Consider the following 60948-nt stretch of genomic DNA (forward strand, 5'->3'; position numbering starts at 1 on the left):
GATGGAAAATTAGGCCAGGGGTTTACATCGGCAGATGATTTGGTAGAGGTAGATATTATTAGTGGAGATAAGCCTAGACCTACTTTTATTAGCGCTAAGTTAAATTCTGAGTGTAAGCAACAATTGACCGATTTGTTAAAAGAATATAAAGATTGCTTTGCTTTGGATTATACCGAGATGCCTGGTTTAGACCGATCGATTGTTGAGCATCGGTTACCTATCAAATCTGGATTTCGGCCACATCAGCAGCCGGCTCGCCGATGTAATCCTAATATTCTTCCTGATATTAAGGCCAAAATAACCAAACTTATCGAAGCTAAATTTATTCAGCAGTGTCGGTATGCCGAGTGGATTTCCAATGTTGTTCCAGTTTACAAGAAAAATAGGAAGCTTCGAGTTTGCATTGATTTCAGGAATCTCAATAAGGCTACGCCAATGGATGGATACCCGATGCCGATTGCCGATTTGTTAGTTGATGCTGCAGCTGGGCATCGGATCATAAGCTTCATGGATGGTAATGCAGGATATACTCAAATATTCATGGCTGAAGAAGATATTCCAAAGACTACATTTAGATGTCCTGGTCATGTTGGGTTGTTTGAATGAGAAGACATGACCTTTGGATTGAAAAATGCTGGTGCTACTTATCAAAGGGCAATGAATTTTATCTTTCATGAGTTCATCGGCAAGCTGGTGGAAATTTATATTGATGATGTGACGGTTAAGTCTGGAGATTTGATAAAGCATCTTGCCGATCTGCGAAAAGTATTGGAATGCACAAGGAAACATGGTTTAAAGATGAATCCTAACAAGTGTGCATTTGGCGTATCGGCAGGGCAATTTCTTGGTTTCATGGTGCATCAAAGGGGAATTGAAATTAGTAGAAGATCAATTGATGCTATCAACAAAATAGTTGCTCCTACCAACAAAACCGAACTCCAATCTCTCATCGGCAAAGTAAATTTTATCAGGCGGTTTATATCTAATTTATCTGGTAAAATTCATTCTTTCAGTCCTTTACTTAAATTGAAAGCCGATCAAGAGTTCATATGGGGGAAAGAGCAACAGTTGGCTTTATATGAAATCAAGAATTATTTGGTAAATCCTCCAGTTTTGATTCCACCTCAGCAAGGAAAGCCCTTCAGATTATATTTATCTACCGATGGGATGGTTATCGGTTCGGCGTTGATTCAAGAATTCGAAGGGAAGGAACGTGTGATTTACTATTTAAGCAGAAGGTTGATTGATGCTGAGACCAGGTATTCGGCTATTGAAAAATTATGTTTATGCCTATATTTCTCCTGCATTAAGTTGACGCACTATTTACTATCGGCCGAATGCACTGTTATATGCAAAGATGATGTGGTCCGGTATATGCTATCTATGCCGATCATGAGTGGCAGGATCGGTAAGTGGATTTTGGCACTATCGGAATTCGATCTGCGTTACAAATCGGCTAAAGCGGTTAAAGGACAGATTATAGCTGATTTTGTAACTCAACATTGCGGTGCAGTGGAAACTTTGGAAATTGTGCCTTGGACGCTCTTCTTTGATGGATCCACGTGTGACCGGGGGGCAGGAATCGGCATAGTGTTAATTTCCCCTCGAGGAAGGAAGTATGAGTTCTCTTTGCCGATTGTTGCCACGTCAACAAATAATCAAGCTTAGTATCAAGCTTTAATCAAGGGGTTGGAATTATTAAAGGAAGTTCATGCTGATGCTATTGAAATCTTCGGGGATTCTATGCTGATTATAAATCAATTGGCTGGAAGCTACGAATGCCGAAGCGAAGTCCTGATAACTTATTACGAAAGGAGTATGCAACTGTTAAGGGAATTCAGAGATTTCCGATTAGGGCATATTCCTTGGATACATAAGGAGGAAGCTAATCGGTTGGCTCAGCATGCCTCGGGATATCAACCCATATTGAACACGTTATCGGCAATCATTGCCGATGATTGGAGAAAAGAAATCGTTGATTATTTAAGAGATCCATCTAAGAAGGTTGAGAGGCGTGTTCGGTTTCAAGCCACCAAGTATGTGCTCCTTGAAGATGAACTGTATTATCGAACAATTGATGGAGTTCTTCTCAAGTGCTTAGGCGATGAAGAAGCTAAAAGTTTGATGGGAGAGATCCATAAAGGAGTGTGTGGAGCACATTAGTCGGCTTTTAAGATGAAATGGATGATTAGGAGGAATGGGTATTATTGGCTAACCATACTTGAAGATTGTTTTAAGTATTTCAAGGGATGTCAAGGATGTTAGAAATTTGGCAATGTCCAAAGAGCACCCGCATCGGCTATGAATCCCATTATTAAACCTTGCCCGTTCCGGGGATGGGCTATTGATTTGATCGGCCAGATTTATCCACCTTCTAGCAAAGGACACATGTTCATCTTGGTTGCTACTGATTATTTCACCAAGTGGGTTGAAGCTATTCCTTTAAAAAAAGTAACATCGGCCGATACGATTGATTTTGTAAAAGAGCATATTATTTACCGATTTAGTATCCCTCAAACGATTACTACCGATCAGGGTACTATGTTTATATCAGGCGAGTTTGACAAATTTGCAATCGGTATGAGGATTAAAGTGTTGAATTCTTCTCCTTATTATGCTCAAGCTAATGGGTAGGCCGAGGCGTCCAACAAAGGGATTATCAAACTTATTAAACGGAAGATTGAAGAGAATCCTAGGAGGTGGCATACATTGTTAAATGAGGCTTTATGGTCATATCGGATGGCTTGTCATGGGTCGACCAAAGTCTCACCTTATCAATTGGTGTATGGACACGACGCAGTGCTACCTTGGGAAATTAAAACTGGATCTAGGCGACTATCTTTTCAGGATCAATTGACTGCCGATGACTATGCCACTTTGATGACAGACGAATTGGATGATTTAGCAGGGCATCGGTTGAGGGCTTTGATAAGAATAGAAGATAACAAAAAGAGAGTTGCCAGATGGTATGATAAGAAAGTAAAGGCTAAGGAGTTTGCCGATGGAGACTTAGTATGGAAACTAATCTTACCGATCGGGACTAAAAGTTCAAAGTTTGGGAAATGGTCTCCCAATTGGGAGGGTCCTCATCGGATAAACCGATCTGCTCCTGGCAATGCCTATATTTTAGAAACACTCGAAGGAGTTGAATTCCCCAGGGCATTGAATGGCAAATACTTAAAGAAATATTATCCTAGCATATGGCTAGATGCATGGAAGTTTAAGTGCCGATAACATTCCTATCGGCTAGATTAAAGTGTATCTGGGGCCGGACTTAATGTTTTAAGAAGGTGACGATAACAGTCCTATCGGCTAGACCAAAATAATCAGGAGTGTTTAAAAGAAAAAAGCAGGACACGCCGCCGATGAAGAGTTTACATGTTTAGCAGAGCCTGGATCGTCAATATGGCGCGCAGACGAATCTGATCGGCTTCTTTTATCTCCTTCATGTCTTCATCGGCAGAACCCTCCACTGGCTGTAGTTTCTTCTTCATCTGCAGTGCCTTGCGAGCTTGGATGTTTCGTTCCTATTCAAGGGTCTTGATTGCTTCGGGCAGCTGGCTTTCTTCCTGTTGCGCTTCGGACAGAGCTTCTTCCACTAGTTTGAGTTCTGCCAACAGGGCTTCTCTCTTTGCCGATAGATCAGAGATCTTTTGCTTCAGCATGTCTCCTGAGGATTTCAGAATGCCGATGCTCTTATGCTTTTCATCGGCAAGGAGCTTTACTTTCATCATCCCTTCTGAGAGGTGGGCGTGAGTAGCTCTATCGGCAAGGCGTTGAACAACCTTTTGATACTAAAGCTGTCGACTCTCCAAATGAGCAGCCTGAAGAGGATCTCCTCGGCATCGGCAGGAATTTGGCCCCTGAGAGTCTTGAACAGGGCCTTAGCTAGATCGAAGTCATCAACCAATTGGGTCGTATCTTGATGAAGGAGGGCTGACAAATCTTCAAACTTTGCTCTAATCTCTACCGATGAGATTCCAACCGCTCGAGAAGAACTTGCCTTCTCGCCTTCATCCTCAGATATTTCGATGGCGAAGGAGAACAAGCTGTCGGGAGAATCCTGTTCCTGAAAAGGAAGATAAAATAAATTATTTGATGATCGAGTACTGGTGATGATAAAATAGAGATCGGGTAACTTACTTGTTTCAGAGCTATCTCTCGCCTCTGACTAGTTGAGGCCGATGGAACCACGGGTTGATCGGCTGGAATTGCCGATGGAGCTATGACAGCTGAAAGATTGACAGAAGTGATTAATAAAGTGAACATATGGGTTCATCGGCAGTAACTTCACGGATAGTATTTTACCTTGAGGGGGTACGGTGCTTGTCTGAATCGAGGAAACTACCAATGCTATGATTAGGCTTGCTGGATCGGTGGTTCGCTCGTGTACATCAGCCGATGCTTCTTCTAGATAAGGTTCTTCAGGCTGAGGTTCTTCTGGCTGGGGCTCTTCTTGTGGTTGAGGGGAGATGGTACTTGTTGTGTCTGGGATTCTGGAGAAGAAGGGGATGATTCTACTGGGATCGGAGACCTTGGAGGAGGAGGAGGCGTTGCTGTTCTCTGGCGCTTCGCTTGTGATTTGGTGCTCTTGGAACCTTTTCTCTTCGGTTGACTAGACTGAGGGGCATCGGCAGTCGTACTTCTGGTCTTTGCCGATGTACCGGTATGCTGATACAACAATGGGAAGCTTATAAGTATAAGTGTAAAGGGGTATCGATGGAGTTCTGATTAAAATAATCAAAGTTACCGATGGAATCAGTACAAAGAATTCGGGAGTTTGCCTTAAAGGCTTGTGCCAAAGCAGTGGCAGCTACCGACGGGGATGTTTTTGTTCGCTTGGTGGTGACCTTTTTGAGACGCACACCCCGGTGCATTAAAGCGGCCAAGGTTGGAGCGTTGTTGCCGATCAAGGAGATCGGGCCCGATGGAAGGAGCTCAATCGGCTTGCCGCTCCTGCTAACTGATGGTGGCGTATCGTCGACCTGAATGAAACAAAGAAAGTGAGTTGCCGATAGAAAGTGAAAGTGAAAGGACTGAAACATCAGTTAAAATACTTACAGTATTATCAGGGATCTTGTATTTAGGGTCGATCATGCCACGATATGTGAGAGCCGATCTGCAGAACAGATGCTCTTTCTACTCTTCCCACCACTGTTTGTATGCCTGAGTAATGAAGAGAGCAGGAATCCAAGCCGATAGATCGACATCTCTATCGGCATTTGGTGGAAGTTGAGCTATCCTGATCCATTCAAGATTACTGGTAATGGTCTCCCTCGGCTTTACCACATCGGCGTAGCAAAGTGCAATCGGCAGTTGGCCGAAAGCCAGTTGGCGAGCTAGTGCCGATGGGTTATAGAACTCATAGGTCATGTTGGAAGCCTTCCCACTACCAAAGAAGTTCACTGGTATGGCTCTTGGGGTAATGATTGCCATCATCACATCACGGTCCTTGTTGAGAGCATCGTTGAAGGGATGAAAGGTCAGAGGAAATCTGGTGTCTGGATCTTCATAAGGCATCCATGCTCGCTGTTCCCTGGTCAAACCTTCATGGAGAGTTTGGAAGAACCGGCTAACCTGGTCTTCATTACCACAAGTGCCAGGTAAGACTATGGCGGCTTCGCCAAAGTTCAGAGGGGAGCGAGTTGCCAATTCTTCTTCATCCAGTTCATAATCCTCGGCTATGTCCCTGGGGAAGCGCTGTGCAAAAAGATCGAATTCAAGGCGCTTGTGCATGTGGAGACTGAGCCACATGTTGATGAACCACCAAGGACCTCCTAAATTGCCGATGGGTTGGCCGAGCAGAAGTTTCCTGGCTACCTGGTGGAGGAGGTGATAAACAGAGCCGAGCAGGTATCGGCTAAGAGGGAATCGGCCACCATCGGCTAATCTTTCTGCTGCCGATAAGTATACAGAGGTTGGTCCTGCCGATCGGCCACAGAATACAAACTTATCCAGCCACATATTCAGGAAAGTAGTCTGTTCCTTTGCATTAACAGGTCCTGTTCTACGGTACTTCTGAATATACTCAGACCAACCGCCAATAGCGCGAGTTTCCAACTTAGCGCTAGGTCGGGTGTCAAATAGATGACTGTTATCGGCAGTGGATATATCTAAGACGGTAAGCATGAGTACATCAGCAAGTGTAGGAGAAGTAGGGCCATGGCCAAACACAAAAGCGTTGAGCGTGTCTGACCAAAAGTATGAGGCAACAATTAGCAATGACTCATTCCTCTCCATATCGGCAAGGGACAACCTAATGCACTGATCCAATTTTCGCTCGCCCCATTGAACCTCATTTGAGTGGCTAACTCTCAAAAATCAATCCTTCTATCCCTTGGTAGGACTAGGCCAGGAACAGAAGGTATCTTTCCATAGATCTAGGGAGAAGTTTTCGGCTCTAAAAGGAACTCTGTTTGTCTCTGCGCTTATCAGATCGGTGGGATCTGGGTTTCCTAGCGGGCCAAGACATTGGAGGTGAGGTTGATATTATCGGCCAAATCCTAGAAGTTTTTGAGGGTAAAAAGAAGAACAAAAAGAAAAAGGAATATTCAGTAAGGCAAATTGCGGATGAACAGGAGTACAGTAAAAGTGCAGGAGAAAGGTTAATAAGCTGACCTCAGGAATGACGAAGTTGATGGCCATCTCCTCGCAGATTGAAGACTTGGGGGTTGGTGAAGAAAGGCCTTTGTTGAAGTTCTTGGAGACCTCGGGTAACGCCGCCGCCGTAAAAGTGGATTTTGGGGCTATGGAATGACAAGGTGGAGAAGGAGTACCGGAGAAGGGAGTATTTATCGAACAAAACGGACAGGGGCAAATTTGACTTATCTCTTCGCCGCATCCGTGAAATCCGAGGGTGCTCAGGTGGATATGGTAACTGTTCACACGGTAATCAAGGGATTGCGCAGGAGATTTGACAGCAAGCGGTCAAGATTTTGGAGATATTTCACTATACAAGATCTCCTGGTCGGTCCATTGGCAGTTCTCTCTAACGGTAATGTTGCCAATGGGCGCATAAAGTGGAGAGATTCAGTTCGGGAGGTTGAGGAATTCAAGGAATATGCAAGAGAATCGGGCCAAGGTTGTTCGGGTTTAACGAACGGTTACCAAATTGAGAGAATTAATTGCGGAAAGGCATCATTACTGTAGAGAATTTCAGAGCATCAATGATTTTATACTCCGAAGTTGGGGGGCATGTGTTGACGCCGTTTTTGGACGCGTACCCGGGGATCGGTAAAGTATAGAACGGCAGATGGAGCAACGGTAACTAGTCTATAGGGAAGTTGCCGATGAAGGTGGTTGCCGATGAAGAGACAACTGAATGTGACTAAGTCCAGAGGTGGTGACGTGCTCGTGCCGATGATCAGTATTGGTGTTTGCCGATAGCCATAACAGGGGGTCTGCCGATGACTCTGAAGGAAGGCGTGGAGATTGTCGGTTGGTCTGCGGTGGTGTCCCGGTCGGTTACAGGGGATAGTTTTATGTTTTCCTTAGTTGTTTAAATTCGTTTTGTATACGGGTTCCGTTTAATTTGGAATTTGAGTCCTAGTCGTGTCTGATTGTAGCTCTTTGAGCAGGGTATAAATGTAGACCCTAGGGCCTTGTAATAATCAATCAATCAATAAAATACAAGTTTTTACTCATATTCCAGCATCTACTTTTTCGACGACTTCGTCATATTTTCCTTTTTATTACGAGTTCTTAGGGATTCGTCGACTTAAGCTCGGCGTGTTCTCAAGTTCCGCGTGATCACCTCTTGGCCGTGACATCCGGGCGCATCGTTGTTGTCGGGACCAAAGTGGTTGAGTTACCACCTTTGTCGATTGTAAGGTCAAATCGGCTGACACGCCTTAACGTTTGAATCGGGTATTAGCCCTTTGTGTTTGCAGATCAGTTTTGCATCAACAGCGTCCGGTGCTCAACCCTAGCAGGGTCAAGCACACCGGACTCTGAGGCTAGCGTCCGGTGCCTCCGCACTCAGCGTCCGGTGAGTGTTTCTCAGTGAGAAAACACTCCCGCGATTTCTCAAAAATTTCCATCGGCGCAATAGAAAATATACACATAATTTTCTCAAAAGCGTCTTTTGTAAATGTGCTAACACCAACAAGTATCCACCACCAAAGTGCATGTGTGTTAGCTTTTCACAAACATTTTCACCAAAGGAGTTAGGTTAGCACTTTACTAGATCCTAATGCATATGCTCAAGATGTAGACCTAGTAGCACTTGATTCGAGAGATGATCGTGATTTCCCCTCTTGATAGTCGGCTATCTATTCTAAACCTGGTCAATCACTTCTCTACTCATCTTAGACCGGCAAAAGTAAAACCCTATGTTTATACCTTTGCCTTGATCACTTTCTTCCTTGTTTATCATCATGATCTCCACATCAAGCTTCATCTCTTTGTAATCATGTGGCCACCTTTCTATGCCACGGTGCACCTTCATCACATGTGTTGCTATACCTATCTCAAATCACTTAAACACAAGGCATTAGCAACTTGGTGTCATTAATTACCAAAACCAAACTTGGGCTTTCAACAATCTTGGCGAAGCACTCGGGGCAGACCGCCGACGGCAGGGGCTCGAGCACACGTGCACTGTGGAGGTATAAACCCCTATACCATCATGAGTTGACATGGGCCGCACCATCAGAGGTGGCTGGGCCCATAAGATGAAGACGTGTGGCGCACGACGCTGGTCGGCGTGCACCACAAGGTTACAAGATATTGAACCAAATAGGATACTTTACTTATAACTCTGTCCCTTCACGATATATAAGGAGGGGCAAGGGTCCACTAGAGGACAAGTCATACACAATTCGAATCATCCCAGATCAATACAACCAGATGCAGGACGTAGGTATTACGCCCACACGGCGGGTGAACCTAGATAAAATTCTTGTCTGTGTCTTGCGTCACCATCGAGTTCGTAGCTTGCGCACCTGTCTGCCGATAAACTACTACCGTAGGTCTACCCTAAGTTAGACTGCCGATTAGCTTTCGTCGAGAGTGGCGCGCCAGGTAGGAGGTGTGCGTACAGCTTCCTAGACGAACAAGATGCCATCATCTCCGACTTTGCGGCCTTGGCGGGCGGCTTCACGTTCACCGTCGGCTTCAACAGCTTCACCGCCACGACCACGGAGGTATTACGCCCACACGGCGGGCGAACCTGGATAAAATCCTTGTCTGTGTCTTGCGTCACCATCGAGTTCGTAGCTTGCACACCTGTCTGCTGATAAACTACTACCGTAGGTATACCCCAAGGTAGACTGCCGATTAGCTTTCGTCGACAGTGGCGCGCCAGGTAGGAGGTGTGCGTACAGCTTCCTAGACGAACAAGATGCCATCATCCCCGACTTCGCGGCCATGGCGGGCGGCTTCACGTTCACCGTCGGCTTAAACAGCTTCATCGCCACGACCACGGAGGAGGCGTAGATCCGATCTGTGCTAATCACTTCTTCATCGGCGTCGACCGCGGCTCTAACCACGCTGGCTACGACTCCGACTACTCCAGCAGTGTCTCCCACCAGGCCAACAACGCGTCACCCGCTTCCCTGCTACAAAGGGAGGGAGATCGACGACACTGACCTACTCGGGCTATCAATCAAATTGTTTGGCCTACTTGCTCTGACCACCAGTCGCAATAATAATCACCGCGAAGAACGGCGCTACGACAAATGCGACCACCGTCATGACAACAAGTCAAAAAGCTCGAGGGCCAGATAATTTTGTCGTCATCGACCAGACTTTTGTCCAAAGATAAGTACACTTCTAATATTTTATTTATTTTTGGCATAATATTTTTAATATTATTATCTTTTAAAACAACTTTTTAGTTAGTCGATAAGTTTTTTCTCCTACACGAGTTTTCTAGAGTCGGCATTGTCTCCGACTCCTCTCTACACATGCACGAGATCCGCCCTCTGCGTTCCGGGTGGTCGGCAGTAGCTCTCTGGCGAGGCTGACAATCCTACACATGTCTAGATTCCGCACCTCATGCTGATTGTTGGCTAGACCAGAGTTGGTACAAGCTCTAGGATGAATTACCTACTCGTGCTAATTTTAAATATAACATAAAAGCTAAAATCACTAATGTTGATTTTTATCTAAAGTTTATTTATACATCATGTACTACCTATTCTCCATATTTATTTTTCAGGAGCTTGGCCCAGTCAACAAGCTATGCTCGGGGACTCGTTGACCATCCCTACGCTGTGCTCGGGGACTGCTCCGACCATCGAGCACATTCACGTTTCCAACCACGCTCGGGGACTTGTCGACTAGTCTCTACGCTGTGCTTGAAGACTATGCTCACCACCAAGCATGTTTACATTTCCAACCACGCTCGGGGACTTGTCCACCAGTCTCTATGCCGTGCTCGGGGACTGTAGCAACCACCGAGCACGTCTACATTCTCAATCATGCTCGAGGACTCATCAATCACTCCCTTCACTGTGCTCAGGGCTTGCTTCGATCACTCTTCGACCACAGCTTGGGGACTGTTCTTCTCAGTTATATATGAATTGGACTCATATACAACTGAGGGGCAATTTTAATTTTTTAGACTTGCTTCAAGGCTCATACTTTGCCTTCCAGCAAGCTCGGGGACTACATCGGTACGATGCATCTAGCGATGCATGTTAGTATCAAAAATTTTAAGATGATTTTTCTTTTTAGACCGTGGCACTATGTGCCTACGTCACCTACTACCAGGCTCGAGGACTAAGTGGGCACACTTCACCTTACGGTGAATATGCTTACTTTTTTTAGGTCTATACTTTTCAGAAAAGTAAAGTGGACACTCTTCATCAAGAAAGAAATCTTTTTTAATTAAGAGCACCATGCATTCTTCGAACAACCTGCTTCTTCGATGTCGATGTTGATCAACTGTCTTTTGAGTTGGTTAAAATACCGTTGCAACTGTTCAGGCTACTTTCGTGCTTATCGAAGACGTCAAGCCTCACTGGTCGAAGAAGCTCAAGACGGCGTGTTACATCACAATACATGGTGCTCGGGGACTAGCTGTGGGGGTATAAACCCCTATACCCTCATTGGTTGATATGGGCCGCACCATCAGAGGTGGCTTGGCCCATAAGATGAAGACGTGCGGCGCGCGACGCTGGTCGGTGTGCACCGCAAGGCTACACGATATTGTACCAAATAGAATACTTTACTTGTAACTCTGTCCCTTCACGATATATAAGGAGGGGCAGAGGTCCCCTAGAAGACAAGTCATACACAATTCGAATCATCCCAGATCAATACAATCAGACGCATGACGTAGGTATTACGTCCACATGGCGGCCGAACCTGGATAAAATCCTTGTCTGTGTCTTGCGTCACCATCGAGTTCGTAGCTTGCGCACCTATCTGCCGATAAACTACTACCGTGGGTATACCCCAAGGTAGACTGTCGACTAGCTTTCGTCGACATGCGCAGAGTCTTCATTCCAATGCATTTATGTTTCTGTGGATCTGTCCGCTATAGAGTCTTCTCTCAGTGCCTACTTGATCGCGGTTATTCGAAGTAGCTTTCTAGAAAAAAATTGCTTGCAATATAAATCGTTCAGTTCATCTTCAGACTACAGGGATCGTGTGTTTGTTGGTTCTTGTGGCTGCTCTGTTCCAAGGAGTGTTTCTTGGTGCTGGAGGTGGAAGACATAGCTGACAAGTGGGACCCACCTAACAGTGACGGAAGTTGCGGGACCCAGCAGTCGGAGAGAGAGAGTGAGAGGAGCAAGGCAAGAGCAACAAGGACATTTTGCGTGCCTGTGCTTGTCAGCCCGACCTAGCGTGCCATGTAGGTAAATATGGTAAAAAATGAAAGATGTGCGACTTAAAACTGTTAAAAATGTAAGTCCCGACGCGCCGCGCCTCAAAAGGAGCGCCCTGAGAAGTTACGTCAGGACGGTTCCTTCTACGGCAAGCGGCGCTCGACCCCCCCGCTGACCAAAGTCGCAGGGCGGTCTCCGTCGGGCACTGGTTCCGTCTCGCCCGACCCCTTACTAACTCCGAGCGAAAATCGCAAGGTGTTTCCCGTCGAGCGCAGGTTTCGTCTCGCCCGACCCCATTACTATAGACGAGTCTAAAAAGCCTTTCGAGGCCAAAAAATCATTAGGCCACGGCCACCTACGTTCCAGAGGTTGCGAGACTGACCCGTAAAAAAGGTTCGAACAGTCGCCTCAGGATGACCGAGCGAGGGATGATTGAAGATGAGCACAATAGAGGCCAAGGTCCGAACCCCATACGGGGTCGGCGCATCTTTACCAATCATATCCGAGACCCATGCGGGTATCACGCGAGTGGGATCCCATCGAGGGAGGCACCGAGCCCTTGGAACCTAACGAACGGTTCCGACATCCACCGTGACTGCCTTCGGGTATTTTTGAGATGTGCCCATAAGGCCACTAGCCGACCCCTATCGAATGGGACTCGGACATCCACTTGGATTTACGCGCTTGCAGCTCCTAGGGAACGCTAGTACTCACCCATCGAGGGTAGTACGGCGCAACCCACCCCTCCTCCGAGCGAAAGGATGAATGAGAGACGGAATTACTAAGACGAGAAGAACCTGATCGACCCTTATGGGGAAAGGGCTCGGGGGCTTCCTTGCACCAAGGGAACAGGCTCTACGTGTAGAGAACACGCAACCTATCCCTCAAATATTCCCGACCGTATCACTCAGGGGTAAAGGCGTTTGGAGGAATAACACAATTCCACCAAAAGGCCCGGGGGCTACACCCGGCGGGTGCGCTCGCGCGCACCCTCCGGAGAAGAATTCAAAGGTTCCCGACCTACAATGGACCCTTAGAAGAGATCCTCTGAAGAGGTGATCTCACCCCTTCAAAGGCTCGGGGGCTACTGTTGGGTACCATAAAAGGGGATAACAGATCAGAGCGATAAAAAACACAAAGGACAAAACAAGTCATTCACAATCACCAGGGCACGGGCCCCAGACTTTCTGACTCCTGAGCCTCCGGGCCAAACCGCGACTCGCCTGACCCCCTGAGCCTCACACGCAGACACCGTCTCGCCCGATCCCCTCGGCCTCGGGCGTAAGTTCCGCCTCGCCCGACCCCAAGAGGCTCGGACGCAGACACCGTCTCGCCCGATCCCCTCGGCCTCGGGTGTAAGTTCCGTCTCGCTCGACCCCTCCAGGGCTCGAATGCCAAACGACGCTCCACCCGATCAGGGCAAGGATTCCGACACACGTCGCCCATTCCCACGACATGACAGGCGCAGTAACTTCTGTATCACCGCAGGGCACGGTGGCGACTATTTCAACCACCCTGGACACTGTGGCCTTACTTCTTTCACTATGCAACCTTACCCCTTTCACTGTGGTGTACTACCTCACAGTGAAAGAGGAGTGGGGAAGGTTAATCAGCGTCACTGTTTGCTGTCTCCTCCCACAGTTAATAGGACAAGAAGCAACATCACCGATCCGACCCCCACGATTCCAACAGGGTTCGGTAACCCTCCACAGAAGCAACATCACCGATCCGACCCCCACGATTCCAAGGCAATACAGATCTCCGATCTCACTGGACGTAGGGCATCCTCAGCCCGAACCAGTATAAACTCTCTGTGTTCCACTTGCATCACCATCCAGGCTCGGGTAGTTACGCAAACTTATACTTGTTTGTGTCTAGACCACGTGTCTACACGCTAACAGTTGGCACGCCAGGTAGGGGCCTTTTGCGTGGCATTCACCTTTTCCTACCAGGGAAGGCTTGGATGGCAGACGGATTTCACTCACTCCGTCGCGGCACCATCATGATGTTCGGGAGTTTGGAGTTCATGTCCCTAGGCTCCGGCTACGACATGGTCCTCCTCCCGCCACGGGGTGATGTCGAGCCTTGTCCCGAGCCGATCCCACCACAGTCAGTGTCTGGGAGGCGCTCAGGACACCATGTGGGGGGTGCCTGGCGGGGGCGTCAGAGGTCCCGGATCTCTGACCCTACCACTGAGGCGAGGGTCCGTCCGGCCCTCCCCCTGCATATTCCCCACCAGATCGCCCACTCCTCCGGCTCGATACGCGCTAGAGGAAGGGCCCGCGGAGCATCAAGCTCCGCTCCACGGACCAACAGGGGATCATCACGACGTCCTGTTCCTCCCTGATCAAAGGGGAAGGCACGGCTCCCGCCCGCTCCTCAGAAAGGGGGCAAAGGGGCCTCGTCATCTCATCCCCCGCCACCTACGGATGAGGGAGAGACAGCGACACCTCCCGAGCTCCCTTTCGAGCTCAGGAACGCAGCCTCCACTTACGCCTCTTCCGTGATCACTTCATTAAGTGTGTATGCGGACCTCCCAAGGCACCACCTCAGGTCTGCCCTGGAACTAATCACGTCACCGCCCGTTTCGTCAGACCTAGAGGATCTCACCTCAGGCGACAACGAGTGGGCCGGCGCCGACTTTTCCGGATGTGGCGACCCGGAGACCTTCATGCGCTTCTTAGAGGCCAACAACTACTGCCTCGGCTACTCTGACTCTGACGACGGGAGCTATGACACGTCACGAGAGTGCTTCAACCTTGAAGTCGAAAGGGCACCCCACAAAGTTCAAGGGGGTGCAGGACCCTCTAGGCAAGGGAAGCCACTCCACCGCCTAACCCGACTCCCGGGACCGATCCCGGAGCCCGCGAAGCAGCGTCAGCCCCAATGGGGGGACATCGCCTGACCTCGAACAGCTCGATGAGCTGGAGGCCAGGCTCAAAGAAGAACGTGCACGCCTCCGCCAACTCCGCGAGGCCCTCGTCCGAGACCCATCCGGCAGCGGAGACGGGGGTGAGGCTAGACGCCACGCCCGAGACGTCAATCGCCGTATCGTCGAGGACCCAAGGGGGAGACGCCCCGGTCTTCAGCACGACCAGCCAGAATGTAATGGTCGCCGCACTCCTCCTCAGGGCGATACCCGAGCCATCGACTCCTGAGGGAAGGAGAGTTCGCCAGGGGCTACGTGGCCTCCTGGAGCAGGCCGTGGTGCAGAACGCGGAAAGTTCTGTATCACAATCCCACAGCACGAGACGTCAAGAGGACCGACCCCCTCCTAACAAGGCACCAACGATGCAGGGCCCGCCGCCCCCTAACGTGAAAGGGGGCGACAGGGCCCCATCAGTCCACGAACGTGTCGGGGCTGACGCGGACGTTCGGGCCACCCTCGAGGCTAGACGGCGCGACAGGGACGAGGCCGAGTCTCGACGCTATTGACCGCGCCGAGGCGGAAGGTACGACCCCGACCATGACCGCAGCACATCGCTAGAGCCTCCGGGTCCCCGCGTCTTCAGCGAGGCCATACGAAGAGCCAAATTCCCGACACGATTCCGACAGCCCGCCAACTTAACCAAGTACTCAGGGGAAACCAACCCTGAACTCTAGCTGGCGGACTACCGCCTAGTGTGTCAGCTAGGTGGAGCGAACGATGACCTCCTCATCATCCGCAACCTCCCACAGCACCTGGCCGATACGGCCAGGGCCTGGCTCGAGCACCTCCCGGAGCGCATGATCCACGACTGGGCCGACCTGGTCAAGATCTTCGTCGGGAACTTCCAGGGTACATATGTGCGCCCTGGGAACTCTTGGGACCTCAGGAGCTGCAGGCAGAATCCCGATGAGTGCCTCCGAGACATCATCAGGCGATTCTCCAAGCAGTGCACCGAGCTCCCTAACATCACGGACTCTGACGTCATCTGAGCCTTCATTTCCGGTACCACCTACAAGGAGCTGGTACGCGAGCTCGGTCGCAAGACCGCCACGAGCACTAGCCAGTTGCTCGACATCGCCACCAACTTTGCCTCAGGCGAGGAGGCAGTTGGTGCCATTTTCTCCGACGGCGTTGCCAAGGGGAAACAGAAGGCCGAGGCCACCGAGGCCTCAGGCTCACGCGACCCCAAGAAGAAGAAGAAGGGTCGCAAGGGGAAGCAGGGTCAATCGGACAACAACTTGGTTGCCGCGGCGGATTGTAAGAACCCCAAGCGGGCTCCTGCTGGCCTCGGTCTCTTCGACGAGATGTTGAAGAAGCCATGCCCCTATCACAGGGGATCAACCAAGCACACCCTCGAGGAGTGCACCGTCCTACGTCGGTACTACACCGATCTCATCTCCAAGGAGGGCACCGAAGAGCCCCCCAAGGACGATGACCCTCAAGGGGAAGGTTTCCCCAAGATCAGGAACTGTCTCTTGATCTTTGGGGGACGTGCGGCTCGCCTTACTGTGAGTCAAAGGAAGCGCGAACTCCGAGAAGTTTGCGCAGTCAGCACGGCTGCGCCCTCGTACCTCAATTGGTCCGAGAGCGCAATCACGTTCGACAGACAGGATCACCCGGATCGGATCCCCAACCCCGGGAGTTATCCTTTGATCGTCGACCCCATCATCGCAGAGACCCGTCCCACCAAGGTGCTGATGGACGGAGGCAGCGGCCTCAACATCCTTTACCCCGAGACTCTAGCCCTCATGGGGATCAGCAAGTCCCGGCTGAGGAACGACACAGCACCATTCCATGGAGTGGTGCCGGGACATCGTGCCCACCCCCTCGGACAGATCGATCTGCCCGTCTGCTTTGGGACCCCCGACAACTATAGACGGGAGATCCTCACTTTCGACGTGGTCGGGTTCCTAGGAACCTATCACGCAATTCTAGGACGCCCATGCTACGCCAAATTTATGGCCGTCCCCAACTATACCTACCTCAAGCTCAAGATGCCAGGGCCAAAAGGCATCATCACCGTCAGCACGACTAGTCAGCACGCCTATCAGTGCGACGTCGAGTGCGTTGAGCAGGCCGAGGCTCTGGCTGAGTCTCTAGCCATCCTCACCAGCCTCGAGGACTGCGACCATGACGTCCCTGACCCCAAGCGTCATGCCGGGAACTTCGAGCTGGCGGAGGAGACCAAGCTAGTCTTCCTCGACCCCAGGACTTCTGAGGGTAGGGCATTGAGGATCAGCTCCAGCCTCGACCCCAAATAGGAAGTGGTGCTCGTCGACTTTCTTCGCGCAAATGCCGACATATTTGCGTGGAGTCCCTCGGACATGCCTGGCATACCGAGGGAAGTCGCCGAGCACTCCTTGGACATCCGAGCCGGCTCCAAACCTATGAAGCAACGCCTGCGCCGATTCGACGAGGAGAAGCGCCGGGCCATCGGGGAGGAGATCCACAAGCTGCTGGCGGCCGGATTCATCAAGGAGGTATTCCATCCTGAGTGGTTAGCTAACCCTGTGCTAGTCAAAAAGAAAAAAGGGAAGTGGAGGATGTGTGTAGACTATACTAGTTTAAATAAAGCATGTCCTAAGAACCCCTTTCCATTACCTCGTATTGATCAAATAGTTGACTCCACAGCGGGATGCCAAATTTTATCTTTTCTTCATGCCTATTCCGGTTACCACCAAATTAAGATGAAAGAGTCCGACCAGCTCGCAACCTCTTTCATCACCCCTTTCGGAATGTACTGCTACGTAACCATGCCTTTCGGCCTTAAGAACGCGGGGGCTACATATCAGCGATGTATGCTCCAGGTCTTTCGGGACCTCATAGGCAAAACGGTAGAAGCTTACGTAGATGACATTGTAGTCAAGTCCAGGAAAGCAAGCGGCCTAGTTGTTGACCTGGAAGAAACATTCTGTTGCCTCAGGGCAAAGGGGATCAGACTCAACCGCGAAAAATGTGTTTTCGGGGTCCCCCGAGGCATGCTCCTCGGGTTTATTGTGTCTGAGCGAGGGATCGAGGCCAACCCAGAAAAGGTCTCGGCCATTGCAAACATGGGCCCAATTCGTAACCAAAAGGGAGTACAGAGGGTCATGGGATGTCTAGCCTCTCTAAGCCGTTTTATCTCTCGTCTCGGGGAAAAAGGGCTACCTTTGTATAGGTTACTAAGGAAATCCGAGCGTTTTTTCTGGACCCCCGAGGCCTAGGAAGCCTTTGACAAGCTCAAGGCTTTGCTCACCAATCCTCCCATTCTGGTGCCCCCCGCCGAGGGGGAACCACTTCTTCTCTATGTCGCAGCCACTGATCAAGTGGCCAGCGCAGTTATCGTGGTCGAAAGGAAGGAAGAAGGGCACGCCCTGCCGGTCCAAAGACTGGTGTACTTCATCAGTGATGTACTATCCGACACCAAGACCCGATTCCCCCAAATCCAAAAACTACTCTACGCAGTAGTTTTGGCCCGACGCAAGCTCCGCCACTATTTCGAGTCTCATCCGGTCTCGGTAGTGTCATCTTTTCCCCTGGGGGAAGTGATTCAAAACTGAGAAGCTAATGGCAGAATCGCTAAATGGGCCATAGAGCTCATGGGTGATGGAATCGCCTACGAGCCTCGGAAAGCCATAAAATCCCAAGTCCTAGCGGATTTCGTGGCCGAGTGGACTGGGACTCAGCTCCCCCCACCACAGATCCAGCACGAGTGCTGGACCTTGTACTTCGACTAGTCCTTGATGAAAACCGGGGCCGGCGCAGGCCTCGTCTTCATCTCACCCCTCGAAGTAAGGATGCGATATGCAATCTGGCTCCACTTCACCGCCTCAAACAATGCTGGAGAGTACGAGGCCCTCGTTAATGGTCTCCACATCACGATCGAACTTGGGATCAAACGGCTCGATGTCCGAGGCGACTCTAGACTCATCATCGACCAAGTCATGAAGGAGTCTAGCTGCCACGATCCTAAGATGGACGCATATTGCAAGGCAGTGAGGCATCTGGAGGAAAAGTTCGACGGCCTCAAGCTTAACCACGTGTTAAGGAAATACAATGAGGCCGCCGACGCACTCGCCAAGATGGCATCCGAACGGGCCACGGTCCCCCCGGATGTTTTCGTCAGCGACCTCTACAAGCCTTCCGTTGACTACAAGGACAACGGGGGGTTGGATAAACCCCCAAGCGAACCAGGCCCCAACCCCGAGGACTCCCCTGTTCACGACCAGGAGGCCATAGACATCGAGTCCGAACCCCCCACATCTGACGACTTGCCAAACTGGCGCTACACTTTGCTGCAACGCCTCGTCGATGGCACTCTGCCCCCAGACCAGGCTGAGGCAAGGCGCGTGGCTCGTCGCGCTAAGACCTTTGTCCTTCTTGACGGAGAGATGTACAAGTGTAGCCCCTCGGGCATCCTTATGCGCTGCATCCCACGACAGGAAGGAATCAAGCTCCTGAGGGACATACACTCGGGGGCTTGTGGCCACCACGCCGCGCCTCGAACGCTGATAGGGAAAGCCTTCCGGCAAGGCTTCTACTGGCCCACCGCCACGGCCGACGCCACGGAGATCGTGTGGACCTATGAGGGATGCCAGTTTTATGCTCGGCAAATTCATCTCCCCGCTCAGGCCCAGCAGACGATCCCCATCACCTGGCCTTTTGCTGTCTGGGGCCTCGATCTAGTCGGGCCTCTGCAAAAAGCGCCCGAGGGCTTCACCCACTTGCTTGTCGCAATCGACAAGTTCTCCAAGTGGATTGAGGTCTGACCCATCACAAGGATCAAGTCCGAACAAGCAGTGTTGTTTTTCACAGATATCATCCACCGATTTGGAGTACCGAACTCCATAATCACCGATAACGGCACACAGTTCACCGGGCGAAAGTTCCTAGAGTTCTACGACAGACACCACATACGTGTGGACTGGGCAGCAGTGGCTCATCCCAAGACTAACGGTCAAGTGGAGCGTGCCAATGGCATGATCCTCCAGGGTCTGAAACCCAGGATTTTTAACCGGTTGAACAAGTTTGGAAAAAGATGGCTCAAGGAGCTACCGGCCGTGGTCTGGAGTCTAAGGACTTCCCGAAGCTGAGCCACAGGCTTCACCCCGTTCTTCATGGTCTACAGGTCGGAAGTTGTCCTCCCTACGGATCTGGAGTACGGGTCCCCAAGGGTACAAGCCTACGACGAAAACTGCTGCAAAACGTTCCAAGAAGACGCGCTAGACCAGCTGGATGAGGCCAGAAATGTAGCCCTCCTACACTCCGCCAAGTACCAGCAGGCCCTTCGCCGATACCATGCGCGATGAGTCCGAGGCCGAGCCTTTCAAGTCAGCGACTTGGTGTTGAGGCTCAGGCAGAGCAACAAGGGTCGTCACAAGTTTACCCCCCCTAGGAAGGACCCTTCGTCATCGCCGAAGTCCTCCGACCCGGCACCTACAAGCTCGCTAATGAAGAAGGGGAGGTCTTCAAAAATGCGTGGAACATAGAATAGCTAGGTCGCTTTTACCCTTAGAGCTTTGTAAAAATTTCCATTTGTTCATCACTTTAAAAGAATAAATGAAAGTTTAAATTATATCACCATTTCTTTTCAGAGAGCCTCGGACCTGCCTTGCAAAGTCCGAGCCTCCCTCGGGGGCTACATAGGGGGGAACCCCCTGTGGTAACTCCAAATCTTTTTTCTTTTTCGCACAAGTCAAGAGAACCCCGACCTAAGGTCTTTTCTCGGTTTCCTAAAGAAATTTTAGGAAACCGAAAGATCCAATCCCTAAGTCTTACAGTGCGAGCTCGAGGGAAGATCCGCGCTCACGAGCAAAGACGACCTCTACTCACCTTAGAATCGAGGGGCGGATCCGGACTTCTAAAAATTACTAAGGAAAAAGGAAAAAGACTTAGGCTCAGGGACTCTGGCTAGCGCAGACTCTAAGTAGCTCACCCGACCTCGTGCTCCCAAGGTCAGGTCGGCATAAGGAAAAAGAAAACAAGACACTTAAGAAAAAGCTTAAAAGAAACAATCACATAAACATTCATACTTAGTATTAACATTGTATATATACAATACAAGGCCCACTGGCCTTCGATGTTTACAAAAAAAGAAAAAGAAATCTAACTTAAGGGGCCTTGTTGCCCCGCCTGTGCAGGCTCTTGCGCCCCGAGGGGGGAAGCTCCACCTCTTCATCAAAGAAGGCGGCCAAGGCATCCCCGGGGGCAGTCACGGTGTCTTCAAGCCTTTGCACCTCCTCCTGGGCCTCCGTCTCATCGTCGGGGAGGATGTAGCCCTCACAGACCGCCGGCAGGTCATTGCCGGTGTAATGAGAGCTCACCACAGCCAGAGCTTTCTTCACCCCCGCGTGGAGCACCTCCCTCATCCTCTCCCCGGCCCGGGAGTAGAGGGCTTCGACCCGACTCCGCAACAACGACCCCGACGCCGTCACCCCGAGCCCCTCGCACGCCGAGGTGACCACGGCTTCAAGAGCCGAGCGGTCCGAAACCTCAGCATCATGGGACCTCTGCAGGGCCTCGGCAGCAGAAGTCGCCTTGACCACCTTCCTCTCCAATTCTGTTGAAAAGCAGAACAAGAAACGAGAAGTCAGGAAAGTTAACCCAAAATCCAAAGAGGGCCAAGGTAAAAGGTGCAAGTTTTACCCTCGGCTCGCTTCTCGTGCTCCGCCGAGCTCCGGTGCCAGTGGGCCACCTGTCTCTGAGCAGCAGCAAGGTCTTTTTCGGCAAGCAAAGCCTCAAGCCGAGCAACGTCGCCCTTGTACCTCTCAGTCGCCGCCCTCTGCTCCTCGGATTCCTGGGTAAGGTCGCCGACCCTCTTTTCCAAGGGGGCAACCTTTTCCCTAGCCCCCTGAGCCTCGGTTGCGAAGGCCGAGCACTTCTGCCGAAGCTCGGTAGAAATCTCGCACTCCTTCGCGAGCTCCCCCTCAGCCGCCTCCCTAGCAGCCCTCTCGTTCTCACAGGCCGCCCAGGCATCCCTTTCCCTGCGGAGAAAAACTGATTTCTCCAGGGATGTAGCCTTGAGCGCCTACAGAATCAGAAGTCGCACAGGGAGTCAGTATTGCAAAATAGAGCAAAAATACTTCACAACATAGGAGGAAGCCTTACATGGGCCAAGTTATACATGTCTCGGCTCACGAGCTGAGAAGCTCGGTTAATGGCCTCGACGCTGGCACAACCGCAAGCGTCCAGACCCCGCTAGAGGTAATCCTCTGACGGGTCGTCCAAAACGAATCTGGCCCCTCCCTCTGCATCCTCGAGGTTGGGCCAGAATACAGGGCTCTTGCCCCATTGGGCGTCGCCCTCCCCTCCCGCAGCGGGAGCCTCGGGCACCGTGTTGGACGCCATGATGGCTCGGCCTTCCTCGACCTGCGCGGGCCGAACTGCGCCTCCTAGATACGCATCCGCAGAAGGAGGCATAGCCCCAGGGGTATGAGACGTCTCTCTCGGCCCTTGGGGCCTCGGCGCCCCCGTCTCCTGCCCCCGACGGTGCTCCTCCTCCTCGCGGCGCAAAGGGGGCGGTGACTCTGGCCTTGCCGACCCAGGGGTCGATTGCGCCCCCCTCTTCACGGCCTTTAGGGGGGCCAGCGCCACTGATGCTGCCTTTTGCTTTTGGCTGAATAAGTAACACAAGTCAGAAGAAAAAGAAAAACAAAAAAAATCAAAGGAAAGATCAGAAATCCTATACGCACCTCGCTCGGGGGGCAGATTTCTTATGGGAGCTTGGAGCTCCTTGAGGGCCTCCCGAAGCGCCAGGGGCCATCGACCGGACCCCCGTCTCACCCGCGGATGGCCCAGGTGCTTCAACAGTGGTCTCGGCCTTCGTTACCTCCATCGAGCCACCGGCTTCTGCCCCGGACGCTGGGTGGGGCTCAGCCCGGCCCTCCGGCGCTATCGGCTCTGGGGGCACCTCAGATTCGCCCCCCGATGCCTTCTCCCCTTGAGGACCCACGGGGACCGGGCCCTCCCGAGGGGCGCTGATGTCGTCATCCACAATGATGTGGGGGACGGTCTGTCCGCCCCCCGGCGCCTGGGACCCCTCGGGGGCCTCAGCCCCCCCTCGGGCCTTCGACACCTCTGGGATCTCGATCCCCCCGCCGGCAGGGGGGATCACGTCATCCTCCTCCGCCAGCTCGTCAAGCCAATTGGCGAAGTCTTGGGAGAGGGGGGCGGGGCGACCCCCGCCTTCTCGGCTTCACGGTGGTTCTTGGCGGAGATCTCCCGCCGCTGCGCTTTCCGCGCTGCCTTGGCCTTCTGGTCTTCCTTGGCCTTCTTCTGTTCCTCATTCCAGGCCTGATTCTTGGCCCGGATCTCCTTGTCCTCCAGGACAGGGGGCAGGGAATCCTTGACGACCCCCATCCTCTGTAAATAACCAGCGGTTAAGAAAAAGGCAGGAGAAAAATGAAACAAGTGCAAAAATCAACATCTTACCAGAGAAATATAGCCCTTTTCAGGGCGCATCGGCACCACCCGGGAGTTCTTCATATCCAGGTGCGTTGTATTTTCGACCCGGGCGGCGATGTCTGATGCCGATATTGGCTCGGCCAACATCTTCGTCCCGGCCCAGGGGACGTCCCGGGTCATCTCGAACATAAGTGCCCGCCGCTACGCCAGCGGGAGCAAACTCCTCTTGTGGAACACCGTCGCCACCGTGGCCGCGGTGACTCGGGCGTCGCACAGTTTTTTGAGCCTCGCAAGAAGCGGGGCAAGTCTCTTCTGCTCCTCCGCAAGAGCGCCCCACACCCACTTCTGGGGGCTCTCTGTCACCATCTTCCCGGAGTACGCCGGGAGCAGCCCGCCGTCATTCCGGAGGTAGAACACCCATTCTGCCATCCCCGGTTCGACGAGGGCATCGCACTCCAGATATACTGGGAGGATCGCTGTTGGCGGAGCTGTAGCGTGCAGCCGCCGACCCGCAAAGGAAACTTCTCCCCTCCCACGTAGCGGGCAGACATCTCCGCCTTGAAGAGGTGGAGCCAGAGGTTCCAATGGGGCGGGACCCCCAGGAACCCTTCACACACCGTGGCGAAGACGGTCGCCTGCATCACCGAGTTCGGGTTGAGGTTGTGCAGCTCCACCTCGTAGTAGTGGAGAATCGCCCAGATCAGGCGACCAGCCGGAGTTCCGAACCCCCGGTCTAAGAACGATAGAAAGCAAACCACATAGCTCAGAGGCGGGTTTGGCTCCCTGTCGTTCGCCGAGGGGACGATCCACTCCGACAGCTCGACGTCCTTGAGAGGACGGAGAATCCCGGCCTTTACACGGGCGTCCAATGCGGACTTGGTCACATTGCAGGGTGGCCACGCCTCGACGCCGGCCATGGAGTTGGAGGAAGCAGGGACGTTTGCGCGGCGGAAGTGGAAAGGATATGGGCAGGAGAAAAGGCAGGAGGCGAGAGCTTCTTTGCGCAGGAACGGGAGGAAAGAAACCAAGTCCCCCACGACGGCTTTTATAGAGGAAGTACGCCACGGCCGCATCGCCCGCAAGAGACTAAGAGGGCGAAAAGAGCAACCGTCGCCCGCTCCCCGCCAGGTAAAAAATTCGAAGCGCCAACTCCCTCCGATTCTCACGCCCGCCGCACGCGCGCATTAAATTTCGCAGGCGAAACGTCCCATCCAATCAGGGCGCAACGACACGACCGTTTCGAGTCCCCACGCACTGCGCCTCAAACCCTGAGAAGTTACGTCAGGACGGTTCCTTCTAGGGCAAGCGGCGCTCGACCCCCTCGCTGACCAAAGTCGCAGGGCGGTCTCCGTCGGGCACTGGTTCCGTCTCGCCCGACCCCTTTCTAACTCCGAGCGAAAATCGCATGGTGTTTCTCGTTGAGCGCAAGTTTCGTCTCGCCCGACCCCATTACTATAGACGAGTCTAAAAAGCCTTTGAGGCCAAAAAATCCCCAAGCCACGGCCACCTACGTTCCAGAGGTTGCGAGACTGACCCGTAAAACAGGTTCGAACAGTCGCCTCAGGATGACCGAGCGAGGGATGATTGAAGATGAGCACAATAGAGGCCAAGGTCCGAACCCCATACGGGGTCGGCGCATCTTTACCAAACATATCCGAGACCCATGCAGGTATCACGCGAGTGGGATCCCATCGAGGGAGGCACCGAGCCCTCGGAACCTAACGAACGGTTCCGACATCCACCGTGACTGCCTTCGGGTATTTTTGAGATGTGCCCATATGGCCACTAGCCGACCCCTATCGAATGGGACTCGGACATCCACTTGGATTTACCCGCTTGCAGCTCCCAGGGAACGCTAGTACTCGCCCATCGAGGGTAGTACGATGCAACCCACCCCTCCTCCGAGCGAAAGGATGAATGAGGGACGGAATTACTAAGACGAGAAAGAACCTGATCGACCCTTATGGGGAAAGGGCTCGGGGGCTTCCTTGCACCAAGGGAACAGGCTCTACGTGTAGAGAACACGCAACCTATCCCTCAAATATTCCCGACCGTATCACTCAGGGGTAAAGGCCTTTGGAGGAATAACACCATTCCACCAAAAGGCCCGGGGGCTACACCCGGCGGGTGCGTTCGCGCGCACCCTCCGGAGAAGAATTCAAAGGTTCCCGACCTACAATGGACCCTTAGAAGAGATCCTTTGAAGAGGTGATCTCACCCCTTCAAAGGCTCGGGGCCTACTGTTGGGTACCATAAAAGGGGATACCAGATCAGAGCGATAAAAACCGCAAAGGACAAAACAAGTCATCCACAATCACCAGGGCACGGGCCCCAGACCTTCTGACTCCTGAGCCTCCAGGCCAAACCGCGACTCGCCCGACCCCGTGAGCCTCGGACGCAGACACCGTCTCGCCCGATCCCCTCGGCCTCGGGCGTAAGTTCCGCCTCGCCCGACCCCCCATAGGCTCGGACACAGACACCGTCTCGCCCGATCCCCTCAGCCTCGGGTGTAAGTTCCATCTCGCCTGACCCCTCCAGGGCTCGGGCGCCAAACGACGCTCCACCCGATCAGGGTAAGGATTCCGACGCACGGCGCCCATTCCCATGACATGATAGGCGCAGTAACTTCTGTATCACCGCAGGGCATGGTGGCGACTATTCCAACCACCCTGGACACTGTGGCCTTACCTCTTTCACTATGCAACCTTACCCCTTTCACAGTGGTGTACTGCCTCACAGTGAAAGAGGAGTGGGGAAGGTTAATCAGCGTCATTGTTTGCTGTCTCCTCCCACAGTTAATAGGACAAGAAGCAACATCACCGATCCGACCCCCACGATTCCAACAGGGTTCGGTAACCCTCCACAGAAGCAGCCATGCTGTCAGCCATGCCTCAAGGACGGGATGGGCAAGCTCCTACAGGATCGGGACTGTCGCTCTTCCACTCGGCAGGAGGAAATCTCCAATCATCATGTAAAAACCTGTCTTCCCTTGAGGCTATAAAAGGGGAGCTAGGGCTCACAACTGAGAGAGAGGTTCATAAGGTTTACACACGCATACGAATACCAACACTCTGTCCACCACAAAGCCGAGACCTAGGACTTAGCCCTCTCTCGCGACCTGCTTGTACCCCCCTACTACAAGCACCTTTGGGTGCAAGGCAATACAGATCTCCGATCTCACTGGACGTAGGGCATCCTCAGCCCGAACCAGTATAAACTCTCTGTGTTCCACTTGCATCACCATCCAGGCTCGGGTTGTTTGTGTCTAGACCACGTGTCTAGACGCCGACAACCTGCTTCTTCGATGTCGATGTTGATCAACTGTCTTTTGAGTTGGTTAAAATACCGTTGCAACTGTTCGGGCGACTTTTCTGCTTATCGAAGACGTCAAGCCTCACTGGTCGAAGAAGCTCAAGACGGCGTGTTACATCACAATACATGGTGCTCGGGGACTAGCTGTGGGGGTATAAACCCCTATACCCTCATTGGTTGATATGGGCCGCACCATCAGAGGTGGCTCGGCCCATAAGATGAAGACGTGCGGCGCGCGACGCTGGTCGGTGTGCACCGCAAGGCTACAAGATATTGTACCAAATAGGATACTTTACTTGTAACTCTGTCCCTTCACGATATATAAGGAGGGGCAGAGGTCCCCTAGAAGACAAGTTATACACAATTCGGATCATCCCAGATCAATACAATCAGACGCATGACGTAGGTATTACGTCCACATGGCGGCCGAACCTGGATAAAATCCTTGTCTGTGTCTTGCGTCACCATCGAGTTCGTAGCTTGCGCACCTATCTGCCGATAAACTACTACTGTGGGTATACCCCAAGGTAGACTGTCGACTAGCTTTCGTCGACATGCGCAGAGTCTTCATTCCAATGCATTTATGTTTCTGTGGATCTGTCCGCTATAGAGTCTTCTCTCAATGCCTACTTGATCGTGGTTATTCGAAGTAGCTTTCTGGAAAAAATTGCTTGCAGTATAAATCGTTTAGTTCATCTTCAGACTACAGGGATCGTGTGTTTGTTGGTTCTTGTGGCTGCTCTGTTCCAAGGAGTGATTCTTGGTGCTGGAGGTGGAAGACATAGCTGACAAGTGGGACCCACCTAACAGTGACGGAAGTTGCGGGACCCAGCAGTCGGAGAGAGAGAGAGGAGCAAGGCAAGGGCAACAAGGACATTTTGCGTGCCTGTGCTTGTCAGCCCGACCTAGCGTGCCATGTAGGTAAATATGGTAAAAAATGAAAGATGTGCGACTTAAAACTGTTAAAAATGTAAGTGTAATTATAAAAATGAAATTCCGATAAGTGTCATCCGTTATAATGGTAAATATGTAAAATTCTCTGGAAATACAAGGCAAATTTCTGTGGCAAATTTTCGTTAAGGCGTCTAGGCTTGTTTAGTTTTCAAAAAGTACTCAAAAATTTTCAAAATTCCCCTTCACATCAAATCTTACGCCAACTGCATGAAGCATTAAATATAGACAAAAACAAAAACTAATTATACAGTTTGCCTGTATTTGTGAGACGAATCTTTTAGGCTTAGTTAATTTATGATTAGACAATTTTTATCAAATACAAATGAACACTACCCGGAAGCCACTTCGGTTATACTCCATGATGGGCCTTGGGTATTTGGGTAATTAGGTATTGTATAGAGTACAGAGATGGGCAATTGGGTATTTTTGGCAGGGTTCACCACCGCGGCGGCGCCGGTCTCCGGTTCGCCATGATGTCCTCCTGCGGCAGCGACCCAACCGAGCTGCCGGCGGCGAAATCGCCGAGGCTAACGGGCCCCACCACCATCGACTCCCTCGGCGAGGACATCCTGCTTGAGATCTTCCTCCACCTACCCTCCCTAGCGACGCTCGTCCGCGCCGCCCTCACCTGCCGCTCGTGGCGCCGCGCGGTGTCCTCCTCCCCTGCTTTCCGCCGCCGCTTTCGCGAGCTCCACCGGGCGCCCCTCCTCGGTCTCGTCGCGGAGCCCCAGCGCGACGCCCTCCCGGCCTTCGCGCCCGCCCAGCCAGAGGACCGCGACGTGCTCGCGGCCATACGCGGCGGCGACTTCGCCCTCACTGAGCTCCTGGATCCCCAAGGCTACGCGGCCGACGTGCCCCTCCACTGGCACATTCAAGACTGCCGCGACGGCTACGTCCTCCTCGCGAACTGGAATGCCGGATTACTCGCCGCCGTCAATCCACTGGCCCGATACAGCACAGAGTACATTGATATGCCTGTCTCGTTCTCGTTCGATAAAGAAAGAACAGATGTACCTGTCGCGGCCGACTGGCATTTGCTTTCCTCGGATGAAGACCCCATGTCGTTCCAACTTGTTTGGCTTCTTTATTGCAAATCCAAGGTCCAAGCTGTGGTCTTCTCGTCAGACACCGGGGATTGGTTCTTTCACCCTTGGGTGGACATCAAGGAGAGGGCACTCTCGAATGATGCCGACAGACATTGGCTTCAGTCTGGGATGCGATCAAATGACACGCTGTACTGGGCTTTCACGAACCTGGAGCACATGCTGAAGCTGGACACAGCAACAATGGAGTTCTCTGTTTCTGTGCTCCCACCATACCTGAAGGGTCAGCAGGGTTGGCGCTTTGTTGTCGGTGAAACTAAGGACGGTGCACTTTGCATTGTTTTCTGCATGTTGTGGGGCATTTTTGTGTTGATGAACAGAACTGATGATGATGGTGTGGAGAGGTGGGTCCTGTGTAGCGTGAACTCTGAGGCAGACGCAAACCCACCACCAGACAACATCGATACACTGCAAGCCATCTCTATTGTGGATGGGTTTGTCTACTTGGTCACATCAGAGATGGTTCTGGCGCTGTGCTTAGAAGCAATGAAGCTGGAGAAGCTGTTTCCGAGGAGTTTTCGTGCCTGTCATTTCCATCCCTACATCATGGCATGGCCTGCTTCTTTAGTAGGAAATTATGGGAGTTTTGCTTTGATTCAAGATGGTGTGGACAACGTGTAACTAGGTATGCTATATGACTTGATACAAATTAGTTCTCTGCATACGTCTGGCCTTGTTCTTCTATTCTTCGCTTTATCAAATAGATCATGATTAACGTAATGTTGATGAGAATTTTTAAAAAAGTATGCAGTTGTGATTAGAAATTTCCTGGCCAATCCATGCAACTTAATTTGGTCCTATTAGTTTCAAGCTTTCTGAGCTTATTTCCTGAATGACAGATTCATTGTGTTAATCATACATTATGCAAGACCATGCGCTAAATGCATACATCAGATATGCAAATAGCTCAATTGTTTCATGTGATCTGTCTATATGGCTATAGATGGCATTTTAATAAGCTTTATGAAGTAACTTTCTACAATGTTTGAATATAATAATATATGGTGCACCCATGATTGTTAATTTGCATTTTATTTTTTATTTAGATCTCAGGATGAAAATTGTAAATGAACTGGTTCTATATGAAAGGTGCATAGACTTGGACTTTTGAAGGAACTATTCCAATATTTGGATTGAAATTATGTATCGAAAATCTAAATAGCTTGGCCTACATGTGCCTAAGCAAAAACCTTTTGTTTTTGCTTCTGCCATGTAATAGATGCATGCTTTTTTCAGTTAATTGTGTGAGCATAATAGACAGCTCTGATGTTTGCTGTACATTGATATATATGACAGCAATTTGATTAAAGATCACTGAAGACGTATGTTCTATTACTGGACCAGTAAATCTGCTCTCTTGATAGGAAACATTCTAGTTAAAATCTGTCCTTCACAAACATTCTGAAAACAATTGCTGTTGATTTTGCAGGTCAGCAGTAATGCATTCTTTCAAAGTGGCGTGAACGAGACGCATTTTGATGTTTGTTTTTTACAGCTACGAGGCACTTGGCTGTGTGCGGTTGCAGAGGCTGGAATTTTTCCATTTCTAATAAAAAAAGGCTACCAGGCACTATCCTTCATCTTTCAGTCACTAATTTTTTTCTCAAATTGTTTCAAGAGCGTTTATAAGAAGTATGTCTTCTCATGTTTTTGGGATTCTGTACCTGGCTAAACTTTCGGTCTGTTTCTATTTTGAAGGTTACTTTTAATGGTAGAAATTCTTTCAGTCACTTTTTACTTGGCAAGGCTCGGAACAAAATCAACTTAGTACCTTATATATGCGTGATGCATATGGGCTGTGTGCTTGTTATAGTTTGTTCAAACTGGGATGATTTTAACACTAGTTCTACTCAATTCACTTTTCTCATTGAGACTCGATATCTTTCCAAAGCTCTATCTATTTGAGTTTTGCCCAGCATGTTGAAGAGTTCTCTAATTCCATTAGCACGAATGGTTAATCATGTTTGAGATTTTGAATTGTGCTTTGATCTTTTTTATGCTGGAATGATATTTGAACCTTTGCACAACAGTCTAGACAAACAATTACATGGATGAAATACAAGAGCACATATGATTCTGTTGAGATTATTTGCAGCCACATTCCAACAGTGAACAAGGGAAGATGAAATAAGCCATGGGTTAATCATCTGTGCAGTTCCATTTCTTTGAACAGGTTGGTCTAATAGATTATGTTATCTGGTATCAATCGTTAGTTCTTCTGGAGCATGCCAGTGAAGAAAGGTTTTTTAATAATCTCTAGTGTAGTCTATATACCTAATGTCAATTCATTGTTCTAGTGTAGGAGTACCTTAGTTGATCAAACGCTGTTGAGTTACTTTGCATTGTTCTACTATAGCAGTTTCCCGAGGTGTGATCACTGGTTACCCGCCTTGCGTGTAAGTCAATTGCGCCCCTCTGAATCGTTCAGATGGCCTTGTTTAGTTCAAAAAAAATTTGCAAAATTTTTCAGATTCTCCGTCACATCGAATCTTTAGACACATGCATGGATTATTAAATATAAATGAAAATAAAAACTAATTGCACAGTTTAGTCGGAATTGACGAGACAAATCTTTTGAGCCTAGTTAGTCCATGATTGGATAATATTTATCAAAACAAACGAAAATGCTACAGTGTCGATTTCCAAAAAAAATTGGAACTAAACAAGGCCATATGTGAGGTAACGTGATGGAAGACATGTATGATTATGAATCTATCATTGCTAGAAATTTCAATAACTATCCAAGTTGTCCTAGTGTGGGAAATCTGGAGATGTAGGGGGGGAGGGGGGGTGAACCTTAGCTCTGTTTCTTGATTTTTCGATGGAGTGATTCCATTAAATTCCGAGGAAGCAGGGTGGAGAACTGATGATGATTGATTCCCTGCTGAGTGAAGTAGTTTTTTTTAGCTCTCAACTCGTAGTATAAACGGAGAAATGATTCTGTTGATGTCCACCTAAATTAGTTGGCATTTTGAGCGTTTGGTTAATAGAGAGTGATTCTCTCCACACAAGCTGGAGCTAGACTTACACAAATATAAAATATATTTTTATAGTAAACCTAGTTAAAGACATATTACTTGGTAGTCTGACTTACACAAATCTCATGGTTATATGATGTTGATTTACGTACTTTTGTTAATACTAGGTTAATGCCCTTACGTTGTTACGGGTTTTAAAATCCACATACTCTATGTTTCTTTATTGTTATTTTATTTTTTTCTGTCTATATTCTTCCTTTTTCATTTCTTTTCAGTTTTTGTTTTTCGATTTTATTTTATTTTCTGTCCTCTTCTTATTCTTTTTTTGTTTTAATTTTACCTTTTATTTTATTTTATTTTATTTTTTGATTTTATTTTTATTGTTTTTCTTTTCAGATTTTCTATGTTTCTTCATTCTTATTTTATATTTTATTTCCTTATTTAAATTATTCAATAATTTTATTTGCTCTATGCACTTTTTTATCATCTGTTAATTATGTTTGTTTTTATATTTTTTCTTAGTAATTTTATTTTTTATTTTTATTTTCTATATATATGTTATATTTATGTAGTATATATATTTAGTGTTCTATGTTGTGTTATGTCATGTTTACCTAGTATATATATGTGATGTTCTATGATGTTTCTTACGGTGTTCACTTAGTATACATGTAATCTATAATAGATGTGATATTCTATAATATATTTAATGATGTTTTATGATGTATTTAATGATGTTAATGTTCTATAAATATATTTACGATATTTAAAAAGTAACCCTTTGACATTATTTGAAATTTTTCTCCATTTTGTGTTTTTATTTTTTCTTATGCTTTTTACTCTAGATTTTTTTATTATTTTTATCTATGTCATGTATTTATGTATATTGTAATACCTGTTTCATAAACCTAAAACCAAAATACTATTCTTCTAAATCGATAATATTTTTACAAAGACAGAACATTGTCCGTTGAACCTAGAATATTATTTCTACTTAATAAAATAAAATATTTTATCTTTATAAGATAAATATTCAATAATAAAATTTTATCTAAATATATCCATGTGTGATCTTATTTCGAAGGATTTGTTATAAAAAAATTAATGGTGCAATCAGAATTTAATTTATATATCTAGTTTAGGAGTTATGACTTTTTTAATTCGCTAAAATAATTTTGCATGCATAGGATGGGATAGCATGTCATTGCACCAAAGGGATAGGAGTTGTGGACGGGTCCTCTTCATAATTTTTAGTTGTAGGATAAATATTCATTAATAAAATTTTATCTAAATATATCCATGTGTGATCTTGTTTTGAAGGATTTGTTATGAGAAATTTAATAGTGCAATTGAAATTTAATTTATATCTTCGATTTAAAAGTTATGATTTTTTTTAATTCGCTAAAACAATTTTGCATGCATTGGTGAGTGGGGCCTAGGTTGATGGGATAGCGTGTCATAACACAATAAAAAAGACCACCAAAGGGATGAGGAGTTGTGGACGGGTCCTCTCCATAATTTTTAGTTGTAGAAATAAATATTCATTAATAACATTTTATCTAAATATATCCACGTGTGATCTTGTTTTGAAGGATTTATTATGAGGAATTTAATGGTGCAATCGGGATTTAATTTATATCTTTGGTTTAAAAGTTATGACTTTTTTAAATTCGTTAAAATAATTTTGCATGTATGGTGAGTGGGGCCTAGGTTGATGGGATAGCCTATCATGGCTAAAAGGATGGAAGTTGTGGCTTTACCATGGGTGTGGTAGATGGGTCATTTTCCATAATTTTTAGTTGTAGACATAATCCTCTGCTAGTTAGGTCATGACTCTACTATATGAACAAGACACTAATAATTCTTATTTCTTTTAACTGTACATACACTTCAAATATAAAACCATATATAAACATACACAATTACACTGTTATGGTAAGTCCAATCAGCGGCATTTTTTAACTTGAATCCTCTCCTGCCACGTTCATGACAAGAGAAGACAAGAGAAGTTGTACTGCTGGAGGCCTGGAGCTCTGCCAAACGGGGAATCGCCTCCGCCTCCGGCGCCGCAATGGCGAGAGACAGATCTCGGACCCATTCTCCGCCACCGGTGAAACGCCAGAAGAAATCGAGCACCACCACCGTTGCCTCCCTCGCAGACGACATCTTGCTCGAGATCTTCCTCCGCCTCCCCTCCCTTGCCACTCTCGTCCGAGCCGCCCTCACCTGCCGCGGGTGGCGCCGCGCGGTGGCCTCCTCCCCTGCCTTCCGCCGCCGCTTCCGTGAGACCCACCCGGCGCCCCTCCTGGGGCTCTTCTTTAACCCTCCTGGCGCCGTCCAGGACCCTGCACTGCCCGCCTTCCCCTCCTTCGTCCCCACCCGCGGCACCGATCGGGACCAAGCCGCCGCCGTCCGAGGAGGCGACTTCTTCCTCACCTCCCTCCAGGAGCGCCACGGCGTCCACAACGGCTGGGGAATCCACGACTGCCGCGGCGGGTACCTCCTCCTGGCGAATGCCGATCAGTTAACGATGGCGGTGACCAATCCTTTGGCGCGACGGAGAGAAAGTTTCTTTGATTTCGGCCACGAGGACACCCTTGAAGGTCATCGCGTCCACGCCTTTGCACACCAAGCCTGCTTGCTCTGCTCCGACGAAGACCCCACGTCGTTCCGGGTGGTCAATTGGTCATTATTGCCCATGACAAGTCCAGGGTACGGGCCACTGTCTTCAGCTCGGACACCGGTGAGTGGTCGGTTCGGCCGTGGGTGGATATCCCGGCGAGGCCACAGCGTGGAAGATTCTGGCTTCTGAACGGCAACATGCAGACAAATGGGTTCTTGTACTGGGTTTACAAGAACTGCAAGTATATGGTCTCACTGGACGCGGCAACAATGGATTTCTCTGTCGCTGAGCTCCCGGTTTTCCTCAAGAATCGGCTGTGCAGCTTCGTTGTGGGTGAAATGAACAATGGTGAGCCTTGTATTGTCTATGCTATTAACTTCACAGTTGGCGTGCTGTTGCGCAGAACAGACAGTGATGGTGTTGAGAGGTGGGTACTGGACAGGGCTGAAATCCTGGAGACACAGCTTGGCCTTGTCCTTGGCAAACTAATGGAGAACTACAATGAGGTGCAGGTTGTGGCTGTCAGGGATGGCTTTGCATACTTGGCAACATCAGAAAGGTCAAACCGTTCTAGTACTCCAAGTTGGTTTTTGTCCCTCTGCTTGGAAACAATGAAATTGGAGAAGCTGTTTTGGAGGACCTATGACAGTTTTGTGCAACCTTATGTTATGCCGTGGCCTCCTGCTTTAGTTGGTAACTATGGGAGGTTTGCACTTGAAGATGGTGTATGAAATGCATGACCACCCGTCAATATAATATACAGCCAAGAAGAGCTGAAGCTAGCAAAAAAGTTTCCTCGTATTTTTCTGTTGTTGAGTATCATAACGCCCGGATGTATGAAATGCATGACTACCATTCTTTTGAAGCTGCATGGATGCTGAAGAATTTGATCATGAAGAAGATTTGATCACCAACTCAATCCTACAATTTCATATTTTCCACTTGCTATTTACATTTTGTTACCACTTTTCAGTATTGGCATAATGGTTCTGAACTTCTGTTCTCATCTCTTATATACTATGCAGTTATGTTAACTACCAAATCTTTTGTTAGGTGGTGTTGTTGTGGTTTCAGGAGTCTGTTTTGAGATCCTTGCTCCCAAGAGAACAATTAGTTATATGCATACTTAGCCTTATATATATATGTTTGTTTCGCTTAAGAAAATTAATGTACCTGTTAGATATATAAAGAAAATGGTGGTGGAATGGATAGGTTGTTTTTTTCGCATGTGAATGTTTACCTACAGTGCCAGCAGCACCAAGCATATGTGTATTTATACTTTTAAAATCTTGAGGTGATCTGCTATACTTAATTTTGGAACTTTAACCTGGGCCTAAGATGCCTGAGCTAAAATTTTGGTTGCATACAGCAAAACATGGAACACCAGCGAAATGGAGGAACCGTTATTTGTTAGTAGTTCGTGTGTCCTGAAACTTTGCTGACACATTTCTTTTGTGATAGTAGGAAAGAGATCTTGCATGCTAGAATAGAAACTTAGAAAATCTGTGAACACATCTTAATACATATAATAGTCCTAATGATTGTATTAACAAATTAATCATTTTGTGATAGTAGGAAAGAGATCTTGCATGCTAGAATAGAAACTTAGAAAATCTGTGAACACGTCTTAATACATATAATAGTCCTAATGATTGTAATGATTGTATTAACAAATTAATCATGCATATGGGCACATGATCTTTACATGTAAATAATACAACTATAAATACTGTACCTCTAAGCAATGCACGTGGATGGATTGAACAGTGTCTAGTATTTTTTATTGCCTTTGCTATGGTCTACCATATTGTCAGAGTTCTATTCCATTTCTAGTCATTCCGATAGCAAAGTTTCGTACTTTTGTTCTCTATTTTTTTTCCCTCTATAATATCGATGATGTATTCGTTCATAGTACTGTTCAATTTCGCTCTTAGAAAATAATTTTCTTCAAGAGTTAAAACATCTCAACTTTGACCCAACTCATATAATAAAATAATAACATTTATGAAATAATATAAATATAATTAGATTCTTCATTAATTGTATTTTCATAATATATCTATTTAATGTAATAAATCTTTTTATTCCTCTCTATAGTTTCCAAACTTAAGATGTTTTGATTCTCTAATAAAGTTGAAATGACTTATATTTTGGATTGGTTAAGATGCTCTTATGTAAAGGTTAGGTTAAGACATGATTGGATATAGGGATGAAAACGGTACGGATATTTTTCGACCGTATTCAAGACCGAATTCGTTTAGAGGGATTCAGATCATTCCGTATGCGAGTCCAAATGTTCAACATCCGATACCGTATCCGTATCCGAGTACTTAAATCGTATATTTATGATGTCGACATCCAATCATATCTTATCCGACATAGTTGACATTATCCGTATTCGAATCCGAATTCGACCAGAAATACGAAAACAAATATGATATCGATGATATCCGTTCGTATCCGATCCGTTTTCATCCCTAATCGGATATGAGAAAGGGTGGATTTTAAGAGCATCTCCAACCATTTGACAAAATTCATTTCCCAAATCTTGTTGTTTGCTAACTCTCATAATGATATAGAGAGGACAAAAGATCTCATTTTTAACAGTTTGGCAAAATTCGTTTCCAAAATCCAAAAACCCGCTAGCCAAACGAAATGCCCCGCTAAGTGAACGAAGAGCCCCATTAAATGGATGAAAAGCCCCGCTAAGCATGAGGAGAAAGACCGATGCCAAGCCCACGCGCATATTTGCGCGCTAGACGCATAGATATGCCAAGTTAGAAAAGATAGGAATTAGGATACCAAACTGTTGGAGAGAGTTTTTTTTTATTTTGCTAAAAATTTATGGATGGGAAGTCATTTGTTAAATTGTTGGAAATGCTCTAAGAGATGAAAATGGGGAGAGGTAGGAGCAGTCGGGCTCTTAAAAAGATAACTCTGTTGAAGCGTTATTTGAGCAATTTGATCAGAAAAACTATTGTAAATCTTATCTCTAAGTGCCTATTTAATTTTCTCATCTAAACTTTAGAGCTAAAACTTTAAACAAGTGGTCTAAAATTAGCTCTAAACTTTAGCCCATCTCACATTAGAGCTTTAGAGCTCAAAAGTGAACTATAGTACCCTAAAGATTTTAAAGCTCTAAAGTCTAGAGGAGGAGATAGGCCCTAACCTTTATTCTAGAAAGGATGCAATTCTAGAATAATAAATTTATTCAAAAGATATAAATAATATATTAAATATGTATATTTGAGTTTATCATGGAATATATTTTTATACTATATTTATTTTAAATAGCAAACATTAATATTATTTTCTATAAATTTAGTAAAAATCAAGATAGTTTAACTTGAACGAAACCTAGAATTTCATCCATGTGGACGAACGGAGCACCGAGTTGTTTGTGCCAAAAGTTCCCAAAAAATTTGCAAAATTTTTCAGATTCCCCGTCACATCGAATCTTTAGACGTATGCATGAAGTATTAAATATAGATGAAAATAAAAAATAATTGCACAGTTTGGTCGGAATTGACGAGACGAATCTTTTGAGCCTAGTTAGTCTATAATTGGACAATATTTGTCAAATACAAACGAAAGTGCTACTATTCCTATTTTGTAAAAAAATTTGGAAGTAAACAAGGCTAATTATCTGTTCCACACTAGCCTCATTTGGCATGGCTCTAGTGTGTGAAAAAGTCGAAGCAGGTGAAACAGAACAAAAAAAGGGAGTAAAATCCACTAACTGTCCTTAAGGTCTTGTTTACTTTTCAAAAAAATTGCAAATTTTTTTAAGATTCTCCGTCACATTAAATCTTGTGGCACATACATAAATATTAATATAGATAAAAAATAAATAATTGCACAGTTTGTCTATAATTTGTAAGATGAATTTTTGAGCTTAGTTAGTCTATGATTGGACAATATTTGTCAAATACAAACAAAAATGCTATAGTGTTTATTTTGTAAAATATTTTCCAAGTAAACAAGGCCTTACTTGATTGTGGTATCTTAAACTCGTAAATCATCTACTTAGGCCTCAAATTTGTTTAATTGTATCATCTCGATCTCTAATCTTGCAAACCACTTGTTTAGGCCTCGTTTACTTCCACCCAAAACCTCAAAATTTTTCAAGATTTCCCGTCACATCGAATCTTTAGACGCATGCATGAAGTATTAAATATAGATAAAAATAAAAACTAATTGCACAGTTTGGTCGAAATTGACGAGACGAATCTTTTGAGACTAGTTAGTCTATGGTTGGACAATAATTACCACAAACAAACGAAAGTGCTACAGTGTCGTGAAATTTTTCTCTTCACGAACTAAACAAGGCCTTAGGTCTTTAAACTTATTTAGATGTATAAACTCGTTCTTAAACTCGCAAATAACTCTTTTAGATTGAATAGAGATCGGGTACCTAAATAGACGATTAGCGAGTATAGTGACGAAGACGACATAGCCAAACAACTTTAAGAGACAATTTGCGAGTTTGGACTACGAAAATATTTTAGATTTCGATACTATAGCATTTTCGTTTTTATTTAACAAATATTATTTAATTATAAACTAACTAAGCTTAAAAGGTTCACCTCGTAAAATTAGTTTTTATTTTCGTCTATATTTAATGCTCCATACATGTGCCGCAAGAGTCGATGTGATAAAGAATTTTGAAATTTTTTTGATTTTTAGGGTAAACTAAACAAGTCCTAAGATGACAGAGACAAAAAAAAAAGTTTGTGGACCGATACGACATGGCCTAACAATGTTTGAGAACCTCCGGCAGACTTTAGTAAAAAAAAAAACTAGCTCTAGTTCTATTTGAGAAGAGGCATAAAAATGGATCTAATTCTATTTGAGACAATTGATAAAAATGGTTCTCGCTGCCACGCACGGACAAGCATGCACGTGCACTAATTCTTCTGTTAACTTGTTTTATTATTTGGATCTACTGTTGTTCTGTCGGCATCCTTTGTTTCATGAAATCTGAAGGAATTTATTATCTTGTTTTCGTCCATCTTCAAACCAGGCACTGATGAGTGATGAACACGGCAAAACTACGTTTTTTTCCAAAAGATGAAACTTATCAAGCACGATGAATTTGGTGACACAATTCTTCTACCCTTCCTTTTGTGAATCGCAATTTCAAATCAAATGTTCACTAGGCATCACAACGTATTTACAGCATCACGGATCATACACAGCAGCCAATTCATTTCGAATGTGCATTGGCAATTGCGAAATGGAGAAGAACAGGGGAGGAACGCACGAACAGACAAGGGTGGGATCGCCTCGATGGGTGGGAGAGAGAGAGAGAGAGAGAGAGAGAGAGAGAGAGAGAGAGAGAGAGAGAGGGGAAGTCACAAGGCAGCGAGGCCTAGGAAGTCGACGGCGGACTTGGCCATGATGGCGGTGAACTCCTGGAAGCTGATGACGCCGTCCCCGTCGGTGTCGGCCTCTTTCATCATGTCGGTGAGCTCGGCGTAGCAGATGGGGTGGCCCATGAGCGCCATGGAGCGCGCGAGCTCGGCGGCGGAGATGAATCCGTTGCCGTCGCGGTCGAAGGCGCGGAAGGCCTCGGCGAGCTGCGCGTGGTCGACGGCGACGGCGGGGCGGCAGGGCCCCAGGAGCAGCGGCGCGAGGGAGGAGGCGAGCTCGTCGAACTCCACGGTGCCGTTGCCGTCGGCGTCCATGGCGGCGATGAGCGCGTGGATCTCGTCCCCGGCGGCCGGGCGGAGGCCCAGCGAGCGGAGCAGCGCCGCCAGCTCCAGCTTCGTGAGGCTCCCGTCGCCGTCGAGGTCGAAGCGGAGGAAGAGCTCCTGGAGCTGGCGCAACTGCTCGCCGCGGAGCCGCGCGCGCCCGCCGGGCCCCGGCGTCGGGGAGGGGTCCCTGCCCTTGCCGGCCCCGGCGCTGGCGCTGGCGCCGGTGCCGTGGAGGGGCATGGACGCCGAGCGCTTCGTCCGGGCGTTGGTGGTGGACATGGTCGCGGTCGCTGGCTGAACGGGTGGCGCTGCTGCGGTCGCGCTGCCTCCTGGGACGCGGTCTTCGGGGCGGGGGCACTGCGCCTGCATGCCGTCCCGTGCCCGTGGCGAGAGAGGAAAACGAGAGAGATGGATCGCGGTCGCGGGGGTCCTCTGCTTTCCGTTGAGGTGCCGTTTACACGATGTGGTGGCTTCGTGCCTTTGGTTTCTCTGGTTTCTCAACAGCTGCCGCCTGCGGTTGCGCTCGAATTGGGGGGTGGTTTTTCTCCGTGGAGTTAGCGGGACTCGTCTCCAACCGTTATCCTTCTTCAATCCACGGTGTTTTTGGTAACTAAAACGAAACTTAAGTGCACGGTAATTTTTATTACATTTCCAAATTAAATATGCTCTATCATCGGTTAGAGTTCCACAAGTTGGCATGATCTTAGAACTTGGCACCACGTCAGGTCTTGTAGTTATCCTGACGCCACGTCCATGACCATGTTATCATAAAGACCCTTCTTAATGAAATACATAAGAAAATATACGTGAAGTCGTGTTCTAGAAAAAAAATATTAGCAAAAAGATCGAGATTTTACATGCAAATCAACCATACGGTGAAACTAGGACAACTGCGGACAGTGTAAAAATAGCCATATATTCAAATGTGTGTGAAACTAGGACCATGTAAATAGCCATTTAGTCCGAATAATTACTCGACAGTAGGTGATCTATGATTTAATAATTGTTTACATTGTATAATCCTCACACCCAGAGCAACTTGGTGATGTTTAATTGAATTTTTTTTTTCTACAAGTGATACGTACAGGTAGGAAAAGAAAAACTGCATTCAGGCGATACCTCGTGAGCTTACGTGCCAGGACTCAATCAGTGTAACCTATCAATATGGTTTACGGTAAGACATTTCTCGTCCATAATAACAAACTGCAGAAAAGTTCTCAACACCTCCACTTGCCACTGCCGTAACCGCAGTAGCAGTACAATCAGCATGGCCTCAGAATACCGACGACCACATGATCTACCGAGCAAAATAAAAAGAGACAAGGGCAACAATTTATTACTTCAAGAATCAATGGTTCCACTCTGCATTTCATTGTTCACCATCCTATTGACTGCAGCAAGCATCCTTATGAATTATATGTGCTACCACTGAATGTCTGAAACTGTATCCCATCAAATCGTCAGACAATTCGCTCAAGAGCTACTGCTTATCGTAAGAAAAGATTCGGTGTTATGCCTTCAGTAGCTCGGTCAGACATGAACTAAAAATACAACCGTGTACAAGAACAGAACACTATGGAAGCACGTCTTCTAAAAAAAATTGAGGGGCGGAGCTCACTGTAGCTGTGTAGGCAAATTCTCACTGTAGTGATGATGATACCTGGGATCCATGCTTTCCTACCTCAGCCACCATCTCTGAACTGCCAAAATAGGTGTGTTGAGGAATGGCGCGTAGCGGTAAATGTACGGGTTTACAGCCCGGCCTATTCTTGCCCACACGCTCTGGTGGTAACCAGATGTCACAGGAGAATGGTACATCAACTTCAACAGCTGCACAGAAGAAATGTCCAAAAAGGTTAGCCCAGTGGCGGATCCAGAAATACCTCAAAAGGGAGGGCTAAAAATAGTGTAAGGTATTTTTAGGACGCATCAGGTAAGGCTAAATCTATATTTTCATCAGTTATATTGGACTGGACAAAAGAACTATTAAAGGGATTTTTGGGCTGTGCCCCGGGCTACAGCCATGGCAGCCCGGGGCCTGGATCCGCCCCTGGGTTAGCCAGTCAGTGAAGTTCTAGCTGAATGGATAATAGGTTCTATCAATCAGAAAGACCAGAGTCAGTAATGAGTACAATGCATAAGATATCATTTAAATTACTACCCAGTCACTTAGTCTACATATCAACAATTTGATTTTTCGTATGACAGGTTAACAAAACTGGTACACAAATAACTACTCAGTTCTCAGAAGCTTGAAGTGCAAAAGTCATGCTGCATTTTGAGATGCTGGTAAACATGAACTACTTCTCAGTTCTCAGAAGTTTGAAGTGCAAAAGTAATGCTGCATTTGGAGATGGCTGTGGCCGTGTGGGGACGAAATGAGGAGAAAAGGAAAAACACTTGTTCAGAGCAGTATAACTCACATGAAAGTACATAAATGTCTGAATTATATTGCGTCTTGACCTGCATCAGCAAAAGAACAAAGCATACGAAGTAAGCTTGCATTCAAAAAAACACTTTCACAAATACTAGTTCTTCACAAGGTAAATGCACGCACGAGAAAAGTGAGATGATCATGAGAAACCCCAGGGTGATTTCAGCATTCGAACAAAGTAGGCTGAGTGTAGTGTTGTTTGTCTCTACCCATAGGCAAGGGTCCTCTAAGTACTTCCTGAACAAGAGAGAGTAAGAAATCACTAACCACCTGGTGCTCATAATGGCAGAAATTGGATCATATACCATGTGCACAAGTACAATAAAACATGTAACCAGTTTTGAATTTACATACCTGTATAAAGAAGAATGCGTAAAATTACGCCTTAGGAATCGAGCAACATGATCAAGTGCCCAGCAAAGAACAGGAAGTAGAGCAACTATAATCAAAACAAAAAGGAATATCTTAGAATAGATGATATATTCGCCTAACAAATTTGATATAGTGGACAAAAACAGAAGTTCAGCTTACTCTTAAAGTGCACGTTAGATGTGAACATCATAAGAGAGAACATCAAGTGAACAAAGTCCTTGGCTACAATAATAGATTGCAGCCAGGACTGAATTGCAGGCATATTCCATGCTCTTGGTTTCTACAAGCAGAACAAAATTTGTAACCACCATAAAATGGAACATTTTAACAGTAAAAAATAAAAGGTGCATTATCCATTCATTCAGAATAAAAGGCACTTACCCCATAAGTGCTATATAAAGAATATGCAGACGAGCATATTGTTCCTAGCAATGAAAGTCTGTATGCTTTACTTGAGATATGGTTGGGCAGAACTGGGAGTATTCCAACACTAGCTACAACCAGTACCTGTGAAATCATAATTCAAGAAACCATAGGTTGGTCCAACATTTAAAAGTATCAATGAAGCCATAGTGGTGTTAAGAACAAGAGAAACAGAAGGACAGTTATCAAAAATTGCTGATAAATCCATAATCTAATGATCAGGTGATCTGCCACAATATATCAAAATCAGCAGAGAAAAAAATGGCATGCTCACGTATGATGTTAGCAGTCAGCAAATATATGATAATATGATCTATAAAGACAACTCTTAAGAATCAAAATGGTAAAAAGATGAAAGGAGTGAAATGACTAGGCAAAAGTAACATTCAACATAATAAATGGTAGCCCCTGCTCACAGCTACATAGTAATACATAGGAGGTAGTCACTCCATACCCAGGCATTGATAGAAAAATGTATTGTCCGTCCGTCTAGCCGTAAAGAATTTGCAGTCCTCTCTGCTGATGGCTGTTGGGAAGCCCCAGTTGATCTCGTGCTAGAGGCTGCATGAGATCAACTTTAAATCTTATACGGATGCGACATAAGAGAATTGTGGTAGGTCCTTCACCAATTAATTCGAACTGTAATTCCATGGTAGGCTCTCAAGTATAAATTCACAATACCTGAGTCACGAGATCTGACATTCTCGCCAGACGGTGTAGCTGAAGACCTTGCTGCTGGTCTGCTAGACTGAGTTGAAGTCATGGAGGACATTGGCTCAACAACCAAACCAGGATCCTGACATGTAAAGGAATGAATTTTAAGTATTTTTAAAAACCTGGCGTTGATTCGTTTTGTAACATTAGAAACTGGTTTAATTCTAGAGAAGCTATTATATGCAGGAGGAGTATAAATTGAAACATTAAAAACAATAATGCTGACTGAAACAATGACAAAACATCAATTAATTGTGAGCCAAAAGAGAAAAGTTGTATGGTATATTACTCTGTGCAGTCCAAAGAAACAAAATAGTTGCATCAATGATTGGCAGATATGAGCATGTCGCAATGTTAAACATGATTCCATGAGCACTGAAGATGAAAAGGGGGAAACTTAACAGAACAAAGTCTCAGCTCTTTGTTATGTCCTTAATTGTGAAAATCCTAAAGGTAGCAAGAATTCCAAACGTTTTTGAGGGGAAAAAAGCAAGAATTCTAAACACAGTACACACCCATGTCCTTGCAAAGAGAGTGAAGATGTACGGGTTCAATATAACTTCTTCAGCGCTTGTATTGGTTGGGATCAACACAAGCAACCATGACTTTTATAGCTCCAAGAAACAAATCGGCAATGCTGCCTCCTGTTGTCTGTGCTACCTCAACTGAATGCCCTGCTGAACCACCCTCCAATTCCTCATGGATAACTCCCACACAAAAATCATATTCGCACCAGATTTACAAATGTGAAAACATTTAAGTCTAAATACTGGCAGGCAAAACCAGAGTGAAATGAGAATTTGAGGAAAACGGCAATATCACAGCACTCAAAGCGGATTTGATCTTATGAGACAAAAAAAAAGTACACTAGAGTAGTACAGTAATGCAAGCTAGACTGATAGTGCTAGTTCTCCAATTCCTCATGGATAACTCCCACACAAAAAGCATATTCGCACCAAATGTACACATGCGGAAGTCATTGGCAAAATATGAGAATATGAATGCAATATCACAGACCCTCGTACCAAATTTGATATTATGAGACAAAAGGTACATTAGAGTAGTACAGTAATGCAAGGTAGACGAGTCAGACGGCTAGTGCTTTTGTTCCTTTGCCAAGACAATCCACTAGTACTACCTAAAAGAGACACTTCCTTTCCATTGTGTAAAGACGTTTTTAACAGAAGCGCACCGACCCTTTCGTGGAACGAATAATTCTTGCCGGCACAAGTGCAGAGCATAAAGTCAGACGGATCGAGCAGAATGCAGCATGAGGCGCATCCAATCCGATTGACCCGAGACACGCACACCAATCTGGCAACGACAACACGCGGAGGTTTAGGGAGGTGGGGGGGCCTCACGATGTATCGCTGGTAGAACTTGCGCTTGAAGTGGTCGACGACGTCGGGGCGGGAGGCGAGGTGGGGCGGCACGAGGACGTTGGACCAGTACCCGGCCCACCGCGCATCGTTCTCGTAGTCGTACGCCGCAGCGGCGATCCGCTTCAGCCGCTGCGGATCTCCGCCGGCCCCGCTCCCGCCGGCGCTCGCGTCCGCCTCGCCCATCGCCGCCGCACGCCGGGATCCTCCCGCCTGCCCTCGACGGGATCCTGGGTTCGCGTCGCGGTTCGCCTTCCCTTTCGATTTCGAGGGGAGAACCGGAGAGACCGAGACAGAGGGACGACTGAAGAATTTTCAGCAGGTGGGGAGATTTTTGTTTCCCCTTGCTTTGCAGTTGCAGGGTGGGGCCTACGGTATGGAAGTTTGTTGGTAGTTGGAAAATTCCAAGTGGTGGGCCAGTTGCTCATGAAACAAAAATGCTTGTCCGTTCATATGGTATTTTCTGCCATCCTGGTTTTCTATATGTCCAAATGATGAGTAAACATTTACTTTTAGTTCAAAATTAACCATCTCTTGTAAGAAAATAACCATCTCTTGTTAGAAATAGATTTACGGTCGTGGTAAATTGGTAAAGTGGAAATGAAAGACTTGAGTTATACCTATCATTTCTTCTAGGCCCCCATTTGTAACGGGAAATATTCATATTTCTTACGTTCTTCTTGTAAAAAAAAAACTATTTTATGTAAAATTTCTATACGATTCCTTTAAAGTTTCTGAATTTCAAAAATGACCCTTACTGGGTTTGGCAACTATTTGCCGGGGTTATATGCCTGTAGAAATAAGTTATGTTCAATGTAACCTATTTTTAGCAACATGTTCAACGTAACTACAACTCATTCATTCTTATCTTGTACTAAAAAGAATGGTCATTCATTCTTATGAGTTGTTTATTTACAAGAGGGGCCGGGCGGGTCGGTGGAGGGGATGGTAACTGAACCAATAGATCATATTCTACTTAGGGCATGTTTGGTACAGCTCACAACAGCTTCATGAGCTGTTATGAGCTGTGTTTTTTTTACCAAACACTTATTTCCAAAACAGCTTCATGGGTGAAGCTGTTTTTCCTCTCCTCTCACAAAGACATAAGTTGGATGAAGCTGGAAAAAAGTAGCTTATTGCAGCTTCTCCCTCATTTCTCTCTCAACTATGCATGAAGTAGTTGGTGAAGCTATTTTGCCAAACACTTTTTCCAAAACAGCTCAGCTTCATCTAGAAAGTCACTTAGAGCATCTTCAAGAGATTAGCCAAAACAAATATCTAAATTTAGTGATTTAGCTATTTTCTAAAATGAATCTCTCCTAAAAAAGATAGGCTACTCCAACAGATCATCTAAACTGTGACTCTATTTTAAAACTTGCCATGTCACCAGATCTTTTGTCTTCGGATCCACCACGATCCTGTCTGCTCTCATCGTCGACTGTCTCGCCGTCACCTGAAACTCAAGTTCAGAAGCAGGGGCCCTGCCCACAAGGCCAGAAGGGCAACACGTTGGTCGTCGACGAGCAAGCTAGTGACGTGTGACAACTGACAACACGTTGTGCGCCCTCCTTGCCACCCATGGCCTTGCAGTTTGCGCACGAGGTCCTATTTTCTGTATGTCTCCGCCAACACATCATCCTCCAAAGTGCTGCTGCTATGTCTTGTTTGGCTGTCTGGCGCAGGAATGGGCGATTGAGCATACGGGATAGGCCCAAAGCACGCAGAATATGCTGCTGCTGCAAGATTCACGGGACTTGGCGAGTGAGGCCTGCACGCTTTCCGTGGCGAGCGAAAAAAGAGGGATAGCTCGTGTTTATTTTTAGAGAGCATGATGGAGAGTCTGTTGGACGTTAATTTTACACAAAACTCTCTAAATTAGAATACAAAACAAAGACTAGAGAGTCTCTTGGAGACAGGGGCGGGCCTAGGCCTAGGGCCATGGCCCTAGTCGTGGCCTAGAAATTTTAGTAGCAACACTTTAGTTTTGGCCTAAGATAGAAGCCCATTTCAAAGAGAAGACTAGGGCAGACAGGAACGTTCAGCCACACTCCATCCGCGGTAACTCTCCTGGCGGCAGCTTCACTGCCCACGCCGATGCCGACGCACGCCCGCACCTGGACGCGGACGCCTCGCCTCCGCTCGACCCAGGCGGCCAGGCTCCTGTTCCGGCGTCGGCTGCTCGGCGCGACAGCTCGGCACCCTCGCGGCCAGGGCGTGGCCGTGGCCTGCTCGCGGCCTTGCAGAGTCACAGCGCTGCGCAGGCAGAGGCAGGGCGCCAGCTTGCGGCGGCTCGGCACCCTCGCGGCCAGGGCGTGGCCGTGGCCTGCTCGCGACCTTGTAGAGTCACAGCGTTGGTAGGCAGGGGCAGGGCGTCAGCTCGCGGCTGCGGAGGCCAGGGCGTGGCCTGCTCGCGGCAGCCCAAGCAGGCAGCAGGGGCTCGCAACGCAGGGCCAGGGCGCCACCGCCAGTGCGCCAGACCAGGGGCTGCGCTGGCCTGACCGGCTCACCCCATCGGCAGTGAAGCCGTTAGGGAGCCCCCTGACCCTGTCCAGAAGCTGAATCCGTGAGTGTTGAGTGAAGGTATTTTCTCAGCTGAAGCCGTGAGTGTTGAGTGAAGGTATTTTCTTTAATTTTTCAGCAGTTCAGTATTTTAGTTATTCTTTTCTTTTGATTTCACCTACTAATTGTGAACTTTTAATTCCAATTAGACGAAGAGGACAAAAACAATTACATCGTATTTCTCTTGAGTTGTTGAACAACAACAACGAATCATCGCTAGACAATACGTATTTAGTTTTCAATGTTCATTGATATTTTGTAGCTATTGTATCTACTATTAATTATATAGTTCAAGAATTTCTCTAGATTTACAAAGTTTGCTTGAGAATTTTTATTTTCTGTGATATATGTGTATATATATATAGTTCTATAAACTATACTACAGATTGTAGTTTTTGGATTTCGGCTACTAGGATTTGGCCACCAGAATTTGGCCCTAGTCTTGGCCAAATTCTGGGTCCGCCACTGCTTGGAGATGCTCTTATGAAGCTATTTTCTAAAAATACAGTTTTATTAGTGAAGTTGAGGTGTGCCAAACAAGCCCTTAAATAGGAAGAATGTCATTTGCTAAATATCAAGGAGCTTGATTTCTTTGAATAGTTTAGTTGGGGTAAACGATAGGACAGTGTTGTGTCGTCATCCACTCTTATCCTTTTATATCACCATTTGGTGGAGTTTAATCTAAATGCTAAGAGCGTGAATTGATTCTTTATACTCACTCATTCGTAGATATACGGCATGTTGTTATTTGTTGTAATTGAAAAAAAAAAGACTCTCAAACGGTGAAGCTATATCTATATATATACAGATTAAACACAGGATGTTTATGATGATTTGATTTGTCGACATCCTTTTGTTTCTTTGCGTGATTGGGTTAAAATAAGTTACATAAACCCTTTCAAAAAAAAAGTTACATAAAAGCTGCATCGGTCTTGTTTCCCACCACAAATAATCATTATATTTTCTATTCTCTTCATTCTAAATTGTGAATTGCTATGATTTTTTTAGATACACAACTTTTATTACATATCTAAAATTTAGATGCATAACAAAAAGAAACAAAACAACTTATAATTTAGAACAAAAAACATATTTTATTATTCATATACATAATAACCAACATGTTGGGTTTGACTATCGAAATCAGACAATCAACTACAAAACACAAATCAACCAGTTACTCTTTCTGTTTTTTTTTCGATTCAAATTGCTGCAAAACCAAAATATTAAGGCCTTGTTTAGTTGCCAAAAAATTTTGGAAAACGTTATTGTAGCACTTTCGTTTGTATTTGACAAACATTGTCCAATTATATTGTAAGTAGGCTCATAAGATTCATCTAGCAAATTACATGTAAACTGTGCAATTAGTTTTTGTTTTTATCTATATTTAATGCTTCATGTATGTGCCGCAAAATTCGATGTGATGAGGAATTTTAAAAAGTTTTTGGTTTTTGGAGTGAACTAAACAAGGCCCAAGAATATGAATTTGCTTTATTTAGCTTTGATGTCCTAAGATAATCACAATTTAGGCCCCATTTGGCACGGCTCTACTTCACCAGTGGAGCTGTTTTTTGAGAGCTTCAGCTCCATAAACAGCTCTATCGATGGAGCTGGAGCCATTTTGGTAAATCGTTTGGTAAAACAGCTCTTTTCTTAAAATGTGCTCTCACAGAACGCCATATAGGATGAGATGAAGCCAGAAGAAGCCAATATTTTTGGCTCCTTCACACCTCAAAGCTCTGTAAGAGCATGTCCGTTAGGCACAAAACGGCTCCTGAAGCCGCTGGAGAAGCCATGCCAAATACAGCCTTAGATAACTATTCGGCTTCGGGACAGGAGCAAAAGTGAGTTAAATATCTCATTTTGGCAATGGCCTAATTCCTTCTTTCGTTCAACATAGTCCTAGCTTTGTTTAGTTCCCAACAAATTTTACAAAAATTTTTAGATTTCCCGTCACATCAAATTTTTAGATGTATGCATAAAGTATTAAATATAGACGAAAATAAAAACTAATTACATAGTTTGGTCGGAATTGACAAGACGAATCTTTTGAGCCTAGTTAGTCCATGATTGGACAATATTTGTCAAATACAAACGAAAATGCTACAGTGTCGATTTCCTAAAATTTTTGGAAGCTCTACTAAGTTTTGCCAGCGGAAAAATGATTTTTCAGGCCTGTTTAGTTTCCTACCCAAAAAATTTTCATCTATCTCATCGAATCTTTGGACATATGCATGAAACATTAAGGCCCTATTTAGATTTGAATTTTTTTAGCCAAAGTGGTAAATTTTTTTGTGGTCAGAACTTTAGCTCAGAAGTCTAACGCACGCGAAAAATTTTAGGTATTTAGTTTGGTAAATTTTTTTCTGACACAACTTGGGTTGCATGCAGTTGCAGTTGTCATTGGTGAGCTTTATGGAAGTGTGTGCACAGTAGCAGGCCCTGCAGCCCAAAATTTTGGCCCCAAAATTTTTTGGGCCCATTTAGGGCTTGTTTAGTTCCACCCAAAAACCCAAAATTTTTCAAGATTTTTCGTCACATCAAATCTTTAGACACATGCATGGAGTATTAAATATAGATGAAAATAAAAACTAATTGCACAGTTTGGTCGAAATTGACGAGACGAATCTTTTGAGCCTAGTTAGTCCATGATTGGACAATAATTACCACAAACAAACGAAAAGTGCTACAGTATCGCGAAATTTTTCCCTTCGAAAACTAAACAAGGCCTTAGTTCTCAGGCCCTAATTCCACAAAAAAATTTCTCTTTGAGCCAAAAAAATTCAAATCTAAACAGGCCCTAAATATAGATAAAAAAATAAACTAATTACACAATTTAGTTGAAAATTGTGAGACGAATCTTTTAAGGCTAGTTAGTCCATGATTTGTCTTAAGTACTACAGTAACTCATATATGCTAATGACAAATTAATTATACTTAATAGATTTATTTTGCAGTTTCCAAACGAGCTATATAATTTGTTTTTTATTAGTTTGTAAAAACCTCACCCGATATCCTTCCGATATAATTCGATATGACGTCAAATAATTTTCATCTCCAATCGTCCCTCACCCCACGACACGGCGGCGAGACGGTGCACTCGTGTCGGACGTCAACGGCGAGGTCATGCTACGTCGGTCGCCGGTTCGGTTTTGTGAACAAGGCTTATTAGGCCTTGTTTAGTTCAAAACCTTTTTATTTTAGGTATTGTATCATTTTTATTTTTATTTTATAATTATTATCTAATTACAAACTAACTAGATTCAAAAGTTTTATTTTATGATTTATAGATGAACTGTGTAATTAGTTTTTATTTTCATTTATATTTAAATTTTTATGTATCTGTCGTAAGATTTGATGTGACAAAAAATTTTATAAAATTTTTGGTTTTGAATGAACTAAACGAGGCCTCACCCAACACACACGTCGTGCATATGTGATATGTCTATCTACATCAGGAAACTGCCAGCTCGACACGATGATTTCCAACGCGCACTTACTATGATTGACCAATACCCCGACCACTAATTTCGCTTTTCGAATTTATAAATTTTGTTCATCCGAAAAGAAAAACCTGATTATATTCAACTTTCAATTAGAAAGGGCACCTTGCACTTTTGTACTACCATTGATTGACTTTGACTCATTTCGCGGCCCAACACAACGGCGGAAGCTCACGACACGGCGTCCGTCCATCATCCATGGCGCGCACGCACCAGCTAGCGCTTAACGTCCTGGCGGCACTGGACCGCGCCAAGACGCAGCGGTACCACCTCGCCGCCGCCGCCGTCCACGCCATGCAAGGTGTCGGCGTCCTCCTCGGCTGTACCGTCGAGCTCGTCCTGTCCACGCCATGCAAGGTGTCGGCGTCCTCGTCGGCGCATTATTGCCGGCCACGCTCAGCTTCTACCTGCGCCGGTGACCGCTCGGTACACGGCCGCGCTCGTCGCCCGGGACTCCAAGCATGCGGCGGCGCCCGACATGTCGAAGGTGCTGCTCGCCAGTATCCAAGAACAGGAGCTCAGCGTCTCCGTTGGCGACGTCGACGCCGAGTGCGGCCTCTTGAAGACCCATATGGCCTCCACATGCTAGCCACATCGATCGAGCGCGTGGTTCCTCCTCGACGCGTCCTACTTCAGCAAGAACATTCTCCAGCAGGACCTCGCCGGAAAGTTTGGGTGGGTCTCCCACGCAAATTCCCCGGCAGCCACCATGGGCGCGCGCCGTCCAGGAGGTCTCCCATCACGCCCGCACGCACGCTTTGCGGCACCATTCCAGGGAGTATTTTGTCGGTCGCTCTAATCGACGTCCTCGGGCGGCGCCGCCTCCAGCTCGCCGGCTTCCTGCTGAGGACGCTTTCCATGCTTGCACCACTCGCGGCGGCATACAACCACTGGACGTCGCCCATCGCCGGCTTCGTGGTGCCCTACAACGTGGCCTTCTTCTTCGACAGCGTTGGTCCCGGCACCAACGTTCGTCACGCCGGTAGAGCTCTTCCCAGCGCGGCTTCGGTGCACCTGCCATGGCATCGGCGCGGCGTCGGATTTTTACCGGCGCTGACAGCAAGTATGCGGCGAGCATTGGCCCCCCAGCCCCCCAGAACGAGCTATGCTTTGTTTAACCCGTCACATCGAGTCTAGTTAGTCTATAATTGAATAATATTTGTCAAATACAAACGAAAATATTACCGTATCAATTTTGTAATTTTTTTTTAAACTAAACAAAGCCCTATTCGTCCTGGCCAAGCACCAATTTCCTGGGCATGCTGATGACTCTGTTCGTCCCAGAGACGATAGGGGTGCATCACTTGAGGTGTTATCCAAGGAAGTCGTCTACGAAGCCATAGACGTTACCGCTAGTACCACTACAATTAAGCTTGTGATATGCTATTGAAAGTTACGTTAGGAATTATATATACTCACAATTCTGCGTATGATTTTTTTATGGAAGATAGATTCACTACTACATGAAAGTTCTGCGCTGACGGTGGAGATTTCTTTTTACAAACGGTTTCAATTAAAAAAAACGTCTGTGAAAAAAAATTGGTAGACCCGGCTCAAGAACTGCAAGTGAAAACACATTTTCACTAGAACCGCCACTGAAAATAGATTTGCACAGGCGGTTTTTCTACTAAAACCTTCATTAGAAATCATGTATTTGTATAAGTGGTTTTCTTAAGAAACTACCTGTTGGGTACCATAATAAGGGATACCCAAATCAGAGCAATAAAAAACGCAAAGAAACACACTAACCACAATCATCAGGGCCTCGGACGCGAGTTCCGACTCGCCCGACCCCTCAGGGCCTCAGACGCAAGTTCCGACTCGCCCGACCCCTCAGGGCATCGGACGCGAGTTCCGACTCGCCCGACCCCTCAGAGCATTGGACGCAAGTTCCGACTCGCCCGACCCCGTCCAGGCTCGGGCGCCGGACCCCACTCCGCCTGGGCAGCAAGACTTCCACCGCACGGCGCCCGTACCCACGACATGACAGACGCGACGGCTTCCATACCGCGGCAGGGCAAGGCGATAACTATTCCAACCACCCTGGTCACTGTGCCCTTACCTCTTTCACTGTGACGTACTGCCTCACAGTAGGAAGGGAATGGGGGAGGTTAATCAGCACCACTATTTGAGGTCACTTCCCACTATTGACAGCATGTGCAGCAGTGCCGGCGACCCGACCCCCGCGACTCCTACAGGGCTCGGTAACACTCTACAGGAACAGGCATACTGCCGACCACCCCCCAAGGACGAGATGGACCAGCTTCAACAGGGTCGGGACTGAGGTTTCACCATTCAACAGAAGAAATCTACTCTTGTAAAAACCTGTCTTCCCCTTGAGACTATAAAAGGGGAGCCAGGGTTCACAACTAAGGATAGGTCCAGAAGGCCAAGTTCACACACACAACACTCTTTCTCAGAGCAGCAACCCGCACTCTGTCCACTACCAAGCCGAGACCTGGGACTTAGCCCTCTCTCGCAACCTGCTTGTACCCCCTACAACAAGCACCTTTGGGTGCAAGGTTATACAGAAATTCCGACCACACTGGACGTAGGGCATTCTTGGCCCGAACCAGTATAAACCCTCTGTGTCTCACTTGCATCACCATCCAAGCTTGGTCAGTCGCGCAGACTTATACTTGTTAGTGCCTAGACCGCGAGTCTAGACGCCGACAGTTGGCGCGCCAGGTAGGGGCCTTCTGCGTGACGCTTGCCAGTCCCTACTGGGAAGGCTTGGATGGCAGACGGATTTCGCCCGCTCCGTCGCGGCACCATCATGATGTTTGGAAGTTTGGAGTTCATGTCCCTCGGTTCCGGCTACGACATGGTCCTCCTCCCGCCACGTGACGACGTCGAGCCTAGCCCCGAGCCGATCCCACCACAGTCAGTGCGTGGGAGACGTTCGGGACACCATGCGGGGGGCTCACGGAGGGGGCGTCAGAGATCTAGGATCTCCGACCCTACCTCTGAGGCTAGGACCCGTCCGGCCCTCCCCCCGCATATTCCTCACCAGGTCGCCCGTTCCTCCGGCCCGACAGGCGCTAGAGGAAGGGCTCGCGGGGCATCAAGCCCCGGTCCCAGGACCAACAGAGGATCATCGCGGCCTCCCGTTCCGCCCTGGTCAAAGGGGAAGACAAGGACCGCGCCCGTCCCCCGCAAGGGGGACAAAGGGGCCTCAACGTCCCGTCCTCCTCCACCTACGGATGAAGGAGAAACGGCAGCACCTCCCGAGTTACCTTTTGGGCTCAGGAACGCCGCCGCCACCTACGCCTCTTCCGTGAGCACTTCGTTGAGTGCATAGGCGGAACTTCCAGGTCACCACTTAAGGTCCACCCTGGACCTTATCTCTACACCGCCCGTTTCGTCATACCCTGAGGATCCTACCTCAGGCGACAACGAGTGGGCAGGCGCTGACTTTTTCGGGTGTGGCGACCCAGAGACCTTCATGCGCTTCCTGGAAGCCAGCAACTACTGTCTCGGCTACTCCGACTCCGATAAAGGAAGCTACGACCCATCACGAGAGTGCTTCAACTTGGAAGTCGGAGGCACGCCGCATAACGCCCAGGGGGACGCAGGGCCCTCTAGGCAGGAGAATGCAACACCACCTCCCAACCCTACTCCCGGAACCGATCTCGGCGCCCGAGGGGTAGCGTCGGCCCCCGTTGGAGGACATCGCCCTGACCTCGTGCAGCTCGACGAGCTGGAGGCCAGGCTTGAAGAAGAACGCGCACGCCTCCGACAACTCCGTGAGGCCCTGGTTCGAGACCCATCGGGCCGCGGGGATGGGGGCGAGGCTAGACGCCGCGCCCGTGACGTCAACCGCCGTATCGTCGAGGACCAAGGGGGTGACTCCCCAGTCTTCTGCACGGCCAGCCAAAACGTGATGGCCGCTGCGCTCCTCCTCAGGGCGATGCCCGAGCCATCGACCCCTGAGGGAAGAAGAGTGCGCCAGGGGTTACGTAGCCTCCTGGAGCAGGCTGTGGTGCAGAACGCGGAGAGTTCTGCCTCACAATCCCATAGCACAAGACGTCGTGGGGACCGACCCCCTCCGAACAAGGCACCAACGGTACAGGGTCCGCCGCCCCCTGACCCCCAAAGGGGCGACAAGGCCCCGTCGATACACGAGCGCGTCGGAGCAGGCGCGGACGTGCGGGCCACCCTCGAGGCCAGGCGACGCGACAGGGACGAAGCCGAGTCCCGACGTTACCGACCCCGCCGAGGTGGAAGGTACGACCCCGATCACGATCGCAGCACGTCACCAGAGCCTCCGGGTCCCCGCGTCTTCAGCGAGGCCATACGCAGGGCCAAGTTCCCGGCACGATTCCGACAGCCCGCCAACCTCACCAAGTACTCAGGGGAAACGAACCCTGAGCTCTGGCTGGCGGATTACCGCCTAGCATGCCAGCTGGGCGGCGCGGATGACGACCTGCTCATCATCCGCAACCTCCCACTCCACCTGGCCGATACGGCCAGGGCATGGCTCGAGCACCTCCCTGAGCGCATGATCTATGACTAGGCTGACCTGGTCAGAATGTTTGTCGGGAACTTCCAGGGCACATACGTGCGCCCTGGGAACTCCTGGGACCTCAGGAGCTGCCGGCAGAAGCCTGATGAGTCCCTCCGAGACTTCATCAGGCGATTCTCCAAACAGTGCACCGAGCTCCCCAACATCACGGACTCCGACGTGATCGGAGCCTTCATTTCCGGTACCACCTGCAAGGAGTTGGTACACGAGCTCGGACGCAAGACCCCCACGAGCACTAGCCAGCTGCTCGACATCGCCACCAACTTTGCCTCAGGCGAAGAGGCAGTCGGCGCCATTTTCTCCGACGGCGCAGCCAAGGGGAAGCAGAAGGCCGAGGCCACCGAAGCCTCAGGATCACGCGACCCCAAGAAGAAGAAGAAGGGTCGCAAGGAGAAGCAGGGTCAGCCGGACGACCACCTAGTCGCCGCAGCTGATCGCAAGAACCCCAAACAGGCTCCTGCTGGCCTCGGTCTCTTCGACGAAATGTTGAAGAAGCCGTGCCCCTATCACAGGGGGCCAACCAAGCACACCCTTGAGGAGTGCACCGTCCTCCGTCGGTACTATACCGACATCATCACCAAAGAGAGTGCCGAAGAGCCTCCCAAGGACGATGACCCCGAGGGGGAGGTTTTCCCCAAGATCAAGAACTGCCTTCTGATCTTTGGGGGACGCGCGGCTCGCCTCACTGCGAGTCAAAGGAAGCGCGAACTCCGAGAAGTTTGCGCAGTCAGCGCAGCTGCGCCCTCGTACCTTAAATGGTCCGAGAGCGCAATCACGTTCGACCGACAGGATCACCCGGATCGGATTCCCAATCCCGGGAGCTATCCGTTGATCGTCGACCCCATCATCGCCGAGACCCGTCTCACTAAGGTGCTGATGGATGGAGGCAGTGGCCTCAACATACTCTACGCCGAGACTCTGGCCCTCATGGGGATCAGCAAGTCCCGGCTGAGGAACGACACTGCGCCATTCCATGGAGTGGTGCCGGGACATCGTGCCCACCCCCTCGGACAGATCGATCTGCCCGTCTGCTTCGGGACCCCCGACAACTTCAGACGGGAGGTCCTCACTTTCGACGTGGTTGGGTTCCCAGGGACCTACCACGCCATCCTGGGACGACCGTGCTACGCCAAGTTCATGGCCGTCCCTAACTACACCTACCTCAAGCTCAAGATGCCAGGGCCAAAGGGCATCATCACCGTCAGCACGACCAGTCAGCACGCCTACCAGTGCGACGTCGAGTGCATTGAGCAGGCCGAGGCTCTGGCTGAGTCTCTGGCCATTCTCACCGGCCTCGGCGACTGCGACCAGGACGTCCCCGACCCCAAGCGTCATGCCGGGAGCTTCGAGCCGGCAGAGGAGACCAAGCTAGTTTTTCTCGACCCCGGGACCTCTGAAGGCAAGGCGTTGAGGATCAGCTCCAGCATCGACCCCAAATAGGAAGTGGTGCTCGTCGACTTTCTCCACGCAAACGCTGACATATTTGCGTGGAGTCCCTCGGACATGCCTGGAATACCGAGGGAAGTCGCCGAGCACTCCTTGGACATCCGAGCCGGCTCCAAACCCGTGAAACAACGCCTGCGCCGATTCGACGAGGAGAAGCGTCGGGCCATCGGGGAGGAGATTCACAAGCTGCTGGCGGCCGGATTCATCAAGGAGGTATTCCATCCCGAGTGGTTAGCCAACCCCGTGTTAGTTAAAAAGAAAAATGGGAAGTGGAGGATGTGCGTAGATTATACTAGTTTAAATAAAGCATGTCCAAAGAATCCCTTTCCATTGCCTCGTATTGATCAGATAGTTGACTCCACCGTAGGATGTGAAATTTTGTCTTTTCTTGATGCTTACTCCGGCTACCATCAAATCAAGATGAAGGAGTCCGACCAGCTCGCGACTTCATTCATCACCCCTTTCAGAATGTATTGCTACGTAACCATGCCTTTTTGCCTCAAGAACGCGGGGGCTACATATCAACGGTGTATGCTCTAGGTTTTTGGGAACCTTATAGGCAAAACGGTAGAGGCTTACGTAGACGACATCGTCGTCAAGTCCAGGAAAGCGAGCGGCCTAGTTGTCGACCTGGAAGAAACATTCCGATGCCTTAGGGCAAAAGGGATCAGACTCAACCCCGAAAAGTGCGTTTTCGGGGTCCCCCGAGGCATGCTCCTTGGGTTTATTGTGTCTGAGCGGGGAATCGAGGCCAACCCAGAAAAGGTCTCGGCCATCGCGAATATGGGCCCCATTCGTAACCTAAAGGGAGTACAGAGGGTAATGGGATGTCTAGCCTCCCTAAGCCGTTTTATTTCTCGCCTCGGGGAAAAAGGGCTGCCTCTGTATAGGTTACTTAGGAAATCTGAGCACTTTTCCTGGACCCCCGAGGCCCAGGAAGCCCTTGACAAGCTCAAGGCTTTGCTCACCAACCCTCCCATCCTGGTGCCCCCCGCCGAGGGGGAACCACTACTTCTCTACGTCGCAGCCACTGATCAGGTGGCCAGCGCAGCTATCGTGGTCGAGAGGAAGGAAGAAGGGCACGCCCTGCCGGTCCAAAGGCCGGTATACTTCATCAGTGAGGTACTCTCCGACACAAAGACCCGATACCCACAGATCCAAAAATTACTCTACGCTGTAGTGTTGGCCCGGCGCAAGCTCCGACATTACTTTGAATCTCACCCAGTCTCAGTGGTCTCATCTTTCCCTTTGGGAGAAGTGATTCAGAACCGAGAGGCCAACGGGAGGATTGCCAAATGGGCCATAGAGCTCATGGGCGATGGGTCACCTATGAGCCTCGCAAGGCCATAAAGTCCCAGGTCCTGGCCGACTTTGTGGCGGAGTGGACTGGGACTCAGCTCCCACCCCCACAAATCCAGCACGAATGCTAGACCATGTACTTCGACGGGTCTCTGATGAAAACTGGGGCCGGCGCAGGCCTTGTCTTCATCTCACCCCTCGGGGTAAGGATGCGATACGCAATCCGGCTTCATTTCCCTGCTTCAAACAATGCAGCAGAGTACGAGGCCCTTGTTAACGGTCTCCACGTCGCGATCGAGCTTGGGATCAAATGGCTCGACATCCGAGGCGACTCTAGGCTCATCATCAATCAAGTCATGAAAGAGTCTAGCTGCCATGACCCCAAGATGGACGCATACTGCAAAACGGTTCGACGCCTGGAAGAAAAATTTGACGGCCTCGAGCTTAACCACGTGTTAAGGAAGTATAATGAGGCCGCCGACGCGCTCGCCAAGATGGCATCCGAGCGGGCCACGGTCCCCCCGGATGTTTTCGTCAGCGACCTCTACAAACCTTCCGTCGACTACAAGGACGACGGGGGGTCGGACGAACCCCCAAGCGAATAGAGTGCCGACCCCAAAGACGCTGTCGCTCAAGAACAGGAGGCCATGGACATCGAGCCAGAGCCACCTGCATCTGACGACTCGCCTGACTGGCGCTACCCTTTGCTTCAACGCCTGGTCGATGGCACTTTGCCCCTGGACCAAGCCGAAGCAAGGCGCGTGGCACGTCGTGCCAAGACCTTTGTCCTCCTTAATGGGGAGATGTACAAACGAAGCCCCTCGGGCGTCCTCATGCGATGCATCCCACGTCAAGAGGGGGTTAAGCTCCTACAGGACGTTCACTCGGGGGCTTGCGGCCATCACACCGCGCCCCGGACGTTGGTAGGAAATGCCTTCCGACAAGGCTTCTACTGGCCCACCGCCATGGCCGACGCCACAGAGATCGTCAGGGCCTGTAAGGGATTCCAGTTTTACGCTCGGCAGATACATCTACCCGCTCAGGCCCTGCAAACGATCCCCATCACTTGGCCTTTCGCTGTCTGGGGCCTCGACCTAGTCGGGCCTCTCCAGAAAGCGCCCGGGGGCTTCACCCACTTGCTTGTCGCAATCGACAAGTTCTCCAAATGGATCGAAGTCCGACCCATCACAAGGATCAAGGCTGAGCAAGCAGTGTTGTTTTTCACGGACATCATCCATCGATTTGGGGTACCGAACTCCATAATCACCGACAACGGCACACAGTTCACCGGGCGAAAGTTCTTGCAGTTCTGCGACAGACACCACATACGTGTGGACTGGGCGGCAGTGGCTCACCCCAAGACCAACGGTCAAGTGGAGCGTGCCAATGGCATGATCCTCCAGGGTTTGAAGTCCATGATTTTCAACCGACTGAACAAGTTTGGAAAAAGATGGCTCAAGGAGCTACCAGCCGTGGTCTGGAGCCTGAGAACCTCCCGAAGCCGAGCCACAGGCTTCACCCCATTCTTCATGGTCTACGGGTCGGAAGCCGTCCTCCCCACTGATCTAGAATACGGGTCCCCGAGGGTACAAGCCTACGACGAAAATAGCGGCAAGACGTTCCAAGAAGACGCGCTGGACCCGCTGGATGAAGCCAGGGATGTAGCCCTCCTACACTCTGCCAAATACCAGCAGGCCCTCCGCCGATACCACGCATGACGAATCCGAGGCCGAGCCTTTCAAGTCGGCGACTTGGTGCTAAGGCTCAGACAGAGCAACAAGGGTCGTCACAAGCTCACACCCCCCTGGAAAGGACCTTTCGTCATCGCCGAGGTTCTCCGACCCGGCACCTACAAGCTCGCCAATGAAGCGGGAGAGGTCTTCAAAAACGCATGGAACATAGAACAGCTACGTCGCTTTTACCCTTAGAACTTTTGTAAAAATTTTCGTTTGTTCATCACCATGGAGGAATAAATGAAAATTTAAGTTATATGGCCCTTTTTTATCAGGGAGCCTCGGACCTGCCCAGCAGAGTCCGAGCCTCCCTCGGGGGCTACATAGGGGGGAACCCCCCGTGTCAACTCCAAACCTTTTTCCTTTTTTCGCGCAAGTTAAAAGAACTCTGACCCAAGGTCCTTTCCCCCTTTTTCTCTTAGAAAGTTTTAGGAAAACCGGAAACTCGCCCCACAAATCTTAAGGCATGAGCACTAGGAAAGGTCAGCGCTCACGAGCAAGAGACCGCTCCTACTCACCTTAGATTCGGGGGACGGATTCGGACTTCTAAAAACCACTAAGGGAAAAAGGAAGAGGACTTAGGCTTGGGGTTCCTGGCTATCGCAAGGAGCTTACCCGACCTCTCGCTGCCGAGGTCGGATCGGCATAAGGAAAAAGAAAACAGCTTAAAGAGCAATTACACAAATATCTGCATTCAACATTAAACATTGTATAATACAAGGCCTACCGGCCTCAACACCCACAAAAAGAAAAAAGAAAAACTAAGAATTCTATTGCCCTGTCTACTCAGGTCCTTGAGCCCCGAGGGGG

General features: G+C 48.3%; 4 protein-coding genes and 1 pseudogene across 4 annotated transcripts; 3 read left to right on the top strand and 2 right to left on the bottom strand.

The window, feature by feature from the left end:
* On the top strand, positions 27723-30330 carry LOC8082509. The gene is made up of 2 exons (XM_002455866.2): positions 27723-29079; positions 29884-30330. Exon 1 carries the CDS (start codon positions 27822-27824, stop codon positions 29073-29075), a length of 1254 nt encoding a protein of 417 aa, XP_002455911.1. The 5' UTR covers positions 27723-27821; the 3' UTR covers positions 29076-29079; positions 29884-30330.
* On the top strand, positions 33296-35152 carry LOC8082214 (annotated as a pseudogene).
* LOC8082215 (probable calcium-binding protein CML12) lies at positions 39150-40928 on the bottom strand. The gene has a single exon (XM_002458074.2). The coding sequence runs from the start codon at positions 40448-40450 to the stop codon at positions 39410-39412; it is 1041 nt and encodes a 346-aa protein (XP_002458119.2). The 5' UTR covers positions 40451-40928; the 3' UTR covers positions 39150-39409.
* On the bottom strand, positions 41068-45415 carry LOC8082510. The gene is made up of 9 exons (XM_002458075.2): positions 45056-45415; positions 43662-43776; positions 43435-43541; positions 42939-43064; positions 42717-42837; positions 42540-42624; positions 42309-42422; positions 42175-42214; positions 41068-41581 (listed from the first exon to the last, which is right to left on the bottom strand). The coding sequence occupies exons 1-9, from the start codon at positions 45257-45259 to the stop codon at positions 41429-41431; spliced, it is 1065 nt and encodes a 354-aa protein (XP_002458120.1). The 5' UTR covers positions 45260-45415; the 3' UTR covers positions 41068-41428.
* On the top strand, positions 51334-52272 carry LOC8082511 (inorganic phosphate transporter 1-2). The gene has a single exon (XM_021456243.1). It carries the CDS (start codon positions 51334-51336, stop codon positions 52270-52272), a length of 939 nt encoding a protein of 312 aa, XP_021311918.1.

The sequence above is a fragment of the Sorghum bicolor genome, chromosome 3 (genome assembly GCF_000003195.3).
Source record: "Sorghum bicolor cultivar BTx623 chromosome 3, Sorghum_bicolor_NCBIv3, whole genome shotgun sequence".
Lineage (NCBI taxonomy): Eukaryota > Viridiplantae > Streptophyta > Magnoliopsida > Poales > Poaceae > Sorghum > Sorghum bicolor.

Excerpts from the sequence above, each read along its gene's own strand:
- LOC8082509 (XM_002455866.2), top strand. The coding sequence starts at position 27,822 with ATGATGTCCTCCTGCGGCAGCGACCCAACCGAGCTGCCGGCGGCGAAA.
- LOC8082510 (XM_002458075.2), bottom strand. The coding sequence starts at position 45,259 with ATGGGCGAGGCGGACGCGAGCGCCGGCGGGAGCGGGGCCGGCGGAGAT. Across the intron at positions 43,542-43,661 it reads TGTCAGATCTCGTGACTCAG|CCTCTAGCACGAGATCAACT; the intron begins GTATTGTGAATT and ends GATCTCATGCAG. Across the intron at positions 42,838-42,938 it reads CTTTATATAGCACTTATGGG|AAACCAAGAGCATGGAATAT; the intron begins GTAAGTGCCTTT and ends TTCTGCTTGTAG.
- LOC8082511 (XM_021456243.1), top strand. The coding sequence starts at position 51,334 with ATGGCGCGCACGCACCAGCTAGCGCTTAACGTCCTGGCGGCACTGGAC.
- LOC8082215 (XM_002458074.2), bottom strand. The coding sequence starts at position 40,450 with ATGCCAACTTGTGGAACTCTAACCGATGATAGAGCATATTTAATTTGG.